General features: G+C 41.8%; 1 protein-coding gene and 1 long non-coding RNA gene across 2 annotated transcripts; both read right to left on the bottom strand.

The window, feature by feature from the left end:
* Nucleotides 1-2,131: 2,131 nt before the first annotated feature.
* EMCN (endomucin) lies at nucleotides 2,132-59,530 on the bottom strand (the record flags this gene model as incomplete). The annotated part of the gene is made up of 13 exons (XM_082483056.1): nucleotides 2,132-3,851; nucleotides 5,131-5,193; nucleotides 8,317-8,430; nucleotides 16,264-16,325; nucleotides 17,354-17,378; nucleotides 19,141-19,236; nucleotides 20,767-20,832; nucleotides 24,547-24,579; nucleotides 32,264-32,386; nucleotides 39,348-39,461; nucleotides 39,875-39,997; nucleotides 42,541-42,600; nucleotides 59,470-59,530. 12 exons carry the CDS (start codon nucleotides 59,528-59,530, stop codon nucleotides 5,135-5,137), a joined length of 936 nt encoding a protein of 311 aa, XP_082339182.1. The 3' UTR covers nucleotides 2,132-3,851; nucleotides 5,131-5,134.
* LOC309671341 lies at nucleotides 10,552-11,198 on the bottom strand. The gene is made up of 3 exons (XR_014269127.1): nucleotides 11,134-11,198; nucleotides 10,948-10,995; nucleotides 10,552-10,739 (listed from the first exon to the last, which is right to left on the bottom strand). It is a non-coding gene; the product is annotated as an uncharacterized lncRNA (long non-coding RNA).
* Nucleotides 59,531-60,948: the final 1,418 nt, after the last annotated feature.

Here is a 60,948-nt window from a genome sequence, read left to right as displayed (position 1 = left end):
CCTTCTCTAGGTCTGCTGTGCACCGGTGTGCGGTTAAATGGTTCCCCCCTCTTCAGTGGGATGAAGTTGTTCTGAAACCACAAAAGCCTTTGGGTGTTTTGGAGGGTGAAGTATCCAGACGGTGCCGCTGCTTCCCTGCACAGCAGCCTCGCCGGTGGGCGGTACGGCTTTCCCACACCAAACAGACGGCCCCCGAGGAATAGTTCTTATTTAAGCACCTTTCTGAGCAGCGCCACAAGCAGCATGTAAATAGTCCCATCCACAGACCCTGGGGTGTCAAGGGCCGGAATGATTCCTGTGACCCAATAAGCAAAATAATGAACAAAAGACTGACCCGTTCACGAGCAGCTCACATGAGGCCCTTGGCCAAACACGCAAACATAAATATTTAATTACTCAGAAGGCCAATAAGCTGCCTGTGGGATTTTTAAAAGCATCTAATGCCAACCTCTTTAGCTGCTACTTTTTAGAAATAATTATTTTCATTTTTCTGTGCTGTTTTCTCATTTCTGAACCTTCTTCCTGTAAATAATGACCAAAGTCTTTTTATTTCTGGTATTTTTTTCTCTCATGTGAGTCAAGTAAGTTGCTTGATACAGCATCTTAGAGTAGAAAGCCAATAGTCAATACACTGTAGCACACCTTTTTTTTTGTTTGTTTGTTTGTTTTTTTTCTTTAGTGACCACCTGTCTTGTTTGGGACTGGATCCAAAATCCCAGTGTGCCGCAGTTGGTCACTCCCAAAATATTGCAAGTCTTTTAAATGAACAGGGTTAGGACTTTGGGAAGGGGTCAGGGAAACTTTTCCATCCTTGAAGACAGTGACTCACCTTCCCAAGATGAGCCTGAGATGAACAGTGCTGAAAAACACCTTTCTCCTGGCAAACCTGAGCCCCGCAGGCTTTACTGACAGTGACTTAACAATACCCCAAAGTCTTTGCCAGCCAGTTATGTTGTTTAGTCTTGGATTGTGACGTGTAGTTCAGAATCATATGCTTGATCTAAAAGCTTTTTTAACTGGTAACTCATGAGCTGCACTAATTTGAAAGCGGATCCAGTTGAATCACATTTGTGTGGGCACGCTCATTCCACACTGAAGTGGATGTCTTTCACTTCTGTAGCAAATTATGACACGGAAACCGAAGAACACTCAATTTAGGTGGGACTGTCCACAGAAGATTTAGTCAAACTTTAGTGGAAAGTATTTTACAAATGTAGATGCACTTCCCTGGGTATCCTCATATAGACAAAGCTCACATGTGGAGGACCAACTTTTGCTTTTGGTTGTTTGGGGTTTATTTTGGCCGTGTTAGTGACTAGAAAAACTCAAGTGGATCTTTCAGACATGTATTACAGTAGAGCTGTTGAGCCAGACAACTGGAATCGATTTTTCATATCTTTTTCATCTACCTGAGCTATTGTGTGTAACTTCTCTTCTTTAATAACTGAGTTCTCTTTGCGGTCACTTTGTCACCTCCCATTAAAGCCAATTACAGCATCTCCAGCTTTGCAGAAGAAAGAGCCCCAAGTATTCTTCCAAATACTTTCTGTGCTCTACAGAGATCTTTCAAGCAAATCTGTCTTCTCTCCTTCATATAAACATCAGTTTCCTCCTGATCCTTCACAAGGATGGAAGAAGTTCATACATTTTCATTTACCATGAGTTCTGGCGCCTCAGGGCTTAAGAGGATCATAGGTTCTTCACTTCTGCGCTCCTCTAACCCCACCTCTTTTGCTTCACACACACAAACCAGTCATTTTGAGGTACGTTTCCAAGACTTCCGATGAGAGCTTGGTTGTCTGCCATGCCCCTTATCATGAAAAGCCCAAACATCTTCCCCTGTTACGGTGTTTTTCACTTTTCCAGTACCAAGAATTACAGTGAGCCCTGCTCTCTCCCCATCAATTCTTGTAATGATGAGGAGTTTTCTGTACTCCACTTGACATCCCAGTATGCCTTCTGCAAGGTCTCACGCTCCCCCTGCCACCACCATGCCCAGAATTTCTAATGTCTGCTCTCTAGGCTTACTGTAAAGAGTTCAGCTACAGGAATGCAGAGTAATGAACAATGGTTGTATCAGGTATGGGTAATGAATTTCATTTCTGCAAAGAGAAAAATCAGAGCCACTTAATAAAGAGAATAACTTTTAATAGGAAGTTAATTTTTTTTTTTCTTGACACACTGTGGTAGTTTCTGAACAAATTTTGCCCAAACATATATATATTTCACAATCTTTCTCTGTTTTTTTCTACTGTCCTTTCAGTACAATGCAACTTGCTACAAAATACTTTTTTTTTTTTTTAATCAACATGAAAATCAACGATTGCTTTTTTCATAGGAAACTTCAGCAATCAGGAATCTCAATAGTTGCAGATGCCAACTAGCATGTTTTAGATGGCCTGACCTTTCCAGAGTAGGCAACCAAGACCCCTCTGCTCCCGAGCAACCCAAGTGATCCAGAAATACCTGAATGAACCACGTAAGTTCAGCTGCAGCATGGAGGACACTTGTTGGTTCCCCACCTGTTACAGAGCTTCATCAAAAATTTCTCTTGGTGCCAATAAGACAGAGGATTATTAGACCCATCAAAGTGGAAATAAGAGAAACAGTCAAACACAGGGAAATGAAAACTTTTCAGCTTTGTGTATATCATGAACTAACAAATCTGCTCAATCTCTTACCATACTGCTAGGTAAGTTTTATTATTTCAGAGAGGAAAAATGGAGAGAGAAGTTCCTCAAAAGCATTATATCAACAGGTATCAAAACTTAGATTATGGTCCTGGCTCTTGGCCCTGCACTTATACCACCAGTTGTCTTCTTTCCATGCACCAATAAAACAATGGAGGTTCTTGGCACGCTACCAGAGTCAGTGGATTGAGACTGAGCAGATGCTGACAGTAACATAATTTTCAACCATTTATAGTTCTAGAAAAGTAGGATACATGCAGGTAGAAGCACTACTTGATATTTTTGAATTGCCAGCTCTGTACAAATTAAGAGAGTCTGTAATTAGCACTTGAAACACACTTTAAACTTCCAGAGTTATTCAATAGCCCACAGGAATCCCATGCGTTTCTCAGAACAGAGGGAAGAAGGTTCATCTGTAAAATTGCTTATCTTGCTGATTCCCTCTGTGCGCCCCAGGCTATACAGGAGACATATTTATAGCACACGTAATGTAATTAGCCAAGGAACAGGTGAAAATAACTGTGTTGCCTGCTACATTAGAAGGATCATATTCAGTAATTTACAGAACTTCAAAGAGCCTCAGTGCAAGGTATATTCCCCCCTTCACAGAAAAAAGCATACACTTCAGCATTTCACCCAGGCATCCCCTCCTGTAAACATTTATGACAAGCCAAGTGTGTGCTACAGCGAGGAGTCTCATGGAAATCACTGAATTAATTTTCATAGTGGCAATTTGCCCAGTACTGTTTCAAGGGTCAGGCCCTGTTTGTATTTTGCTACATACAATTTAAAGAACCCTATTTACCGTAAGTTCAACAAAGTATGCTAACATATTCCTTCCTGTATGTGCAGAAAACGTTTTTAGTGACTACTATGCAAACATCACCTGATTTTTACATTCTCTTCAACCTTCTTGAAAAATTTCCTGCTTTTACTATATGTGAAAATAATAAATATATATGATATACCAGTTATTAAGCCATCAAAAAATCATGTGTCATTCCAGAAGGGACAGAAGACACTTGAGATTTAGAAGTCAAGAGCTGGTGATTAACACAAGTGTCCTGCCTGGTAAAAAGCTTCAGCAGTTCCACGTTTCTGTTTAACTGCAACTTTGGTGGGATGTTCCTCCATATTGTGATAAAACAGGTTGCTCCACATCTGAAATGACAACAGTATCTCAAGATTATTATTGCAGGTAAAGTTGTTCAGGAAGATAAGAGTAAGCTGAAATGGACGACATAGAGTAAATCCAATATGGGATAAACAATAAAGAGCAAATCCATTGTCCACGACATCGCCCTGCATCTACACAAACAAAACCACCTCTGGGGTTTCAGTAACGTAGGCAAAATTGCATCCTGCTGCTCTAATTCAAGGGACAAAGAAGGTTATTTTGTCCTCGCTGTTGGCATCAGGGAAGTTTAATTTGTACACCCTTGGGGAAACAAGAATAGGCCAAAACCATCAAAGATGTTTTGCAAAAGGGTGTCTCCGCATTTCTGGTCAACCTCTCTCAGTGCAGGGTGATGGGATTCACTCTAGAGGGGCATCATCCTACAGTGATGGTGGAAGGCTGGAGTTCGTCTGGGCCCAACATAGCTGCCTCTCTCCAGTCCATCCCACCTAGTTCCTCAGGCCATCCTTCTCCTCTACCTCCCTGCACTACCCTGGTCACAGAGAGCCCTTCCCACAGCCCACCCCTTTCCTGCAGCTGCTTCCTTCTGCCACCCTCAGCAAAGGACCCCATTTCCCCACAAATGAGAGAAGCAACTCCATGGGAAGTGGAGATTGTGGTGCCTGAGAAAGCTTCGTAATGAAGGAAAATGCAACGCCCACATCGCAAACAGTGGGTTTCAGAGGTGCTCTGACGGTCTCTGCCCTCACACTTGTAAAAATACTATCCAACACCTGCCGGTTTTGCATGTTAGCTACCGAGGATTTCAAGCCATAATAAACCACCTCAATGACAGCGCTTGCTTTTGCACAATGTAGAACACAGATTTTTCATGAAACCAATGTAGCTGAACACTCCTGGGTACAAAGTTTTGTTTTGTTTTGTTTTGTTTTTTTAATAGGTAACTGCCTTCAAAAATCTCTTTCTTCTCACACAAACAAAAAGAAAACACACCTAGGGAATTACAACCAGGAAATGCCGAAGAGTTAAAGCCAAACGCTATGCCTATAAAGGTCTGCCTCTGCGAGGCGGCAGCTTCTTCAGTCCCTCGGTTTGCCTGGGGCTCTGTGACAGTGTGCGAAAGCTGAGCTGTGTTTAAACCACTGCTCCTTGAGGCTGCTGCCAACTGAAGTCATTGCTCTTTCTGGTTTGCGTTTTTAACCCTTTTGTTTAGTTACATGGCACAATACTGAGACTAACAAGTATAACCAAGGCTAACAAACACTGATGTTACAGGATGTATGATAAAAGCAATAAACTTACATATTTATTGCTGAGGTGTGAAGAGTTGCCGACTTTTATTCTTCCCCTGAGATGAGTGCTCTCCTAAGAAACAGAAAATATATCTGCATCAGTTAAACATGCAAAGAAAAAAGGACAAATGAGTCTAGCGGGAACACATCACCGACCACCATACAAACTAGCCAGTCTCCTTGTCAGACTTAACCAGCAAAAACTGTCCACACAATGGATTTTTACTACTCTTTCTGCGTGTTATAGCTTATTTCCCCTACGATTTGCTCTCAAATGGTGGGTTACTACTACAAAGTATTTCCAAAGCAGTTCTCCAGGGGTTAGAAAAGGCATAAGACTTTAATTAATTTTTAACTATGATTAGAACATTAAATTATAAAAAGAAGATACAACTATAAAATTAATTTTTACTGATATCGCTGACAGCAGCTCAGTTCCTCCAGAGCAGGAAAATGAACATTTAACAACTTCAGTCAGGGATTACAGACAGTTCTCACTCCTCCTTCCCTGGAGAAGTGGAGCCGCTGCCAGCAATTACAGGCAGACAAATAAGCCTCCAGATGAGGATAAGTTTACAGTTGTCCTATTTCCAAACGCGTGTCCCAGGAATGGCAGTGGGGTTTCTTTGTGTCAGACATACATGCAGATGAACAGGGAATGGCATCTCCAGACTGGGTAGAGCCCCATGGAAACAGGCACAAGGGCGGGAAAACCCAAATGCCTCCAGGGAACTGCCTTCTGCCTCTCTGCTCACCTGCAGGAGACAATTTAATGCCTGACACATACATGAGAGGCAAGAAAGTGATGTGCTACATTCCAGCAAAAGTGAATATCTATTAAAAAGCTTGCATATGATCTATAGCCTGGGGTTGAAAATGGTAATACAAATTAGGATTATAACAAATTCACTGATTAGGCATTTAAATAATTAGCAGTCAAATTAAATAGTTGCACTCCTGAAGAAAATAGAAAAGATTTGTCAGTGGTTTTCAGACAGCTTTTCTTGGCAGCAAAAAGGGTTTTTCCGGACATAAGTAGGAAACTTATCTCCGTATCCAATGGGGTATCCAATGGGGTTCAATCAGAAACACTGAAAATTGTTCAACAATAGTGTGCTGGAATGGCGTTTGCTTCCCAAGTATTCCATTTTGGATAAAATTATTTTAAAAACATTATAAGGTGCTGCTAAGGTAGAGCTTCAGAAATTCTGATGATATTAAATTTCAGCTAAAAAGCCTTCAGCAACTACTTCAATAATTCATAATATAATTTTTAGAGACAAGGAAAGCACAAGTTTCTGGTAGAAAAAAAAAGAAATATTTCAACAAGATTTATACTTTTTTGGTAGATGAACATTTTTTGTTAAGTAAAAATCTTGTTTTGAGAAGCTAAAATAAAGTGAACCAGTTCAAATATAGTTTTGTACTAACAAAGGAATGGGATTTTCAAGAACTCCCATTTCTTTTTAAATTTCTTTTTATTTATTTCTTCCTTTATTATTTCTTCCTTCTGCATGTTTTTACTTTCCTTGTTCAACATACAGAAATAGAAGATTTAATAGGGCACGAAAGGGAGAAATTGGCAGAGACTGTTTAAAAAAGAAGGTGTTGGAGAAATTCATCGAGAAATATATTACCATGGAGAAGATAATATTCAATAGTTGTAATAAACATCAATACTTTGTTATTGGTTCCCCTCTCAGCTGGCTGCTCTGCCTACGCTAGAAATTAGGCAGACTTACAAGGAAGACTGGTACTTTGCACGACAGGAAAACAACATGTCTAAGGAGAGGCTCCAGAGCCAGCGTCGCTCCCTGGATAATGTCCCATTGGTGACAACAGGTTTTGGATCAGAGCATGAAAGGGGTGAGGCAGCGCTGGCTGCAGGACACCTGCACGGTGGTGGTCAGGACAGGAGTGGTGAATCTGCCTTATTGCAGACCCTGAGACCACAGCACATAGACATTCACATGGCCTATATAGATTTTCTGGTGCCATACACACAATCCCTGGAAATTGCGAACTGTCACAAACTATTGCTGGGGTCAGCATCCCCCAGTAATATCAGGGATTGCCTGATGAGTGGTCGATGCAGGCAGGGAAGTGGCTCTGCGTTGCTTTGCCACTGCACTCCTAAGAGGACAGGAAGAATTCTGAAACAAAACCAAGTTATCACTCGTCCACGGTTGCAAATGTGTCTGAAGATATTTGCACTACAAGTTCTATAATCATTAGAGCCAACTAGCAATTCAGAGAATGATTATAAACTGGAGAAGAAATGGTCACACAGATGCTCTCTGGTAAGACAAACAAGGGTAACCCACAGTTTTAGATACAGGGCTGCAGTACACCTTAAGACTGCGCAGAGAGGTGTCTAGAACAATTTTGGACTCTAATGGCCCAGCAGTTTGATGTTGCGCTAAATATCCAGCTGCAACACAAAGAACAAATTAAGAAGAACATTCAGGTTAGTTGCAAGTGGGAAGACAGTTTTATTGATTTTAAAATAGCCTTAACTGACAGAAATAAATTCTGAGACTGCAAAAAAACCAAACTTGCCCCCAGACAATGACCCACTAAAAACAATTCCTTGCTTCCTATAAGGGAAATGAAAACCAAACACTTGTGTTGAGTACTTTGTTAGAACAGATGATATTTTAATTGACTGAAGGAATTATTTCGCACCAAACTGTTTGCCAGTAGAGAAAACAGGCAATGCGGTGGTAGTGCTCAACCAGTCTAGATGGATTACCTGCATGGTTTGAAGGCTGTTGTCGAGAAAGAAAGGGCATAGTTAATACAAACAAGAGCAAAATTGCTGGACAACATCATCAGTGAAAAATTGACCTTTGTTGATTCTGGCTTATCCATTTAGGGGAGGGTCACACACTTAAACTCCAGAGTTGCACACTAGGAGATGGAAGGTATCAAGAGAGACTTGAACCATCAGTTTCTCACAATATAGTTATATAGAATCTTACATTAAGGTAACCTAGTATTGGTTGATCCCATTTGATAGGTACTATGGCAATAATTTTCTGATAATGGGTTGAAAGTTCATTGCACATTTGTCTGCTTTGATAAGTAAATGAGTGAACTGCAGAAAGTGGAGATGAAGGGAACTGGAAGAAAGTATTTGGTACAGTTAACAAAGTTGCCAACTGCACCGCTGCAAGAGCAATGTGACCCCCTTTACCTGCGGTCCTGCCTTGTGACACCTCTCCTGCTGGAGGAGGAGCTGTGGGCTCATATAGATTGGCAGAGGGCAGCGAGAAGCCAACCTCATATATATCACGCACTTCTACAAAAACTGAAAGAAATGATGCACAGTTTGAGAAAGACACCTTAGGCAGAATATTTGGAAAATGAAATCAGGTTGAAGCTGACGTGGAAGTTTTAGCTGACAAGCAAACCCTTCCATTAAACCTTTTGTTTTCCCTCTCATCCTCTGAAGTTGCACCTGTTTGTTGATTTTTGTCTAAAATTGGATTGTAAACACAAAGACATAGGCACCATGAAGTCTCTAAACATTACTGTCATATAATACAGACAGGTCTGTAGTTAAACTGTCTAACTTATTGCTGCAGGAGGCTGTGGATGCCACAGGGGATAAGACAAATTAACGGAAGTAAAAGCCACTAAGAACTATGAAGCACCAAAGGTACCACCTCTGATTCAGGACATCTCCAAGCCACAGACTGCTGGAAGGCTATAGCAGACGACATATTACTGAACTCCTCCCCTGTTTGTTATCCTTCCCTTCACATCTCCTGCTAATGACAGTGACAGGATTTGGGGCTGCATAGATCCAGAATCTGAGCAGGTACAGATGGCTCAGCTCACAGCTTCTTAGCTTCAACATTAAAAGAGAAGGTACTCTAGCAACTACTGTAATACAGCACTGATCTTTCATACACACAACCTCCCACATGGCACCCCTCAAACACTTCTGGAATCCCAATGGTCGATTCACCCAAATAAATTGGCAGTGGGGGCACTGGGCCTGGTGCCATACACACCCCACACATCCTTCTCTAAAACCCAGTCGTACTTAAAAAGGATGAGGATAAGGAAGATGTAATAGGAAAAAATTTGTATTCATAACTCCTGATGCTTCAACCTATTTGTTTTAAGTCTGTGGGAAGTAGACTGAGTACACAGGTATTGAGGACTGCAAAGTTAAATGTTTAACCAGGAAAGTAATAGTACTTCAATGAAAACGCAAGGTTTTCTTCCTAATTAAAATTTCACTTGTGCAGTATTTGATTTTTCACTCTCACAAATATACTAATTTCTGACTATTAATGTTGCGTCCTGATGCCAGTATATGTGAATAAGTAATGTACACATAATCAGCTGAAATTACAGACTGTATAAAATCAAATTTGAAACTCTGAAGTAAACATTTCTTTGTCTCACCTTTGTGGAATGCTATTGCATTCGTATCACTGAATCTGAATATATCATTCATAATACACAGAACATGATGATATAAAAGAGAGTTAACAGGTCATATCTCTATGAGTACAGAAAGTTTTTGACCTGGGAAAAGCCCTCTGACATTGCTGGGAAAGTTAGAAGAAAAAAGATATAAAAAATATTCTTCGACATAAGAAATTGGTTGTACTGCACCTCAGATTACATTGCCTGTAGAAAAAATGAGTTGCGCTGTTATTTCACTGTAATATCTGCTGCTGAGAAATTGCTTGTAAGTGGCAAACCAGTCTGGAGCAAAAAATTAAAGCAAGTTTTTCACAAAATATGATTGCAGAAACCTATTTTTTTCATAAAAGTATAAAACTACCTCTGCAGACGCAGGGATATAAATGCCTATCTTTACCATGCTGAACTAAAAGCAAGAGGGGTGCGTGACAGATGCTGGAGAACAGCACTGAGCAGGACCCAGCGCCTGGAAGCACTGGCTGGGTTTGGTGTGGGCCGGTGGGTCCAGCACCTGTGACATGCTGCAGCGCTCCCCTACCAGGCACTTCACCCATACCACTGCAAACTGCTCCTTGCCACCATCAGCAAGCCAGAAGGATCTGTACAATTCACCACGGCAGCGAGAGAGCCTATGGAAACATTCAGGTGAAGGATAGGAAGGCCATTGCTGCTGAACAGCCAGCAAAGGGTGAGGAGGTGGGTCCCCAAACAGAGGAACATCTCAGAAATCTTCAGGCTGGAAAGTTACCAAATGCTCCACAGATGAAAACATCACCGGATTCTCAGTGGTCTCTGATTATAAAAGACTGTTTTAAAGACTCTTGCAAATATGCAACAGCTCACAAGCTGAATTAGAATCATAGAAAGAAGCTTATGTTGTTTAATGCTTTTGACTCCAGTCTTGCCCAAAAGTCTCAGCTGGAAGTGTGTGCAGTCAGATCCTTACGGTGCGAGCAAACACAAACAGAATCCAGCCCTGAGCCGCAAAAACCTGAGAAAGTTTATTCTTCAGTTTCTATGAAGAAAGAAAACACAACTTCAGGCCATTATACAATACAAAGTTAAAAAAATAGAGTATCAGAAAATTAGAAAGAGAAGGAAAGGGAAGCAGGTACTTGATCTGTCTCTTTGTTGTGAGGGGACCCTTTTTTACGAAGCAGCTTCTAGGTTTTCTACCTGCAAGGAAAAAAATAAGATGCTGAAAGTACATTTCATAATAGGAAAAAGAAGTAATCAACATCGTATCCTCACATTAGTAGGAACACCTGCTCTTACTGCTTCTAAGCATTCAGCATGCCAGCAGACTGCTCTCTGCTGACCTGCATTGCTTATCTTGCAAGCGAGAGAAGGAGGGAAGGGAATTTTCAGTGACAGAGTGCCTCACCTAGAGACATGGCTTCTTCACTTGCTCCTAGAGGCATCCACCTGGATCCTAGACAAAAGGAGAGAGAGATGAAACTATCAACACATGTTGAGAAACCCCATGGCCTGCTAAGGAACCATGGCCCCTGGCAGGCATAAGTTTCCCTGGGTTGGACCCCTAATGAGGTGAAAATTGAAGATTTCTTACCTCCTCAAATGCCACAGTCCATGCTCAGATGTGCTCAGCATAATAGAACCAAGGAGAAATAATCCTCTACCCCAGCTCCAGATTTGTCCCATTCTGCCACAGCCACAGGCAGAATAATTAAACAGTCTCAGCATTTGGAGATTCACAGAAAGTGATGATGAAGATATTGTCATTCAACCACATCATTTCAGAAGACCACAGGATTTTCCAGGTCCAAATCCTAGCACCACAGTGGTCTGTCTCGTCAGGTGCTGAACTTCATATGTATTCCAATGTCCAAGGCAAGTTTTTGTGCTGAAGGAGAACAAGGGTTTTTTTCTTTTTTTCCGTGATGATTTTGGTGCTCGGTCATTATGTAGAGTACAGTCATCAGCCTCTGACATCGAAGGCTATGAATCCTCAAAGCCTTTACAGAGAAGGCTTTTGAAATTTAGGAAGTCCAGAGGAATGCTGCAGGCACAAACTAGGATCATCTCAAAAGTGATTGAAGTTATAGGGTCCAATTAATCTATGCCATGAAGTCCCACATATCTTCAAGGTAGGTAGCTCATCTTGTGCAAGGGACACACCAAGAAATGTTATGAAAATCTACAGGCAGGAGGTACATCCAGTTGAAGAAGCAGATCACAACTCTAAGGTTGTTATTACTGTTAACCAACAGCAGCTTTTGGAAGAGATGGGGAGGGTATGGGGAATGCTGGCTGTTCGACATCTTCGGTTCATACTATTTTGTACTGTGCTGCCATCTGAGAGCACCTCTATAGATTGACAGACCCCTTTCTCCAATGTGATTACAATAAGTTAAGGGTGTTTCACATCTGATGGTCAGGTGTGTCCTCAAATATCCATGTTTGCCTGGTACATTTTCCCAGATTTTTTTAGTAGCAAGACTTGAATTTCATTTGTGTCTACAGTGGGCATCTTGGGAAGACCTAATGCAGACATGTACCATGGACCATTCTCCAGCCACCTTCCATTCTAGGTGCCTCACCAAAATCTGGGCCGCATCAGCTTTGACACATTTAATATCCTTCCAGCAAATTCAACGCATAATAAAAACGATAATACCCCTAGAAGCCAAGTCAGTCATTTCCTAGCCTATCATCTCAAAAGAGCACACACTGGTTCGAAAACATGCCCTAATGAATCAGCTTATACTTAGGTGCCAGGATTATACCTAAACAACTCTGAAATATTGTCACCTGCCACATTCCTATGACTTTATATTGAATATTGAACTGGTGTGCTGCCACTATAAAGGCCTTTCATATATTTTACCTGCTTTAGAATGGGTACTCCAGGCAAGGGCCATAAAAGAAAATTGTCAGTCTTTATTCAGCTATCAATATTTCTATGATGGGTCATTCATTTGTATAGAGTAACCTTACCCCAATTTCTATTCCTCAACCTTTCTGTTACTGAGGAATTTCCACCCCTCAACATTTTTCATGAGTCCTTAAAGGTGATCAATACCCTTGCTGGTTTTCAGTGAAATACACGTGAACCCTTACAGCAAGAGTTAGATATGTTTTCTAGATAGGCAATACTTTGTCATTAACATCATGGATGATGGTATTGAACTCTTAGTAATCAAGTAAACCCCTTCATCTTATATTCTTGGGAAGCATATCCACCACTGACAAGCCAAACATGCAGTTCTGTGGGCTATATTAAACCCCAAATAAGAAACATTTTTGCAGGTAGATTTTCTAGAGCTCTGTATTGCAGAAGACGGTTTATTATCCCTAGGAAGAACCACCCTAAATTTGCCTGTATAGTCAACATGGAATGGCTGTAGCAAATCTTGTATTTGCACATTAGTGTAAAACTTTTGAGACTATTCAGTATTTTAAGCATTTTTATCCAAGTCGAGTTTTCACATAAGAAGCACATACAGGTGCTTATCTTGCATCAGGTATTCCAGTTCACTGGCAAATGTGCATGAAAAATTCAAAGTGTTTGTTTTTTTACTTAGCATCAATTCTCAACCTTAGAGCTCATTAGCCATCAGCAACTCCATCTTTCTAAGAAGAGTGTTAAAAAATGAGAATATTAAAGCTCAGTTCTATGTAGTCTTGCAGATGATATTGCTCAATTAAAAACCATCACTTTAGGCCAGGCTTAATTGAAGACTGTTCTTTTCCGGTATTCTTTCACATTAATTGTAGGCGTTTGAAATACTCTCCTTGACTAAATCTAATTCAGCTATGCTTCTGAAAAAGGAGTTTTTCTTTTTTCTTTTAATTTATAGTCAGAACTTAATTTTGGAAGTCCTAAAATAGGATCCTTCAGTACTCAATAGTCCACCATAGGTCAGTTCATTCCATTTCAAGATACACGTCTAAGACAGATGGGATAAATAGTTCACTGGACACGTATATTTCTTTCAACTGACTATGTGCAGCCCGCTTATTTTTTAAATAGATAAAATAAGGCAAGTTTGAACTCACCATAACATTTGATCAAGATATACCATGCACAACGCTGACACAGGGTTTTTCTAGGCTGCTTGCTTGAACAGTGTGTAGGTCGTTTCCTTATTTGGTTTGTATATATGTTTTTTACACATTTTTGAAAAAATTATACAATCTCAAAATCTTCTGTTTGGAATAATGAAAGCAAAGAATAAAAAACCCCATAAAATATACTTATAATTAAGCTTAAATTGAATACACGTCAAAGCAGAACTTTGTTGTATGTATGTGTGACCTTAGGCAGCTGAGCACGCTATTGATATTGAGATGATGATGTTGGTCTATCTGTAAAGTTAAGGCTGCTCTTAAGAACTTCCTAGTTTAAGTCAAACCCTCTTGTAGTTTTGTTGGTGTATACAATCAGAGGCAGCTGTAACACACTTTCTAAATGGTTGGACAATGAATTCACCTTTTAATTGAGCTGGATTTTATGTGTCTATAAAGGAAAAAGAAGAGCACATGTAAAGAAGTTTTACACAGGGCAATTGGTTTTGGTAGTTGTAAGAGGGACCATGAGACAGACATTTCTCAAGTTTCTATCTGTACCGTAAGAAACACTTGCGTTTCTGCCCAAGCTTTTAAAGAAGCAAGTAAATCATATTCAAATGGGCATCCTAACATATTCAAAAATACCTGTATGAGTGACAAATATTTCTGTAAGAAAACAGGCTCTTCTTTCAGAGTGCTTTTAATTTAAGTGTCTCGAAAAACTGGGGGAAAAACAGGACTTTCATTTCTGTGAAAGCATGTTTAATTTTGAAACATATAAAGATGTAAGAATTCAAGAGAAAATGGTAGCTAGTTTAAATATGAATTGTATTAATGAGAAGAGGGCAAGAATCTTGTCTTCTAAGTGGTTATGACTCATACCTTCCAATTATAGCATGCATACATCATACTTCAGTAAAAAAGAATATCAAGCATCCTCTGGATGGAAGAAATGTAGATACTTGGTGAACCAGTAGCTGATTAACAGGCACCAGACCTCATCTTGTGAAAAAAACAGTAAGCCTGAGTCTTTCTCATTTAGCCTGCTGTAAACCACAAATAATTCTGCTGCTGCCAATGAAGTTACTTTATTGTTGAAACTGGTATGAGGGCAGAATCAATCAAAAAATATCTATGAAGTCTAGTTTCTGACTTCATTCAGTTTTTAAAAAAAAATACTATGGTTTTAAATGTAAACGTACACACAACTCCATACCCCTTAAAATAAAGCTAAAAGTCGATTCCCAAAGGCATATACTAAAAAAAAAAAAACCCAAAAATTTCCCCAATCACGAAGCTCTGAAGTTCAGTCGCTTAAATGCCAAAGTGTAGTTTGCATTTGCTCAGCAGCAGTGGGGCAGAATGATGCAGCCCACAATGGAGCATGTTTCTCCTCCTCCTCCAGCCTGTTAGCGTGCTGCTCTGTGCCTGCAAGGCTGCAGGGACCTTGCATGTCTGCCGTTTGTTGCAAGGGCTGCCAGAGCTGCCCTGTGGGTTTTTTGGATTGCACAAAAGCTTCTGGGAATTGCAGAGAAGGCTGGGAAGTACAAACTGTGCCTCCCCAGCAAGTAGAGGACAGTTCAGAAGAAGTGCTGTGTTTCAGAGGACTTCTTGAGAATTTAGAGGAAAGGGGAGAGCAGCTATCACGCAACATCTGAAATGTCACAGATGGCCAGAAACCTTAAAAAAATGGGTTTATACCCCCCAAAAAGCATAAAGTAAGAGTCTGGTTTTCCTGGAGAACTTCTGCAGATGAGGCAGGAACAAAGATAGGACCTACACGGCTGAGGAAGTGAACTGTAATCAGTGAAGGGGGGAAGTTTCACCATGAGTAATTCTACCATGACTGGTTTCTTTTTTTGTTGTCGTCGTTTTTTGTTGAGTAGCTAGGAATCAGATTACGCAGAATTTTGTTCTGCCTTGGTCTTACTTTGTGCTACTTTGTTTTTTGCAGAACCTATAACTGCATCCATCTCTTAGTTATATTGATGACATTTTGCTTCCTTTTATGCATGTTATCATGGAATCATAGAATGGTTTAGGTTGGAAAGGACCTTGAAGATCGTCGAGTTCCAAACCCCCTGCCATAGACAGGGACACCTCCCACTAGACCAGGTTGCCCAAGACCACATCCAGCTAGGTCTCATTACACACATATTTTGCAAGAAACTGGATCAGTGGAGCACAGGACAGAGGAATTTGCAGTGAGAGTAGGATTTTGAATGCAAAGGGTGTCCGGGTACAGGGTTGACTGAACACTGCCAACACCAACTACAGCATGAGCCCTGTTTACATACAACACTGACTCCCAAACCTTTTGGTCCCTGGGGTATTACTAGTCCTCAAACTTCCTTGTATAGCCAGATCTAGCTGATAAATATCATGATAATGGTTATTCCTGAACATGCCTAGCTGTAGATCACCTACCATCGATATGATTTTCCCTAAAACAGTCATACTTCTCACTTCCAAATACCAATACCACACACAGTGCAGCTGCACTGCGGCTCTACAGGCTCCCAATGTGGGGATTTGCATTGTAGAGGAATTGTTTGCAGTGACTTTGGCCTGACATTTGCTGAAGATGGTTTTACTAATGGAAATGACATCCAAAACTGTTCTTGTCTGGGCTCAGAGAGACAGACATACACACAGAGGAAATACTCACCAGTCTCAGGAGAAGTGGTCTTCACAGAAAGAAGTTTGACTCCTTCTTTATCTGACTGAGCCCTGTTGAAGTCAGAAAACATTTAAACAGTCAGCATGCAGCTCAGCATACATGTTGGTCAGCCGAACAAAACTTTACGATTATGATCCAGAGGAAGCAGCACCTATGCTAGTCTACATTGGAGGGTTTGAAATAGGCTTTGCGTGGGATCACACGTAAGTCTCGGTGGTGGAAAACACCATATACCAATATCTCTGAAAACACTTTTCTCTTAAAATATGTAATAAATCAAGTTGCATGACTCCAAGATCAATCTAGTGCTCCGCAGAAGAACTACATCTGGGGGAAAAGGAGGAGTCATCTTTTTTCTCTGTCAATACAAGGCTTTCAGCCACACTGAGTTGCAAGAAGGACCACTTTGCATGTCCAGGGAGTCAGGGCTAGCAAGTAAATCAGCAGCCCAAATGTTGCTTTTGGTCATGCGAATCATAGAGGCCACAGCCAGACCCGATGGCCTCTAGTATACATCTTCTGATGGATCATTCTCGGTTTCATGCTCCTGAAACACCTTATGCCAATACTATTTTAACTGAGCATCTGCAAATGGAGTAGTGGAGAGAAGATGGGACAGAGGAAAATGAAACAATGGGGGACAGGGAAAAAGAAAGAGAAAAATAATCCAGAATAATGAACATTAAAAAGAGAAAATATGAACAAAAGAAGGGTAATGCGAAAGGATAGGGGGGGAAATAACCCACAATCAATGGGGCAAAAATTGAGAAAAAGAGAAAAAAGACTGGGCCAATTGGCCCTGTGGCACAGCCTAAGCCAATTTATCCATTTCAAAATGGTCCCCTGCAAAACATTTGAGAGCTATCACATTTCTATCCATGCTGGGACAGCTGCTTATCATGCATACAGGTGTACAATAACTGCAAGTGCATCACTTTCAACAGGATATTTCTCTTTGGGGTGGCAACCACTTATTATGTTTAAACAGAGACAGATCAAAGAAAATCTCATGCAGAATCTGCCGCATTCGCGCCCCACGATAGACCTCAAAGCAATGAAAAGACAGGATTCAACATACTGTTCAGTGCCATTCTCTTGTATCTCTGGAAGAAGGAACAAAGTTAATATTACTTTGACTGCTGGAACTCAGATAAGTAAACATTTAGAAGTAGCTATGGCAGTCGCTAGCAGAAGGCTTAGTTGTGATTTTGCAGTATTGCATTAAGTATATTAACACAATCAACCACTTTGAATGGTAATTGGCATTTTCCTAGTCCATCTTCCCAAAAGATAACCACGTCATCTAAGAAAGCGAACTGATACTGCTTGAATCGATACTTCTGGAAACCAGGGAGAACGATGTCACTTGCCCAAGAGCACAACAGAAGCACATTTTTCCCTGCAGCTCCCAAATCCCCAGGTAGCTGGCACAGAGGAGGCGAGCATGCAATGGTTCCTGAGTACATAACAACTGAGCTAAAAGATACAGGGTGAGGGGCGTGAGGGAATAAGCTGCCAGGCTGTACGCTTTGGGGGGTTTAACCTAGCATGACATCTGAGAATAGTCTGTCATCCCTGCTGATGAGGAACGGGTTTCTCCCCCAAATGAATCATATACCGAACATATTTTATTCTTGTGTGCATGTGTGGGCAGATGGATGGGGCCGAGGGGTTACATCAGACACATGGAGCCAATTCTAGCCCCATGGCTCTGCGCACAGCGCTCTCTATCCATGGGGGAAGCACACTGGGTAGACCTGAACAAATCCTGCAGGAAGCACCACAGATATTGATCTACTCTAGCTTCCAAGTGAATTTGCTAGTACTGTGCCTGCTGGCATTTTTGCATGGGGGAGGCTGGTGAGGAAATGTTCTTCACTTCATCTCTTTACCTCTGGACTCCAAATATTCAGTAATTTTCTGAGCAAGGATCACACCTCCTCTCTTTATCTGGGTCTGGTTTTCCATGTCATTGGCTAAATTGGTTACGACACACTGTTTGCCTTGGTCTACAGCTTCAACCCCCTGTTGTGATCTTGCATTTCCAAAGCCTGGTGATTTCACAGTTGAAGCTCTGCACAGGTCTTCTAACTCACGCCAGCTCGCAGGGAGAGAAAAACCACAGTCTGGATTCAGATCTGGGCTTTCACTCAGTGGAGAATTACACTTGCCCGCGGCCCACTCAGACAACTCTTTGAAACATTTGGCGAATGGAACTCAATAGAATTATACCCTGTTATCTTAAGTATTTCATGGACAGCAGGAAAACAGACACTGGCTTTCCCTGACCTGTCAAAATGACTGTTTGCGAAAATACTGTTTGCTCAGGGATTTTGTTCCCACGTATGTTATACAGTAGCTGGAAAATTTTACTTATGTATAATGCATATATGTGTGTGCGTGTGTGTATGTATGTATATATCAGGTATTTCCTAAAAGAAAGCATTGATATTTCTTTGCCTGTATTTGGAACAGAGATAAAATAAATATAGTGATTTTGTTAAACGATATTTCCAAACTTAGTTTTCACTGCATTTTTCTACCTGATTGATTGTGTTAGCACAGCTGTTTGTTAGCTCTTTGTAGCTGCAAAAGCATGAACAAAAAGCTTTACAGCATTATGTATTCTCCAAAAATCACAGATATTTTTGCTCCCTCTGTTCTTCCTACTGATTTTGAAAATGAAGTGTTACTTTCCTACTTTAGGCAAAATACTTTGAAATACAAGAAGCTTTCCTATCAGACTCCTGCAACATCTATGGTTAAGGTAATCTAAAAAGGCCCCAGAGATCTTTTAATAATAAATAGCACATTGATCTTCCCCACCCCTCCCTCTGCCCCCGACAGAGAAAGCAAACCAGATACCTGGAGTTTTCTTCTGGCACATTCTGTACAAAGCCACCAGTGAGAAGACAGAAAGGGTAATGACTATCAAGGTGATGACAATTGGCAAGATAACACCTGCAAAAGAAGGAGAACATAATTTTCCCTGCTGCCCCTGGCTTGCATTGCCTCTGTCTACAGGCACTCTCATGCACAAAAGCAAGAGGCACCTCCAGCTCCATTTCACTAAACATTACCAGTTTCTCTGGAGCAGGGTAACCTGCTGCTCTTATTATTCCTCTGGCACCTACCCCCCCTCAGGCTCGGAGCCTGTGTGGAGGTAGGATTTAGGCACCTTTCTTCCCCAACCTAAGTCCTTCCCTGGCACCTGCGCTGCCCTCTGGAGCCGGTTTCACCCACTTTTCTGTAGAAGAGGGCCCCACCGAGACCACCATAATCTTGGTCAAAATCCTCACAATTCACCCCCAGTGTCGATGGCCCCCAAAGGTTTTGCAAAACAGTCGTGTGTCAGGAATAAATTTTTGATACGTGTAATTTTTTTTTCCTCTTTTTTGAAAACAAGACTCATCTGAAATTCAGCAACAGAGGCGATTATTTCCCTTTTAACATTGTATGCCCAGAAAGACACCAAGGAGTTACATAATTCAGTAATGTTCCCCACAGCACTTACAACCAGAGATAGAAAATGCAAGATCTCCTTTTTAAATGAGGACATTTCTTTCCATCTATTATTTCCCACCATCTGCCATTTCCTGACAGGTGTTTCCCAGCCAAGAAGCAAAAAGGAAAGAATTATGTAATGAAGAGAAGCTTTCCCGGGAAAATATATAAGCCCAGTTTCTCCCCATTTATCTTTTTTCTGGCAGTGATCGGCCGCATTCAATTCGAGGGAAGCTGCGGCTGCAGTCCCACAGCCTTCCTCAGCATCAACCATCATGCCCGCCCAATATTTAGAACTAGCATCTTTGACGGCTCTTGATGCAATTAATATTTAATATTCATATAGGAGGGTGTGTGTGTGTATCTATGGAACTAGAGGGAGAACCCGGAGACAAGTTTACAGTGGAAAAACATCAAACATGTTTTGCTAAGCCAGTACTTTGGGTAGGAAACAGCAGATCTGCAGCAACACTCTTGCCCTAGAGATGCATAATATTAAAAGAAAAGATTAAGTAACATGCACCATGCAAATATCAAGTGCTTGAAGAGTTTGCAGAAGACTCCTTCCTAGTCCTTCTCTCCCATGACAATATGAACAATATATTCATATAATACATTCATAACAATATAGTCATAGAATATGTACTCATAACAATATATAAACAACATTTTCATATGTTTTCTTGTGTCTTCTCCCGCGGGGGAGGACTCTGTTCACAATTTTTTCCAGTTTTATCACTTTGACTTCAGTCCATGGGCTTAATTGTGCTGCTCTCCAGTGGGAGTGGTGTCAACTTGTTAAGATCTGTTTCTCTTTGAGAGGAGTTTTATAACAGGCAGCTAAATTGGGTTTATAATAGGGTCTACTTCTGGTAAGGCTAGAAACAAAACTGCCACTTTGATTTCTTTGCTACTCCAATCACTCACTGAAAGTCAAACGGATCAACTGAAAACTCAAAAGCTGGACAACAGAGCAGGAATACTCACTAGAATAGTGGATAGCACTCTCTGGCACTTTCTTGTTTCCAGAACTGCTTCCAGGACTGCCAAAAGCTGGATTTGCAAAAGAAATATTGCCTTTCAAGTTAACATGTAATTGCCAGAACTCCCCAAACAACTCCCCCTGAAAAAATGACCCTCCCAAAACAACTTCTGTGTCCCCAGTTCTGGAGCCATTTGGTGCTCCACAGCTATAGTTCATCTCAACAATACTCGGACAACTCGGCAAGAGGGGTGGAAAAGTTTATCTAGTGTGGCCTAGAAGAAACACACGCTTTGCATGGGTGCACTGCATAGGATCATCTGGTTGTCCATTTACAAGTTATGAGCGACAAACTTGTTCACTTTTAGGAGGTTAATGTACTGATCAACATTAGAAGAGATCTCTTGATGAGCAAATAAACAAGAAAGAGTGAAAATTACACCTGCCTCCAAAAGAAGAAAGACCAACATTTTTCACTGCTAATTATAAAAAAGTGCTAATAGTAGATTAAAAAGTGCAATACTACTACTTAGCAATTTTCTTGAGAGTTCAGAGTTATAAAAGGATGTGCGCGCTCTCTCTGCCACTTTCGGGGACAGCAATGACTGTTGGGAACCTATGGGTGTTTTTTAGGCCAGGGTTTAAAGGAATGCATTTCTACCTTCAGGTGCTAATCTGAATTTGAGACAGCCCAAGATATTTATTACCTTGTTGCATACAGTCTGTGGGAAAACAATCACTGAACTTTGAGAGAGAAAAAAGAAAAAGCTAATGTCAGTGCTTCCCTAGTCACATCATACAGCACACAGGACTGTATTCCATATTGGATGGAGACCTGAGTAGATGTGTGCTTACTGCCACTGAAGAAGCTGATCAGCTGGACAAAGGGATAGCTAGATGCCTAGCATCGAAATTGTAACGCAAGGCCACGCATTTCCATTGCTCATTTAAATATCTGAAATGGCTCTCAAAGGCGCCTGGGGAAAGTGGTGTGTTAAGCAGGGGGGCTAGTAGAGAGTATAGCTCTGTAAATAAGTAGTGAGAACATGGTAGCAGCCACTGAAGCTCTGATCCGTTGCTCAGGGACCCATTCAAACCCCGTACGCCTTTAGGGATGCACAGAAGAGGGCTCAACTTTATGGGTAGAAATTACAAAATTAGCTGTGTCGTTAAAACCAATTTCCCAGGGCCATTTTGAGGGCTAGAATATGATTTTTTGTTCTGCTAAGTCACTGTGTGACAGGTCCATATTTTTTACAGGTGGATTTTCTACTTTTTTATAAAGGCAGGACATGTAATTCTAGTTTGCTGAATTAAGAGTAACAAACAAAGTTTGTTTGTCCCAACCCTGTAGGGGTTCCTTGCTGCACTGATTTTAAAAACTCGGGCCCACTTTTGACAAATGATTTGGTCATTGTTTTTTCTCCACTATTCTACTTTTGCCCATATTCCCATTCTCACAACATACTGGTCTGTTCAGATATGTAAGAGTACACTGTCTGCTGATACAAGCGGAGGAAAGCACAGAACAGCCAGGGGGCAGTTTCTTCACAGGTTTGCTGGATACGCCAGTGTACTGGATTTTCCAGGTAACTAGGAGCCACATGGTTCTACTTAAACATTTATGTGGATTGACTGGTAGTGCAAAGGGAAAGATTTGAGAGAGCTGTGTTTTCATTTTTGTTCTGCTGTTGTGTAGCTGTGTGAATTTTGGGCAGATCGTTTAGCCTCTCTGCTCCCCCCCCCAGTTTGTCTGGCCAGAGGCTGAAACCTCCTGGGGAAAAACGATCATTTACTACGTGCTTGTGTGATGCCTAAACAATACAACCACTGCTAAGGCATTCTGATGCTATAGTGTAGGAAACAATCATTGTCTGAGATGCTTATCTCTGAAAAATCGCTGTTTCTTTAAGGCAGAAGCTCTCTCTCAGTGGTGCCTGTCTGCTGAGCAGTGATAATGTAGGGATGGAAACTGTGAGCCATCATCAAGTGACTGAAATGGTTCTTATGAATTTGTAATTCCATGTGATTGGTTTAGATTTCCCAGGGAAATACTACTGCCCTTTTCCCTACCTTACCTGATACACTGCATGATATACAGGGCAAGCAGGCAATTATCACAGCAATGAGTTTTCCTGGATACTGACTGAAAATGTCAACAGAAACAAATTACACTGAAAAACATGAATGCGTATCCCTGCATTTGTGCAGCATCTCCTCAGGAGAAAAACTGAGGATTCAAATTCACTGATTATTTTCCTTGTTCTCTATTAAATGTGAGTAATGTAGGAAAGACAAATCCATAGGACAGGGCAACCCCTGGCATCAACACAGGTAGGGGGATGAAGGGACTGAGAGCAGCCCTGCTGAGAAGGACTTGGGGGTACTGGTGGATGAAAAGCTGGACATGAGCCAGCAATGTGCGCTTGCAGCCTGGAAGGCTGTATCCTGGGCTGCATGAGAATAAGTGTGGCCAGCAGGTCGAGGGAGGTGATTCTGCCCCTCTGCTCTGGTGAGACCCCACCTGGAGTACTGCATCCAGCTCTGGAGCCCCCAGCACAGAAAAGAAATGGATGTGTCAGAGCGGATCCAGAGGAGGGCCACAAAAACCATCCAAGGTCTGTAACAACTCTCCTGTGAGGACAGGCTGAGAGAGTTCAGGTTGTTCAGCCTGGAGAAGAGAAGGCTCCAGGGAGACCTTATAGAGGCCTTCCAGTATTTGAAGGGGGGGCTACAGGAAAGATGGGGACAAACTTTTTAGCAGGGCCTGTTGCAATAGGACAAGGGATAATGGTTTTAAACTAAGAGAGGGTAGATTCAGGCTAGGTATGAGGAAGATATTTTTTACAATGAAAGTGGTGAAACACTGACACAGGTTGCCCAGCGAGTTAGTAAATGCCCCATCCCTGGAAACATTCAAGGTCAGGTTGGATGGGGCTCTGAGGAACCTGATCTAGTTGAAGATGCCCCTGCTCGTTGCAAGGGGGTTGGACCAGATGACCTTTAAAGGTCCCTTCCAACCCAAACTATTCTACGATTTTAACTACTTGAGACTATAAATGAGAAGTACAATAGCTAAAAAGAAGCACTACTGAACGAATAAAATAGATTAAGCTAGTGAAAACTTTAACTCAGTTATCCACTTCAATTAATGAAGTTTCTCACAAGCCAGCTGATCCAGTCTACTTTCTCTGGATCTGGAAAGTGAATCTGGAAGATATTTTCCAGCTATGGAATGATACGGGATCAGAATAACAATTGGATTAATACATCCATCATGGTAACAGGAGGGACAAAGTTTTGCTGGCAGCAACAGCAAGAACTGCAGGGACCAGTTCAGAAGAGGCTGTTTCCTGATAAGCCCAGAGAAAGGAAAATGGGACAATACAGCTTCACTAGGACAGGAAACTCTTGCCTTACTCTGGGACCTGCTGCTTCTAACCACAGCACGAGGAATGAGAGCCACTCACAAGAACAAGCTCCTTGATAAACACTCTATTTATATCAATTTCCCATTGCATCATGCAATATACCAGGCCTGATTTTTTTTGTGCTCCCACCCTGTTTTCTTTTCAGTATCTGCTAGTCCAGCATGGCATTCAGCAGAAATCACGGCAAAGTTACTCAGTGCTACAACTTGAGCATCACTTCTCTGCTTCTCTGTACTACACTTCAGGTTCATTCTTCCCCCAGAGGCTCCTTGTTCCCTGAATGTTTCCTTCCCCCAGGCTGCCCCCCTCCCACCCCACGCCAGCCCTTTTTGTCAGTGTGCACTGAGTTCTTACTTGTAGATTCTGTCGGGGAGCTCACATGAAAGCCTGCAATAAAAGAGAAGGAACAGGTTTATTAGTAACAGTTTTAAGGTTAGATGTCCAGAATCTTCACATCATACAAAGCGCCAGACTCTAGGAATGTAACCCCACAAGAAATGCTGACCCAGAACTGACACGCTGATCCTGTTTCCAAGCCCAGAAAGTCTGAGCTGTGAAAGTCTGCAGACATCCCTTATAGATGGGAGCAGAATCCAAAGCACAGCCTACGCTGGGTTGTTATTCTGCTTAAGAGAAGAAAATCCTGAATTAATTGATACATTCCTAAAAAATTCCTCCTGCCAAAACCAAATAAGTGCCTGGGAGTGAATAGCTGGCATTTAACTGACAAATAAGTGTTTTAATAAAAGAACCTTAAATGCCTAATTGACACACGTCTTCAAGTGTCACAAAACCCTTTAAAAATGAATCTTCATTAATTATCTTGGTGCTTTTGGCAAGCAGACTGCCGAGCAGCAGGAGTAAGAGGCATTGGTAACAAAGAAGAAATGGACCTTGTAGAGCGCTGTGAACAATGCTTACTGGTCCACTACCGTCAGCTTCCCCCAGTCACTCCACAAGTTTTTGGTGCAGAACGCTATTTTTTTTATTAGCTTTTCATTAGCATGCTGCTGCTTTTGTGTATCTAGACTGCATCATGCTTGGAAATTAAGGTGGCTGTGAATAGTACACATTTGGAGGCTAGCCACAGACAACCATCACTCCCACAGTAATTTTTATTATAGAATCATAGAATCTTTATGGCTGGAAAAGTCCAAGTCATCAAGTCCAACCGTTATCTAACTCTACCAGGCCCATGTCTAAACCATGTCCCTGAGCACCATATCTAGACGGCTTTTAAATACATACAAGGATGGCAATTCAAACACTTCCCTGGGCAGTATTTTCCAGTCTTAACCCTTTCAGTGTAGAATTTTTTCCTAACGTCTAACGTAAACCTCCCCTGGTGCCACTTGATGCCATGTCCTCTTGTCCTATCAGTTGTAACTTGTGAGAAGAGACCAATGCCCACCTCTCTACAACCTCCTTTCGGGTAGCTGTGGAGAGCAATAAGGTCTCCCCTCAGCCTCCTTTTCTTCAGCCTAAACAACCCCTAGTCCCTCAGCCACTCCACATAAGACTTATTCTCAAGACCCTTCACCAGCTTTGTTGCCCTTCTCTGGGCACACTTCAGCACCTCAATGTCCTTCTTATGCTGCGGCACCTAAAACTGAACACAGAGGCCTCACCAGTGCCAAGTACAGGGGGACAAGAACTTCTCTAGCCCTGCTGGCTGAACTGTTCCTAATGCAGGCCAGGAAGCTGTTGAACTTCTTGGCCACCTGGGCACACTGCTGGCACATGTACAGCCAGCTGTCAGTCAACACTCCCGGGTCTTTTTCTGCCAGGCAGCTTTTCAGCCACTCTTCCCCAAGCCTGTAGCATTGCATGGGGTTGTTGTGGCCCAAGTGCAGGACTCGGCATTTGGCCTTGTTGAAGCTCACACTCTTGGTCTCAGCCCATTGATACAGCCTATACAGGTCCCTCTGAAGAGACCTCCTACCCTCAAGCAGTTCAACACTCTCACCTAACCTGATATCTTATGCAAATTTACTGATGCTGCTCTCAGTCTCCCCATCAAGATCATTAATAAATATATTAAACAGGAGTGGCCCCAACACTGAGCCCTGTGGAACACCACCTGTGACCAGCCACCAACTGGATTTAACTCCATTCACCAGCACTCTCTGGGCCCGGCCATCCAGCCAGTGTTTGATCCAGCAGAGTGTATGCCTGTCCAAACCTTGGGTAACCATTTTTTTTTTTCATGAGAGTGCTGTGAGGAACAGTATCGAAGGCTTTACTGACATCCAGGTAAATAACATCCACAGCCTTTCCCTCATCAACCAAGTGGGTCACCTTGTCACAGAAGTACGTTAAATCTCTTCTGCGATCACTCTAAAGTCAAAGGGAACTGGGCACCTAACTCATCTGTATCTTTGAGAATATCCACCTGTGTGAACTGGCAGCAAAAGATTTATCTGTTTGTACAAGACAGACTGTCTCTTGTCAGGAGCTAGTGACTGGCACTGTGCCTGCCTGGTGAGGCCTCTCGCACTGGATTACTGGAGCTACCACGGGAAAAAATCCCTCAGGCAATATATTCTCAGCAGTTGCTCATTATTTCGAGGTATAAAACACAGCATTTGTTCACCTTCCTCTACACTAGAGGGCACCATGAAAGCCCCCTTGTTGGGTCTCTTCAGGGTTCACTGCTGCCACAGCATCTGTGGGGAACGTGGTGCATCTGAACCTGTCCCAAGAGCTCTCTGGGAGGACATGACCCACTAGCATGTCCTCCATGTCCCAGCTGTGCCAGGCTGGGAGACTGCAGAGGGATCGGCATGAAGGCAGCCATAACTCCAGACAGGCATTGAGCTTCTCCCCTGAGCGCGTGGGGTTGCAGCGCTTCTCTTCCGACCAGGGTCCCTGGGAAGTACAAATGCATTCTTATGCCCTCACAGTGCTTTCTGTGCTGTGGACTGATACTTTGCACAAAGACAGCTCCTACCACTGGAGCTGTAACACGAGTGAAGCACATTATTCTACTGCTGTGAATGTACTTTGAAAACCAGAATGGCTGCTCATGTTTTCCCTCCTCTCTACACCCAATTAAAAACATGGATCACTTGGACCACTGAGGTGCAAATAACCACTTTTGCTAATGATATATGTGACAGAGCTTTAACTGCATTTTAAGCGTAAACATGCATGAAAAGCATGTTCAGGTTGAAAAGCCAAGTACTTAAAAGTCAGCAGTAAGAGCTCTTTTTGAATATACTAAATATTAGTAATGCTAAGTCCTCTGAACGTATACAGTTATCTCACCCTGACTTCCTAGAATCCAGAGGAGACTTTTTTTCCTAAGCTTTTTTATCATCTCATCAATCCATCTGCAAAAAGCAGTGTCACCTTGCTCAGGGAAGATCTCTGTGATGATTCATTAGGCAACGTTTATAGCATGTTTGGGCAACATTAATGATAAGAGCCAAGGAAAAGCTTTCGGGAAGTTAATAACTCACTTGTCAAAGGAGGTTTGGAATGACACATAATACAGAATGCAGCAGGACACATACCTGGCATTAAGGAAACATCCAAATATGATATGATTCCCTGATACCTGAATACCGCCTTCCCTTCAGCCTATAAGGAGTGGGATCCCATGGAAAAAATACCATGTCATCACACAGCAACGGTTAAACAAGCAAACAGTAAAGCCCTGTGCGTGCATATCCTTGAACAAAGGCAGAAGACCCTGTCAAGTCTTACAAAATAGGTCACTTTTCTATGAAACTTCAAGCCTTGTCTCCCAAGCCTGAGGAGAGTTGAGCTTTCCTAAGAAACCCCCCAAGACTATAACATAATTATACACTTTCCCTTAACTCCACTCTTGCAAAAAAAGTGAACCATCTTGGCGCAAATTAGAGCAAATAATAAATAGAAAATGCATGTCAAGCCCAAGACTGATACCCGGGTTCACCCCAAAGACTTAAGGTTCATCAAAGCTGTATGCAGGTGACGTTAGGCTCTGTGAACAGTAAGGGTCAGGCAACCTGCAGTTCAGTACTCACAAACACAACTAAAATCCACGCTGCTGTCCTGGCCAGATCTCATCACTTCGGTAAACCGAGACAGCAGAAATGGTCCCAGGTTGGAAACATGACAGCAGCCCCCTGCCTTTCCTTCAAAGACTGTAGAAGCCTCCTGAGCCTTTGTTATTTTTTTAAAAGACTGCACACATCTACACACAATAAAACTACAAGCATCTTTCCCAAAGATATCTCACCCAGATTCTGCTACAGCATGAAAAGTTAAATAGGAAAAATATTGTGCCCTTCTCTCTCTATCCCCATCGCCAGCATGCAAGCAAGGCGCCAGCTAACCCTCTGTTCAGAGATTGCTCAGCCCCGCCACACAAACAAAGCTGTGCTTATCGGAGCAGTTCAGCAGGTAATTTCAGTTTGATTTTCTAAATAACCACCCAGCGCCCTTTTTGGTGGTGGGGTCACACGCTGCTGTTCTACAGAAAGAGAAGGACAGCAGGAAAGGCAGCATTTCGCTTGCTAACATAGTTACTGTAGTTGTTCTAGCTGCCTGCTCAGAGCTTACCACATCCTTTGGTGCGGCGAGTTAGGGGGCAGATGCTCTGCATAAATAATCTGGGAAGATTTCCAAATTCATCATGAAAAGTGAGGTGTGCAAACTGGCTGTGCTGAGTCCTTGTTGTGCAGTAAGGAGGATGAGGATAAAAAATTTGGCACATGACAGTGGTTTGATTTGAAAATACCTGCCTGAGTCAGTTCAGCGCTGGTTAGAAGCTTGACAGATGGAGAAAGAGACCAATAACTAACCTCTCCTCACTCTGTTCTCCAGATACTTTCCACCACCTAAGCAGCCTGGATACCCTGCAGTTTGCTGCTTCTGTTTTTGGAGGGCAGCCACATGAAACTGTGTTCACTGGCAAAACAAATGAATAAATTTGGCTGATTACTCAGAGGGGATACCACAATATAAACCAAAGCAACATTAAGAACTTTAAAGAACCCTCCTTGCCCTGACCATGCTATAGACCTGTAATTGTGTTAACTGAGGCTTTGCTATATTTTCTGTCTCCCAGGCACTTTGATTTTTTATGTCTCTCTCTTTATGAAGAAACTGACGATATGGTGGATAATTTTTACCTAATATCACTATCCAGAATTCCTACACAGTTTGTGTACAGAAAGAGTCAAACCCTCCTTGTCTTAGTCATAAGAATTTTTCTTAGGGAGATGCCTCCTGCAAATTAAGTGAGTAGGATTTATAATTGGAGGAGTGCAATAAAGATATCAATAGATGCAGCAGGTTGATTCATCTGACAGTTTATTATAATAGATCATTTGATCTTACCACCCTGCTGGGTGAACTTAAGCTCGTACTGCTCTACGGATTTTTTTGTTGTTTAGGTCACAGAATAAAAAGCTAAAATGCTTGCAGTTTCTTAGATGTATTTAGTTTCTGACTGATCCATTAAATCTCAATTTTTTCACTAATTAAACAAAAGCAGAAAATTAAATATTAGCAAGCAATCCTCTGTGGAGGTGGGGAATAAGTAGGAGTTATATTATACCTGACAGCCAAAGTTAAAGAAGCGCATGTGTCAATGGCACACATGCAGGTTGCTCCCTTTGCTAAAAACAGTCCCTTCTCCAGCCTGGGTGAGCACTACACAGCCCTTCCTCCCTGGCTGGTGGTTTCAATCTTCTTTAGTACAGCAATACTGTTCTCTGATGTTTCTCTGCGTTCTTTCCTAGGCTACCCCACTCATTTCAGTCGTTCTCCAGCTCTCTGTGGCACTCCTCCCACACCCCGATCTTTTGATATGGCTGATTGGGAATCTCTCTTCAAGATGTGCTTTTTAACTTTTCTGCAGCAGGAGAGGAAATTTTCACCAAAATGGCATTTTTTTTTAAATGGAAAATGGTCTCAAAACTAAATATATTCTTTTGCATTGAGGTTAGCCACTGAATTTTTTTCGTTGAGCATACCAAAGAGAAACGTTCTGTTTTGGATCAATTTCACTTAATTTCTCTTCCCCTGAGCTCCCACACAGAAGCTGTGGCTTGGGTGCCTTCGGCTTGCAAGCTCTGCTATCCCCTGCGGGGTGCAGCGCCAGCCCCACTGCACATACCAGCCTCTACTCTGGTGAACAAAAGGTATCCAGCCCCTATAGAACCCCCTAAATGTGAAATTTCAAAGAGCTGGGAAGAAATGATCTAATGGCAGTGAGAGAGTCAGCGTTTCTTCTAGTCTCAGCACAGAGTAAAACAACTGGCTTCACACTTGCATTGCTTTAGAAGTTATTAGGGTGCAGCATATGGCTTCCCTTGGCCCTGCGCAATTGCACATAGGAGAAGAAATCTGTTTAGAGGGAACCAAAACATTTTTTCTTAAAGTCTTCAACATATACAGAGAATAAGGGAGCAAGGGTAGTCTAAAGGTGGACCATTGGGGATAAGCAACCTAACTCATCAGGGTGACTAATGGGATTTCTTGCATATTTAAGCTGCAAGAAAGAAGCGAGGAGCTGGAGCTGTGAGTAGACAAGAAAGGTGCAAGTGTGGAAATCCTGCTGCGGGAGGAAGTGATCTCGAAATGGCAGTTTTGTGGGAACTCAGAGTATTGGCTATGTCAAGCACCTAGACTGACTCCCCCTGGATAGATGGGCCCTTTCTTTCTCAGCCAGGAAATTATAGTCCTGGTATCTTGGGTAGTCCCCGAGCTCAAGAAGATTTATTGATTTTACAGCAAAGTGAGCTAAGTAAGATGTTGACTTTCATAAACCGACCCAAGGAAGGTTGTAGAACTTTCTGGGCAAATTTTAAATGTAAAATGTGATTGTACAAACAATGTAATAGGTAACTCAATACATGTGATGCACAGCCAGATATGTATTACAATTTCATTCTAACCTGGAGAATTTACCTGTGTGAGAGAACCTTTAATTAAAAACATTGCAATTTACTGCTTTATTGCAGGTAAGGTTTCCATACCATGCACAAGTCTGCCAAAAGACACAAAACCTAACAGGATAGTCAAGTAACTAGAGCTCACAATATATGCATTATGGGGCATAGGCTTATTGAAATAATTGCAAAGAATCCTCTCTAAATCAGTGGCCTCGAATTAAAAATGAAAAAAATCTCAACTTCCTTAAAATGCTTATTATTAGAATGTCTTTTTGCATACTTCTAAGCATTTCAGTGCATACTGAGCATATCATGTTACTCTAGTTTTATATCCAATCCTATGCTCTATGAGGAAAAATCACAGTACGTGCGCATGCTTAATCTCCCACAAACACAATCCAGAGGTTGTAAAAAGAGTCTCGTACCCCTTGGGGGATGGTAAACTTTAATAATAAATGGCATATGCAAACAAAATCAGTGTCCTTATTGGATTTACACACATGTGGCTGAAAGTAAGTATGGAATGAAGTGAAGGCTCAAGAAACCTTAAGAAAACCTGAATAAGTGGTTCTTCAAAATCTAGGAAAGTTAAGCAGCTAGAAGCATGATAAATGATCACTCATATGACCTGGCATCTACGTTCAGCACAGTGTTGCTTAGTGGATAAATACACCAGAACACACCCAGCAAAACAATAAAACTAGACTGGAGTTGGGAAGGATTAATATCTTTTTGACCCTGCATGTGACCACATTGTACTTTGAACAATGTCATTTAATTGGTAATATGCATTAACTTGCCCTCCAGATTTATTAACAATTGTAAAAATTATAGCTGTTTTCTCCTTTGTCTCCTTTGCTTTGCAGCCAGAAAATTTATCTCAATGATCTCCTCTGGCAGTCAATGCTACACAATGACCACATACAGCATATATAAAGATTGCTATTATCTTTTACAATTCATATCCTCCTGTAACGACACTGAGTATTCCAACTGAATGTTTTGAAGTTCACCCATCACTCATCATAACTTCATAGCTAGATGACATGGACACAGCATACCTTGCATGAATAAGGAGGTGGCCCTCACTGCAGGACAATGCACAGTGAAGAAGAGATTTAAAATTATTTGCATCTTTTTAACTGTTTGTATAGGAAAATAGAGCATATGTTTTCAAGACTTACCTGGGGTTCCAGGAGCAGAAGTGTTTTTTTGTAGAGAGGTCGTAGAAGAGAGAGACCATGCCTTAGTAGATGAAGCATCCAAACTCCCATTTTGTGCCAGTTGTGTTCCACTTTCTTGGGTGGCTGGAAAAGAAATAGCCATTCAGGTAAGGTACACCTGTATAAGCATTGCCTTAGACCCTGCACCACCATTCCCCAGACAAACGTTCCCACCATCACAGGAGAGACTTAAGGTCAGAAAGCACTACAGCTTCTGGTAACGTCTTGTCAAGCAACGAACCATCCCTACAGAGTTGTTACTACTGGCATAATCGAGGCATCTTTAAAGCACATCCTAGCATCAGAAACAGCCTCACATCTGTGCCAAAAGACAGCCTAAAGCTCTGACTTGGGAGCCCAGAATAACTAGACAGTCTTGCACCAAGAGCAACATAAGCAGAAGAGAGAAGCTTGCTTACTGCCCTCTATCTTTAACTTTCATTTAACAGAAAATGAAAAAAAAAAAAGCAATCTTCAGCCACAACTGTCACATAATGTGATGTAAAAAGTTTTAGGGATTGTAATTAAGAGCAGAGTTAATTATTTCATTCCGTGCTGTTAAGGCCTAGGAAATAATATATCTCTGAAAATTAATGTATGAAAAATTAAAGTGTCTTATTTCTGCTCTCACAGGGTCAATAGAGGGTCAAGGCCATCTGTGTCACAAGATTTGCAGCCCAGGGTGAGTCCAAGATGGTGGTGCAGGGCACCCCGGAGGCCATAGAACTGAAGGTCACCAAATGACAACAAGAGAAAATTTAAGCTGTTCCAGCACAGCTGATAATTCTTATATCCAGGCTCAAAATTCAGCATAACAACAGGAAAGACTGTGCCTACTGAATAAAACATAGGGGTGCCCAAGAGTAACCTTATACTTCCTTTCTGATGTAAATCAGAGATTTGACTGAGCTATAAACTGTTTTCAGTGCCTCTTCATATGAATTTCAAACACCAGCACTAAAACAACTTTAAGACAAGTTTTAGTCAAACCAGTACATCGTTATGCCCATGCAACGTGAATACTGAGGAATGCTACATTACGCAATTTATTCAGAAACTCTGATTACCAATTTTGCCTCTCAAAGAACCATTTTCTCAGGAAAAAAAAAAAAAAGACAACACCCAAAGGTCCCTATTCTACAACCACACACCTTTAACTTGGACCTTCCCTTCCTGTTTTGTTTATTAAGTGCAATATCTTGGAGAGGCAACCTTCAAAAATCAATGAGCTAAGAAAGAGTGAGCTGAAGCCCCTGGAGTCCGGGGATTCAGACAACTTTGGGAACTGAGAGGAGGTGGACAGCCAGGGATGGTATCTTTGAGGATCGAGGCCTGGAAGGAAACCATACTGAAAATTATGCTAAACAAGCTTAAATGCCTAAAAGTTTCACTGGAATTCTAGTGAATTAGAAGTATAATTTCACTGTCAGCTCCCTCCAGAAATCTCAGCATTGTAGCCCCTCAATATGCAAGCCTAATCTGCAGTAGAGATGAGTGTAAAAAGCCCCTCTACATAATTTTTTGCTACGGTATAATGCAAGGATCTGAGAACTTTAATCATTCCTGCATTCCCATCATAGAAGCTTTTAAATGAAGCTTTAAAAGCTAACCTTTTCCTCTTTTGGTTCTTACTGCAGTTGCTGCAGACTCAAGTTTTAAATGTTGAATTTTAATCTGAGATCAAGTAAAAAGAAAAAGCAAAAACCCCAAAGAAACTCCTTCTCTCTTTAAGATGCACAGGCTTGTAACAGTAACAGCAACCATCTTGTGCCTCCCTTATCGTAAGTTAGTAAAAGCTTGCATGGAGGAATGAAAAGTAAGGCAGAATAACAGTAAGCCTTCATGTGCAGAGACATTTGAACACAAATACGCCTCGTGAATGCTGCAAAACAATCAGGTGTGTGGGAGAGACAAGGAGGGAGGCAGCCAGTTGCCTTGTAACCCTGCGGAGAGCTCTTTTCCCGTGGGGATCACACGTTCCAGGCGTCCTATCAGTCCTGGCAGCAGCCCAGCCCTGGGTGCTCCTCTTGTGTTTGGGAGCTGTGAGAACAGATTGTTCTCAGGAACACAGGCTGCGCGCTGGATATGCCTCGGCGGGAGATCATAGCGTTTCCATTTCATTTTTTTTTAATTTAGCCCAGATGAGATTCCTCCTGCGACTCAGGGGTAGCACCAGGTATGACTCATGCCTTTACCTAGGGCTTGGTGTGAAGCTCATTGCATTTATTTCAGCAGACTGCAAAACAGGCTCCCTGCTCCCAGTGTCAAGGGGTGAAGTAGACGTGCTATGGTACAAAAGTCTGTGCGCCAGTTTTTACCGCTTCCAAGACGAAAAACACAACCTGGCAGGGAAGGTTCCCTTAATTCCACTGTACTACTGTAAGATTAAATCCTAGCAACCCAAATCTCTGCTGACTTATGGCTTTAAAGCGGCTTTTAAGCAGCATCCAAGCCTTACGCCTAATACACAGCATAGGCTCTACCATCAACACATTTAGCAGACCGAATAGCTTCTGTGCCAAAAGCTTATGGGAACAGAAGCATCCATATCCAGCCACTGCTCACATACACAATGGCAGCACTGACAGCACAGTACGCCTGCTAGAAATCTGCCTTTTTGGTAAATCACATAACTCATATCTATGCAAGGCTTAGTTTGATCTCAACGGGAGGAGACAGCGCAAGTCCTTACTGCGGTGCCCGTGCTCTGCGCGGGAACAGGCGGGGGACTCAGCGCAGGCACACGGTGACTCAGTTCTGCCGTCCCCACTGACACATCACTGCAGTAATTCATCACGCTTCGGCTCAGCCAGCTGCAGCAAAGATTTCTGCCTGCCTGGCAGGGGGAGGCCTGGGCTCGCAGAAAAGCAGCACAGCAGAAGAGGGTGGCTGCTGCTGCTGCAAAAGCACTCACATCATCGGTTAGTGGGTTTATTGTCAACAGCTGATTATGAATAAAAATGGTAAAGCAGTAAAGATTGTAAAATAGCTGTCCGAATGGGGCTGATTGCTGCAGCGGCATAACTCCCTGGTGGTGATGCAGCTCTCCCTGCTGATATTTTGATAAGATAAATGACAGTGTGTTAACATGTATTTGTCAAAGGGATAATCAACAACAGGGAACCTGAAGCTACTCTGCAAAGCTGCTGTCTGAGCCTCAGGTATTTCCTTACTCTTTGTGCTCTGAAAACCCTTCATTTTCTTTAACCAGCTGAAATTCGACACATATCCTCACTTGATCTTAGCATGATTTTCTGCTTAACCTATGTATAATCCACATATATTTCGGCATTTCCCAACAGTACTTTAAATTTTCTTTACAGCAGGCTGTTACCTAACTAGCTTTCACATCATAAGATGCTTGAAGTAGGCGGCAAATACTCTGCATATACTCTATGCAATGCAACGAATATAGACATCTGTATGTGTGTTAAAACCTTACTTGGCCAATAAATGAATCAAGGAAACACCTCTACAGGGTAGGAGGAACTACATGCAAACCACGTTAAAACATCAGCATGAGGGCTTTGTATGATGGAAGACTAAACCTCTGCCCTTGAACTTGTACTGTAGCATGAACACATGTATAGGCCTCACCCCTGTAATCAATAGCCCAAGAAACCATTTGCATTAACAAATGCATTCGTGAAAGCTTTGAAAAATCCCAGTGCAGCAAAACCAATGCAACTTCATGCCCGTTTCAGAGGAATGGAAATTGGCTAGGGAGGTGAGCAAGCAGATCTCAGTTTTAATGTTTATACCCATAGCTGATTGCATCTGCTGTCTGCCAGCTTTACATCTTCCGGTAAGCAATAAACCCCAAGTATTTCAAAATATACGTTTTAAAACATCTCTCTGCCTAATATGACTCAGCAGCCAACTATAATCAGTGTTTACCTATACCACGCAGTAATGACCTGAGGGCAACTGAGCAATCCATGTTACCATAACTCTCTTCCAGTAGTTTTACTAAAGTAAAACTTCCTTCTAAATTACCAGTAGTTTGGTAAAAAGAGAAAGAGTAGCTCCTCCACTCTTTCCTTTTCTCACTTTTTAATATTTAATATTTCATTGCACCATGATGTATCATCATCCAGGAGAGTGGCGCGAGATGAATTAGAAACACAACAGCCAAAAATCCAGTCTTACTTGTAATTTAATACCTTGAGCACTGACCTTGCGTAAGATGCTTGCTCTGTATCCAAGGGAGGAAGAACATAATCTTTTGTTGCATTTAATTTCATATTCTCTTTGATAACTCCAAGTGTCCCAGGATATGAAATCCTGATTGCATATGCAACTTGCTGTAGTGTGGCATCATAGAAATTCTTGGTTTGGGGCCTGGTCTGCACAAGTGAGGTCACTCTTTTGACTAAATGCGAGCTATTGGACTTGACCCCTTATATTAATAAGAAGGTTAAGGAGACAAGTCTAATTGCTGGCTTCCAGTGTAATAAACAGGGTAGGAGTGCAAAGAGGGAGAGATTGTACTTATGGCCTGCAGAGGAAAAGAATTCGGAAGACTTAAAAAAAAAAAAAAAAGACAAAGTTGTTTGTATGATTTCACAGCATGTAGAGCACTGGGGGCTTTTCCTGAATTTATAATGAAAGGTGACAGCAGCCACAGAAATTGCAGTGGAGACAGGAAGTCCTGTCAAATCTCTGCTGTGTGAATGTGATCATTCACTGAAGCTTTTAACAGGGATTGAAGCTGAGAAAGTGATGGCCTCCATTACAAAACAACTGAGGCTTTTTATTAAAAATCAGGTGTAGATTAGGTAAAATCTGAAGCGTCATAAAGGCACTGCCAATTTTTGCCTCTGTCCCATACAGCCAGCCCAAAAAGGGGGAGAAGTGAGTGCTAGTGAAAAAGAAAAAGAAAGACTAGGCAACTTTCATCTCCTGTCCATTTTGAGAGTAGGTCTTGCTACGCCTGCACTTGCTTCAGGGAGCACGACTGCACTGCTGCTGGGGCTGCTGACAGGGGCTGGGAGGGTGCAGTCAAGGAAAAGGCATCTCACCGTGCCAATGCATGGGGTGGAAACAGAAACATGGCTGTAGCCAGCAACCAGACAGCGGTTGAAGGGTTTGTGGACTTTCTGCAAGGGCTGGCCACACATCTGTGCAGCCCCTGCGCCCTGTCCCAAAGCCACTACCTTGTGTCCCGTCTCACTCCTTTGTGCTGAAGCCAAGGCTATGAATTTCTTGAAAGGTAGACCAGAATTCTGTCTTAAAATCATTAAAATTGGTTTTCACATACACAGATTTTTCAAATAGTACTTAGCATTGAAAGAAAATACAAAGTCTTAATATAGGGCAGTTCCCAGTGTCTCCTTTATTTTTCCTGTTTACAAAGGGGAGTGAGAGACAGGGAAGCCCTGGTTTTAGGTTCATTTATCAACTATTTTTATCACAAGTTTGGGGGTATTTTTTAGCTCAAATGAGGATTTTTAAAAACAAATCACAACCCAAGCAACTAGGGACTAAACTCTAGCTGACGAGAAGAGAACACACGAGGAACAGAAAAGAGGCACGGTGGTGAAAACTTCACGTCCAGGCCCATCGTACCTCCAGCACTAGTTTTTTGGAGCATCAGTGCAGAGCAGTGGCCAGAGCTAAGCTGCACTGGCAGGTATGCCTTTCCTTGTTAGATTTCCTTTCCTTGCTGGGAGCTCTACCTGTCACCAATGTTTAGTTCCAGGTGCCTGTGCTGCTCCGGTACCCGCAAGCCAGGAGCTTTTGCCAAATGGAATGGACTAGGAATCTCATCTGTGATGCGATGCACCATGCCGTGGGCTTTTGACAGGTCGACAGGGTCAGAAACGCAAGCTTAAAAAGATTCTTTGTGGCCTTTGGTGTCACTTCAGCAGCTTGTGCACTGGCCAGACTGTATCCTATGACTCACTGATACTGGCATTCAAAAGCCAAGCCAAAGCACAAAAAACTTTGGGCTGACAATCAGACTACTCCCTACACAAAGCACAGTGGGAAAGTTGCATCAGTAGAAGATGTAACCACTAAGTGAAAGGGTAATTGCTCTCCTGGCAGCTTAGCAGGCTCGGGTCCATGAGGGGTAGCTTTAAAGGAGAATTTGCACAGGGAAAGCATGCAGGCCATTTCATAGGAGTCCCTTTTTAGGCAAGAAAACCAAGGGAAGAGAAGTCAACTTCTAATAATTTCTCACAGTTCGATATGCTCTAAATATCAACTCCAAGAACACTGGTGTACCACTGACTGCTAAGTTAAATATCTGGAGTATTTCTTTGTAATTTTTTGAGTCAATTAAGTATAAAAAATGGGGTATTTCAAAGCTCTGGTTCAGCAAAAGACTTGAGCAAACATTTACAGTGGAGTTCATTGATAAAAAAGGGAGACTGAATTTCACCTTAAGTTTACTGAGGTTGTTATTATACTTCTTTAAATTAATCTAACTACTTGCTGGATACGTTGGATTTTTTTATTTTATTTTGTTTTTCTAGAATCCAATCTGATGCGCTGGGCCAACACACATGTTATTCTGAAGATTTATGGGGAACAAAAGTATTTCCTAAGATTGATGCAGGGTAATTAGTACCACCTCTCTGCTTTCAGTACTGTGACTCATAATAATATAGAACATAATTAACTGTAGCATTGTAACATATATAAAATGAAAAACAAAGGGTGCTGTTATGACACCACTCTGATCACAAAGAATTTATTTTTGATGAAATAATCATTAAAAAAAAAAACCCAGACATAGAAGAAAATAAAAATTGAAAACCCTTCCAAATACATGTCTCCCAATTGCAGAGAGATTCAAATCCTATGGAAAGATTTCAGATCACCTCTACTACAAATTAAAGGTATAATATTATTTGTGCAAGATTCTAGGGCAAGATTCATTCAAGATATTTAATATGGTAGGATGAATAGCTCTGCTTCCCCAAACCTCAAAATCCATAACCCAAAGTACTCTTTTTGATCTCCTTTTATTGCTCCACACTGTTTTACAGAAACATAACATACAATAAATCAGAAATCTGTCAATGAAATTATCACTTACTCTTTGTTGCGCTGCCACTTTTATCTGCTGCTGTAGTGGTCACTTTTATTGGTGGTTGTGTTGTTGTACCTTGTGTTATTTGTTGTGTAGTATTAGGTGAAGAAGGCATGGAGTCTAATAAAGGAACAACATTCAAATGATTTCCTCAATTTTGTATACACATATATGCACACACACAAAACACCCCTATGGCCCTGCTTGCAGCCAAATTTTAAATTATCCAATGAATATTTCATTTAAATTGAAGACCAAGAGGGACGGGGCTCCCTTTGCTGAAGAGAAAGCCACTCCCTGTCCCATAGGTGGGTCATCCCACTTATAGCAAGCATGTGATAATGCAGTTACAAGGCTCCTGGCTTGGAGCTGCCTTGATCCTGCCCAGGAGGAAACTGTGCACACCTTCAAGATTTCACCAAAAATTTTGCTATTAGTAAAGCAAATTCCCAAGCCAAGGGGTGCTTCTGCTTAATTTTTTGAATGACCACTGGAACAGCATCAACAATTAGCTCAAAGAAACTTTCACTTACTGCTTGTGATGGATTCATTTGTAGCTCTGATTGCAGTTGTTGTCAGCACTGATGCTTGCAATGTAGTTGCTCGTGAAGTGGATGGGTTCACAGCTTCCATTACTGCAAGAAAGGCATTCCCACCTGTATTGATTTATTTTATCATGCCTAAATAAACATCACATACCTCTAGCTGCCTTCTCTCACAAAGGCAGTGAATTTCTGTTGAAAGTCTGGCCCTTACAGAGCTTTCTTACCCACACATTTTTAAAGAGGACTCAAAGTGCACATGGTTGGTATCAGATTTAGCCTGTGGACAGTCCACAAACTGCCCACTGAAAGTTAGCAGCTGTACCTTCCAGCTATCCCCTAAGGAAGATGCATATGCTCATTGGGAGTTATACAGAGGTGCCTGGCGTGACTGCCAATGGAAGAGGTGAGGGGAAAGGAGTCTGGCGTGGATGAATGGGTTCACTGTGCTGCTGGACTGGACTGCTGACTGGCACTTTGCTGCATACCTGTTTAATAGGAGAAGGGACTCCCTAGAAAGAAGCTTGAGTGACACACAGGAGCACAGCTTATATATTACAGGTAAAGAACTGAAGGGGAAGAGACTCTAGTAGTCTTCATGCAATTTTTTCCCCTTCCTTCTGCTGTCCACCTTGAGCCCCAGTTGACTCATCTTCTCTGCACCCATATTTCTGCGGAAAAAAAAGAGCACCTGGCAGGCCTTCCTCTGAGGTGTTCAGCAAAGCTTAGGACATCTTGGATGAGATGAATAACTGATATTCCCCAGGGTGAACTTGGTGCCCTTTGTAAGGTGGCTCCTGGTAGTTCTTTTCTCCAGAGGGGTGAGATTTGGAGGCTGAGGGAAGGGGAAGGGGCTCCCTTGGGCAGCAGGGATCACTTCCAGCTGCTGGTGGTATGGAAAGAGGGTAGCAGAGTTGCCCAAACCTCACTAAGGTAATAGCAATGTTTAAAACAGCATGTCTTGCTGTGCATGGATGGCATACTGCAGGTCCTATGTGCCCCTGGCACACGCTCAAGGGAACAGACTGCTGCTGAGGGATCTGGGCTACAAAAAAATGTAACTAATAATTTTAAGAGCCCACTTTTCAATTCTGCAATCTAATACAAACAGAAAGTACTACTGTCAGCTACAGAGGCTCATTTCAGTCCCCGTCAACAACCTAACGTGTCCTACTACCTCTTCTAGCACTTTTCACAGATGGGAAACATGATAGAATAGGAACAAATCATGACGTGACATGTCATTTTCCCTTATATGACTTGAGTACTTCTAAATGCAGTGTTCACACCAGAACTTTTAAAATATAACTTATACTCTCTTCCTCTGCACTCACTTTGGTGGCTGTTCACCTGGAATAGCAGTGCCTCAAAGAATGGACCTCCATGGGAGCTTGCTCCACACCCACAAAGTGCTTTAATCTCATTGTGGGTTTCTGAGGCTTTTCTCATAGGCATAAATAACAATACTGCTTTCCCTTCTGTGACAAAAAGCTGCAAGAGGAATTCAATGAAACATTTGAAGAGCTCATTCACTGTGAGGTGCTGAGCCTTTAATAAATGTCTTTGAAGCAAACATGAACATCAGGGTTTTCGAAACATAAAAGAACTACAGCACAATTTGAAAGGGACTAATTCTTCTGCTGTAATAAACATAACATACGCATACTTCACCTAGCTGCATCTTATTTACCTCCATTACTAGTACTTCAAGTGTATACAACATTATCATCTCAGTGCTTTCAGCTCCAAAATAGACTCATTAGCATCTCTAGTTATCAAAAAATATAATCCTGTGTCCAGGATGTCCTGTCATCACTTATTAAATAGAGCAGTCTTCAATATTCAAACTAACAGAGGAGTTCATATTTAGAAATATGGTCAATATTGATTTTGCATAACTACAAAGCTACGAAATAAAGAGAACTGAATGTGTCAGGTGAAGATCTAAACCAGAATCACAGACTTTTACTATATGAAGCAGATACTTTCTGTGTTAATTCTTCATAGTTTTAGGATTTTAAGCTTGATCTAGTAAAACCAATCACAAACAAGAGAGAGAGAGAGTACGCAGCTTTTGAAACTGAGGGCACTGGTGCCACCACCTTACCCCCAAAAGTGAATCTTGACAAGTTACCAATAGCATTTTTGCAAATGACAGCTTTATGCACATGTATTCTTTCCTATTAACTGAGGCCCAACATTGGAATATTTTGTGTAATTATTTACTGTTAAAGTCTGTGTCCTCTTCCATCACTCTACACCTATCAAATAAGCTACTCCCTGCTGCCTGATCCTTTAACTGATGCTGTTTCTGAAATTATTCTCAATCTGTCAACCTCTTGAACTATGTCTTAGGTAATTTTTTAATGCCTGATCCCACTTGAACCACTCCTTGAGAACATAGGAACTCACAGGATTTCAGCCTTTTTCACCCGAAATAAAAAATGCAACCCACTCAAGTTAATGTTCTCCTTACTAAGATCCCCCGATCCTTTCTTCTCAACAGACTTTTACAAGAGGCCTGGGGAAATACACTTCTCTACAATCACCTTGCACGAAATAATTAACCTAATTTCTCCCAGAATTTGGAAAAGCTGAAAGCTACAAAGGCAATAGGAGCTTCAGAATACCAGATAAGAGTGAATTTGAACTCTTACCAGATTTTGATGTCGATGTAGAAACGGTTGCACTGACAGTACTGGTTGAAATGCCATCTTCTGAAATAAACACAGAAAGAATCATATTACTTCAGCCACCTTCCAGATCTATTTAGCACTACACAGGCATATGAGGCAGAGAGCAGCAAAGACCTTCCTGGAAAATCAAGTTCAGAAGCCTATTAGCAGAAGCAACCAAATGATACAACTCTGCCAGCAACCTTTTCAAGCTGTATCCTAAATCTTTTAGCCTTGCCCTCACTGCTGTAATAGGGACCGTCTGCTACAGCCACCCTACCCCCTCCCTCTCAGACTGCAGGTTGTTTTCCAACAGGTATTAGTGTCTTTAAGACTAGTTTGGGAAAAAAAAAAAATGGAGCAATTAAAGGTTTTTTTGCTAGCTCCTCCTCTCCTTGAGTAAAACCACAGTTGCTCTGGGTCTTCAGGGTGGAGGATTAATTAAAATAACTGGCTGCAGGAGTAAGCACCCATTCTCCTGCCTTGGAGGAACAAAATTGTCCTAGCTCCCTGGCTAGTACAAGCACTTCAGGAGGAGTTTTCAGCACCACCCTGGTCACTATATATGTGGGGAAGAGAATTCACAGACCATGGCTCAGGAAGCACCAAGTTGAGTAATGACTGACTTTCCCCACTGCCCTCAAGGCGGTGCTTCAGCTTTTGGGAGTTTACTGCAGTAAATGATGCCAGTCTTAAAAAGTCCTAGGTCAAGTTAGTAGGTGAAAGTCTCCAATATTACAAAACAAACAAACTGGCCAAAAAAAACAACCCCACAAAACCAAAAGCAAAATAATTTCTGTACCTTCTGGCTGTGCTGAAAAGTAGTAACAGCAAAACTCAACTAGAGTTTTGGCTTCAAACAAGATTTTCAGTCTTATTTCTCGGGTGTTCCTATTTTCCTACTAAAAGAAGTTAAGGGGGTGATGAAGAGGGTGAAAAAAACTACATTGAGTCAGAAACAGTGGCATTTCACAACCATTTTACACCACTGTGAAACAAGGATGGGTACATCTGGGGAGGAAGACATCAGCTCTGCGACTCAATGGGAGAGCAAAATCGCACAGAATAATCCCCCAGTGCTTTCAGGTTTGGAGCATGACAACCTGTCACGCTGCATTAGCATGCTGTAATATAGACATTGCAAAACTGAGTCAGGACAGCATGTCACTATTCTTGTGTGACTCCATTCATGGTAATATCTGCTGGCATTCTCTCTCTTTTTTTGGCTACAGGGCAGAACAGTCAGCTTTGTTCCCTTTGCTCAGCATGCTGCGCTCCGATTAACATTTCACGAGCACCACCCGAGGCCTGCTGGAGTCACAGATCTAACCTGGGGAAAAAAAATAATAATTCTAATACAATTGCAGGAGCTCTGCAGGCGCATATTAAGGCCTAGTCACATGAGCCCTTACAACTCCTCTTCAAGCAGTGTGAGGTGTTATCGGCCCTCTTGGCACCTGCACATTTCTAATGGGCCTCAGCTGGGTTGTTGCCCCTTCCCAGTGGGCCCCATTCTCTTGGGCATCTCTTCTAGGTACGCTGCTGCCTTCGCAATGCCTCGTCACAGCACGTGCTGGCCCAGTTTGATATGGGCACATCCCATATCAAATTAAATCAGTTCCCTATGGGCCTGCTGCTGCCCCAGCCCTAGTCCCCAGGACACATGAATATAGCCAGGCTGTGCACAGCCCTTTGCCCAGTGAATTTAGAATACTGTTTTTCCTGCCGTTCAGCTACCCAGTGAGAACAATGCTTCATAATCCACACTTGAAATACTGTGAAAACAAATTTCATCCAAATAGGCTGAAAATCAATCTTGTTTCCCTAACCAACGAGCGTTTTTCGATCTTTTCATTCTCATTATGAGCTGCTGACAAAGCTCCTGTAAATCCTCACGCCACAAGGCCACAGCACTAAAACAGAATGTTTTTTCAACGGTGCCTACATTTCATATGGTTTGTTATAACATCTCTCAGTAATGACCATGTTTGTAACACCGGCTAAATGCACTAGCTGGCCAGTTAGCTCATTCCCTAACTCTTCCTTTAACTTAATGTTGTGGAAAGCCCACTGTAATACTTAGATCATTCATCCTTTAAAGGTGTTCCATTTAATAACCATGTTGATAGGCTAAGGTTTCCTCTAAACTAACAAAATTGAGAATTTAAGTCACAGTTTTGTTATGATTCACAATTTACTGATTTTATCACAGGCTAGAGATGAACTAAGGTAAATTTGATTAGCAGAGTAGAATAAAGTGGAGTTTTATGAATTAATTGTTTTCTTAAAATGGTGGATAATTATGTATACTTTAAAAACAAGTTGAAAGCAACATGCAAAAATGCTTAAAACTAGCCAGGATTTCGGGGGAATTGGTTGATTAAAAGAAGCGATAGAACTGGTGGCTTATTATGCTCTTATTTGCAATGTTAAGTTGTGACTAAGGAGAATCCTATGGGGGATAAAAGCAAGAGATCAAAAATGAGAAAAGAACTTTGGCACATTAGAGACTGTTGCTAGACAAAGAGAGAGACAGAAAGATTAATTTTTCTGCTCATGTCTGGTTGGTTGCAGCCTCAGATGACGGACAACTAATTAAGTTACAATTGCATGTTTTTCGGCAAATTTAAATGCAGCGACCCCTTTGATATGAGAGCACCTTGATGTACTCTGATGTGGGAGTAGCCAAAAGCTACTTGGCAACTGCTCCCACACAGAAACCTCTCCCACTTGCTGTGCTCCCTAGCAATAAACTCAGCCAAAAGAGCATAGGTGACCTGTGATGTGGCACCCTCCTGTCTGGAGAACACACACAAAGCTAAAAGGTGCTCAGATGTGACACTGGGCTGAATAAAGGGATGATGGTGGTGATGGTAAAAAGAAAAAAAACACGTCTAAAAGTAGACAACAAGGTGAGAAGAAATCACAACTGGGAGAAAGGTAACAGGACAGGAAGAAGATGACAAGGGAAGGGCAGGAAGGCCCAGAGATGGCAAGACAATAAGGGTGGCAGGGAAAAATAAGAAGGAATTAAGAGCTTGAAAAACATTTGACAACAACCACAAGGTCAAAATGAAAAAGGAAAAACTGTTTGGTTTGGTTTTCTTTTCCTTTCAGGTTCACAGAATTTCCCTTTATTGTCCTTTCTGGCTTGGACTTAAATTGTACATTTGTTCTAAAATTAAACCAACAGTGAAATCACTTGTATCTGGTCTTCAGACATGATTTTGAAATGAACAAACTGAAACACTGAACTTACTTTCTTTTTTAAAATTCAGAAGGAGTCCCTGAATTCAGCCAGGGATGACCAATGGCCACAGCTGTCCTCAGACTGCAGCTTTTGATGTAGGCTTCAGTCTCCAAGGTCTTAGCTTGAAGCTCTTGTTATTTCTTCCCTCTCTCTCACTCATTATTTTTACCATTATACTGGGAAGACTAAGATAAGCGGGTTTTGACCTTGTGTTAATTAGGTGCCTGTCATTGCTATAATCACGACAGAAAAAAAAGCAGAAATGACTGCATGATATTACATCAGTAGTTCTGTTTACACACTACAGGATACTACAGAGCAGAAACCACTAAGTTTAAAACACTACATGAAACAGCTCATACAAAAGTGAATGCCAAGAAGTCAAAACAAAAACATATTTAAAGATAATTAGATCGTTCAAAATATATATTGATTATATTTATTACATGAATTACTGAATTTAAATGGAGTCTGTTTTGGCATCAATATCTGATTTTGAAAAGAAATTATTTTTCTGGAAAAGTCACTATGACTACAGAAATAGCTAGTGAAATGGCCTGTGTGACATTTTTTCACTTGACCTTGCACTAAGTAGACAGAAGCATATGTTCATATTAAAATCCCTCCATTCAGATCAGCACTGGTGAGGCCACAGCTGAAGTACTTGGCCCAACTTCTGAAGGGTGTTTAGAAGGCTGTAGACGCCTGGAACAGAGCTTAATGGAGAACCATAAAAATCATCAGGTGTCTAGAAAAAAATGACCTCTCAAGAAGGATTGCAAAAATGGCATTTGTTTAGCCCAGAGAAGGAAAGATTAATAGAAGGCATGATAGCAGCACTCAAGTAGGTGATGAGCTGCAACAAAGACAAAGGAATAAACTTCTCATTACATCCACCAAGGAAGAAACTAGAGGTAACGGACAACAGAAATTTGAATTAGAAACTTTGCAGATTTTTCAGTGCCTGTGTCAAGCTGATGGCGTAACAGCCAGAAGCTAGTGTTTTAATCATTTTCTTGATGAAGATGTAAAATATTCCCACTTAAAAATCAGACCAATACCCAAAAGGCTGTAGCTGGGAGCAATTACCAAAGAGGTGTCCTGAGGAAACCTGTACACGTTAATTCGTTGATTAAGCAGAATGTACAGGTGGTGGTATTATATTATGTTTGTTTATGTGACCCTGGGCCTTTGCACTTATACACAAGTCTCAGAGAAGTCAAAGTTGCTTTCTAGCTTTCTGTCTTTCCACACCATCAGGAATAAACAGTGATCTTTTTCCAGGAAGCAAATGATAATTCTGCCAGCCCCATGACCATGATAGAGCCTGCCGTAACAGCTGCACCAACAGTATCCATGGGAAGACTGTACACTTCATCTGACATTTTGTCCTTTTGGGAGAAAGTTATAGCTGTCCTTGTGAGAAAAGCTGGTACTGATACTTTTAGAGTTCCCAATAAATAGCTGCTGCCAGAAAATGTACACAACCTGTTTACTCTTACCTTGGAGCTCTGTTGTCTATTATGTTTTCTCTTTCATTTTCATTTATTGCTGCTTCATCTCTTCATTCTCTTATCTGATCTTTCCCCAGGCCTAGTGTAGTTCTTGCACTTCTCTTATTTCTGTTTATATTCCTCACACATCTTTCTTTTCTGGTTCATGACGTTCTAACCTAAACCTTGAGATAAATTTCTTTCTTCTTTGGTAATGCATTTTTGTGTAAAGGGTCCCTCACCCTCCAAAGAAAAAAAAATATGGTTTGCATAGATGAGCAGTTCATCTCCCATCAACCTGTCATTGCACAAACACCGCTCCCATGTGCGGAGAGCAAAAACAAGTTTTGGACTCTGTCCAAACACTCCAAACAGAACTCAAGTGTACCTGAATGCACTAATTCAGGGATCAAACTTAAGGTTTAGTTCCTGATGTAGCAATAGACCTTCTTACATGGGTCTTCTACCTGGTGAGGTTTAGCATTTAAGTACTTTTGGGCTTTCCTCCTTAGTAATGCTCTGCGGAAGCCCAGGTTGCACTTCCAGCTGAGGGGCAGAAGGCAGAGTGCTACAGGCAGTGTTTGGGAAACCCAGGCCCAATTTCCTGCACAGCTTCAGGATAATATTCTGCCAAGACACATATAAAGCAACTTTAAAGTAGCTGCCACCAATGCTTATGGTTGGTTTGGACCAATATGGTCCTGGGCCAGTTCTCCAATGATCTACCCAACTTCCTGCATGTCCGTGTCTGTGGCATCCACGCTGCAGTGCTGTGGTACCGTAAACAGTGTGTGAGCTTGCCGGTTTACATCTCTCTTGGATATATCATCACAAATGAGAGAAATGGATACGACTGCAGAGCAGAGATTACTCCATCCTCCCTGGCATGTCTATGTAGAACAATACAGTTTAATTAGTTGAGATAAAGCTTCTGGAACTTGATCTGCCTCATTCAGATCGGCTTGGGTATTTCTGTGTATGTTTTGCCATGTAGACACTCCCTGTGTCCCATTTTCCAATCGATGAAAGAGGAATAACAGTATGTTCTTATTTTCTAGAGGACTATATACTGCAACGCAGAAAGGCACCACACTCTAGCATTAATGGAGTTACACAAGAAAAAGAGAAATGGGCATGTCAAGATCTCAACTGCACCTGCAGTTTTTATTATTTGGATCTTCCAGAATAATAATACGGATACAAGCTGCAATGTTTGCATTTGCAACCGATTTCAGCTTTCTCAATATTTTGCTTTGTCTGGAGCATGTGTTCAGTCCAGAATCAACCCTCTGAAAATACTGCAATGTCAGACAGAGCAAGGAATTTTAACAGTATTGTTCAAAACCATGAATTCCTTTCTTCATTCAACATTCAAGAATTAAAAAAAAATAAATTAAAAACCTGCAGATATTGTGTTCTAAAAGAATTAATTTGGTTAAAGTAATAGTCTTTCTAGTACATTTAATCCTTAAGGACTCAAACTTTAAATCTTTCCTCTATAGTCATATCAGCTAGATTTTAAGTGGGAATCAAGGTTCTGATGTAATCCAGCGAATGGCTGGAGCTGATAACACTGTGTAGTAAAGGATGTTAAACTGAACAAAGGCATTTGCAAACTTCATGAATTTGAAGCAAACTAAAAGAAAAATACACAACCTTCATGTCTTCATATTTCTTCAGTATGCTAAAGCAATACACAAGGCAGGTCGTGCCTCATGCATACACTCAGATGTGTTTGTAATAGTATCTGCACACAACTGTTCACACTGTGATAGCGTAAGGAAAGCTGCGTCCCTAATAACAGTCCCGTGCTGGATCACAGCCACTGCAATACCATCACGCGTCAGAATGGCGAAGTGTTTTTCCAGCCTGGGCTTACAATGCTTTTGCACTCCCACAAACTCTCTTAACGCAGCCTTCTGCAATATAATCCATTTTCCTCCTCAGGATTTTCTCTGTTGTGAATATCTTACAACAGTGACTGGAAGGACTACGTGGACCCTGAACAAAGTTAGAGCGGTCATGTTTAAGGTGAACCCCTGTGAGATGTAGCCAGATACTACAGGCAATGCTAAAAAACATAAGGCAGGGAGAGAGACCCCATTCTTTGCTGCCTGATGCCAACCAGCTGGAAGCCTGTGATTCCTGCTGCCTAGGGAGGTGGGAAACCACCTCCCGTTTGCCAAGCTGTTACCTTCCTTTCAGTCACGCCTCTCTTCAGCAGCAAACTGAAAACATACTATACAAATCCTACATGTTGAGTTCTTACATTTAAGTTCAACTTTCTACTTCTCCACTGTAGCTCCTGGTCCTGGTTTGCAGGCCGGTGTCACAAGACAGAGACGACCTGCTACAAAAGAGTGGGAAGAAACATGGGCAGGAGCATGGGGCAAGACACCAAGGCAGGAAGGAGAAGTTCCTGGGCCAGAACGGCATAGCAACCTCCCCGCAGAAAGCAAAAGCACCTGAAAACAGGAGAGAAGAGGAAGACGTTAGGGAAGGGATAGCATGAATGCAAAGCCCTGTAGCTGGAAAAGGACACAGTGACAGGGCTGCTCCTGCATCACCTGGGAAAGAACAGTAGCAACTGGGGAAATGTGGGACTTGGGCTCTGCCGCAGGAATGCAAACCGGGTGGGCTGGAGGCAGCCGGCAGCAAGAGCTGAGGAGAGGAAGGAAAGGGAGGGAGCTGCCACAATTTCTCCAGCAGGGAACAGCAAGAAGGCAGGAAACGCAGCTTTGGTGCCAGCACTGCCCCAGTGGTCCTCCTGCTTGCCCAGGCGTGTGGCTAGCATGACCCAACACCAAGCACTGGCAGACAGCTGCTGGGAATTACTAATTCCCCAAGCAAAAGCCACTGGTTCCACAAAGCTGGCTCAAAGCACCCAGCAAACAGCTTCTGCACAAGGAGCCACCACATAGAGAAATACTGAAAAAGCAGCTGCCAAGGACCGGCCTCAGCTAACATGGCTGTAGGTTGTTGAGGGCTCCCCCTCAACGAAAAAAGCATTGAGAAGGGTTGGACGAGTGCCGCCGTGTTTTATTGAGTATCAGAAATAACCCAAGCACAACATGCTTTGCCTCCCTGCAGATGTGGGCATAGAAATCTGGGCACTTACCAGCCAGTTTCGTGGTTTCTTTTATTGACTCAGAAGAAATGCAAACTCCCTATCAAGGGCTTTTAATCACAAGCTTTCTCTGTGCACTTTCTGCTCCTATGTGCAGCTTGGTGGATATCTTTATTACTGTGTACTACAGAGGGATGAGCACATTGTTTGCACTCCATAAAATAATAAATGTGCTCAGCATGCTCATCAGCACTCCAGCCTGCCTTCGACAAAGGTTCCAAGCTCTGTGCTTCTCTTTATTTAAACCTGTTAAACCTACTTAATAGGTTTTAATTAAACCCTTTAAAGCTATTTAAACCACCAGATTATCACCCTTTGATGGTGATATATTTGTCTGTCCACGTGTAAGATAAAAGGTAGGAGTTACTAAGGGTTATTTTATAGTATGAAAACCAAACCGCCATCCCCCTCTGTTAGTCATGCTAAATCAATTTGAAAATGTCTTTAATGGGTGCAGTTTCATATAGAAAGAGCTTTTTACATATTGTACATTGCTGAGTAGAACAAGAAAAAGAAATAAAGGACAGCCCCTTCCCCTGCAACAGGAAAGAACAGGAGCGTTGGTCTAAGTCACCCCAAACCAGAAAGCGGAGAGGAAACTACATCCTTCTCCGGGTAATGCTTACAATGCTTTTTCCTTACCATGCTATTTGCAAGCCTATTTTTGCTTCCCAGGAAAGACTGTGTTTGGGTAGGGCAGATATGAAACAGCCAGGGGGGAAGCTGAGCCCAGGTCAATTGGTAGCTCTTCTTTGCAACGTGCTGGAGCAGTTAGTAAAATCATAGTTCTCCTGCTCTGTGTGTGTGATCCAAATGCATCTGCAGCGACACGACTAATTGTATAACTCAGGAAAGGGTCACTGCAGTGTCTGCTATGATGTATTTATTTTTAGCACATCCTGGATCAGCCTAGACACCGGTTTCAGCCACACCCACCCATGCCGCTCTGTTCCTGACAAAGCTCTGAAAGCCTCTGGAGCATCAAAAACCTGTTCCCATCAGAAAACTTCTGTGGAAACACTGTAAACTGCTTCTGTAATTAATGAAATTCCATGCTCAGTTGAGTCCTTCTTCATCTTTCCCACATTGCTTAGAACAAAGGTTAAATGGTACAGAATATCACAAAGCCCCTTTTGGGCTCTCCCTTTGGAAGCCCAAAGTGAAGTACAGTCTCATTGGAATTATGTTATATGCAAGGATGATGGATATACTTCAAAAATATCTGATTCCTTTAACTAGCACATATAGCTGATGAAGACCTCCTTGTCTGTGAGTATCTTGCAAAGCTGACTGAATACTCATGTTATTTTGAATTTCCACCAATCTGATACAACTGCTAAGCTCAGATGTGAAGCTGAAATGATTTTCTCACATGCTTTATGTTCCAAAGTAGGAATTAAAAAATACAGGGTTGTTACTAGGAGAGCACTTGAAGCAGAGGGTCAGCACTGAGAACCTATACTATCAAAGAGTACCCACGCTGATAACCAACTTCCTAGTGGAGTAGATAGTGGACCATACTCAGGATGCTCAGGCTTGCCCAAACTCTGGGTCCCAGTCAGTGCACTGGGAAGTCATGGTGATCTGGAAGCTGATCATCTCATGTTGGTGAACAGCTATAGACAACGCTTGTATTTTTATTGGCAATTAGCATAATTTTATTCCCCATGACAATTACAAGTATTGTGAATGAGTTGTTCCATTCCTACACAAACCCTTCTGCTCTTCTCCCTTGGCCATTTCTTCTATAAATGGCCAATCTTCATTTTCCAGTTTTTGCCAGTTCTTGGAAATTCAAGGTGAGTGCAATTAGGGAGGAAGCAGACAGTGCATTACAAGAAAGTGTCACTAAGCCAGTAAGATAAATTGTGCACTAGTTCACCTAAATGCAACAGTATTGAGACACACTAGCCACGTGACACCATTAGCACAGGGAATGGCTTGCAAAAGGAAATAATGGATTCATCTGAAGCCATTTGAACTAGACAGGATAAAATGTGCAGAGAACCAAAAAACAGTCCTGCACCGGGAGATATTTTGCCTCTAATACCTGTGCTGCATCCTTCCCTTGCTCTCATCGGCACGTCTCAGGGATTGGGTTATTTGGCATAGATCTTTTATAAATTCTCTCTCTTGTTACGCGTTAGAAACTACTCATTGAGCTGTTGCAAGTGAAGCCCAACAGTTTGGTAAATACATTTGCTGCTTTCTGAACCACAGCAAATATATTAATACACTACACTTGTAAGGAAAAAGCCTTCCTAAATATAACATAAATCTGCTCTACTGCAATAGCCTTTCTGGGCAGCCAGCTTTTGGTGCTGGCTATAATTTCCAAGACCTGTATGTTTTGTGGCAAAGCAGAGTTAAATTCCATAGGATGTCCAGAAAGCTCCATAATTCAAAGAATTCAGTAGTTTTCAGAAAGAGATTTTAACAGTCCTGTGCAGAAATGAGTAACTACAATTGAATTGTATGCTGGCCCCAAACATTTCTTTTGACATGCCACAGACTTTGGCCTTTACGATCATCTGTAGGAGTCAAGGGGAAACGAGGTTTGGGCAACTTGGTAGGAGTTTCAGAGAGTCTGTAATTCCTGGGAAGAAAAAAAAAAAGCCCAAATTTTCACTATTGGCGACTTTGAATGGCACTGGAAGCATTAACCATGTATCATGTCCAAAGTCACCCCTCTATACTGGACGTGATATGGGGAATTTGGAGGTGAAAGCATTTGAATTTCTCATTTCTTGCCAGAGCAATCCTCAACTCTTTCACCATTTCACCTGACAATGTTTGGTGATATTTTTGCTTCCATAGCCTTTGAATGAGTTCACAAACACTGATATTTACATCATCTATATTGCTGTGATATATAACCCGTGCTGAGACAAGGAGGGATAATTCATCTGTCAAAGAAAGATGATTTCAGACTGTCCTCACACTGGGATAGATAGCACCACACGCATTAACATTTAGAAGGTTATCAACACCCTATTTCAAATAAAAGCCTAGACTCAATGTTGAGCGTGCAAAGTGGGAAAACTAGTAAAAACTGAAGGAATATATAGGGCCCTAATCACTTCAAATAATTATCATACAATGAAAACATGCCTCAACAAATAAGTAAGGTATTTTATAGAGGAAAATAATATGAATCCTTGTCCAGGAAGGTGGGTAAATCTTCTGGCACTGTTTTCCTCAGGCTAACTAAAATCTAAAGCTTTTGCCATTCTGAACAGTTGTTGCCCAAATAGCCAAAACTGTCAGGCCCAAATATGATATTAATCTCCTGCTAAAGATTATGAAAGAAGAAATCTGCAGGAAGCATAAACATCTCATTAATATAATCAGAGATTTAATTGATTTAACCCTAAAGTTTTGATTACACTGACACTCCTCAAACCAAGTACCACACTGAGAAACCATGACACTAAGACAAACCGAATGTGCTTTTCAGAACAATTACATATCTTGTGTAGAAATCTTCAGACAGCAAGGCTGGTGTAGTGTTCCCATCCCAGCAAAATGTATAATTTCAGTAGAATGATAAGACAAGGCAGAAAGGTTACTGCAGATAAATATGAGGCAAAACTGTGTGCCACTTGCTCTGAGGTTTCAGCAACCCAGGATGCGTTGCTATCTACAACATGCAGCTAACACCCAAGAGCACGTTAGTACCATTGGAAAAAAGGGATTAAAAACTGTTGTAAAAACACGCTATTCATAAATCAGCTAGGATTTTCACCTGTACCAAAGTCAAGCAAGGATCCGCTTTTCACATACAAGCAGTGAGAAAATCCTTGCCCTGATAATACTTTGAAACATAACTTTTGGAGCATCAGCTAGTTAGTCTGGCCTGAAAGGGGCCATTGTCTAGCCTGGCTGCTGAGAAAAAAATCCCACAACCATAGAATGACAAAATGGTTAGAATTGGAAGGGACCTTAAAGATCATCTAGTTCCAACCCCCCTGCCAGGGACACCGGGTTGCTCAAAGCCCCATCCAACCTGGCGTTGAACACTTCCAGGGATGGGGCATCCACAACTTCCCTGGGCAACCTGTTCCAGTGCCTCACCACCCTCAGAGTAAAATGATGTGGAATTAGTTTGGGCCCCTCCAGACCAGCCTGTAGTACCTGTGCGGGTAGCATCAGAGGGCTTCCTACTCCTTTTCTATCTCTCCTGCAAGAGGACAATAGCCGAGCAGATCACACCTGCTGAATTTTGTCCCCTTAGAGCCATTATATCAACAAATGATCATCGGGGCACAGCTTTCTCACATGGGGAGGTAGGTTCAGTAAGCACAGCGTAGAGATAGCATCATATTAAATTGTGTCAAACCACTTTTCTGGCTGATACAGAGTGCCGCTGTTAGGGCATCCAAGGACCCATTTTCACAAGATGAGTGTCAAGGTATCACTACCTGATAGCTCAGGTGCTGGGACAATAACAGTGGCTTGCATGGCAGGACATGATACGACAACTCAGGGTTTCAATTCTTCTGTTTAAGTCTGGGACACCTATTTTTAGAGTGCTAGCTGAAACCAAAAGTAAATGTTTGTCTTCTAGGCGAGCCAGGTCTTTAATTATTGACTTGTATTTGGAAATAACAGCTGCTACACACACAAATCCAACATTGCCTGTTTACAGAATTGCAAAAGAAAACCATGAAAGGGTCTTCCTTGAGTTGTCTCAGCAAACAATACAAACAAAAAACACCCTACCCCCCCTTCATGAAAAACACAAGTAATAAGGATGTCTTTCCCATGGGATTTTACTGTGGGGCCTTACTTATCTTTAGACTGTGACATTAGCCTGGCTACCGAATGGTACAGGTTAAAAACGCTCCCTTCCCTAGGTTAAGAGTTTCTTAAAGATTATTTTTAATTCTTATTTTTGCAAGTTTTTCACATAGGACTCAGATGTATAAACAATTGTAGACCAAATTCAAGGTCCTTTCCTATTTAGAAAAAAAAAACAAAACACAAAACCAAACCAAAACATAAGCCTTAGCAGATGTTTTTTCCTAATTTATAAAGGAGTAAAGATTAATAAGAACTCTGTGTTTTAATCCAGATAAAAGAGACAGCTAAATAAAAGAGAAAACATTCTGGTAAATTTTCAGAAGAGACAACCATTTGTTGGGCATGTTATATGGCATTATGTATTCTCAGGTTTGGAGCCGAATGCTGCAGACAACTTGCCCTTCAAATTCAGTTTCTATTTATTTTGGCTGCAAATCATAATCTCCTTATCAAGCAGGTATCAAGCCATCTGCTTCTATCCCCAGTAAATGCAGCAAACTTGCATTTGGGTTTCAGACTTGAACAATCAATCTTTTTCTGTCCAGTAATAAATACACCTTTAAAATCCACTAGGCAAACCTGGCCCAATATGAGAAAGCTCTAATGAATGAAAGGAATGTGAGGGGGGGGGGGAGAATGAATGAAAAAATCTGTACAGAAACAAAAATATAAAGGCTGCAGTAAGCTTCAGCACTGCAATTTGATTTTTGAGAAAGCTAGTCTTGCAAACTGCTAGGAATGGTGGAAACACCCAAAACACATTTTTTCTCCCAACAGGCAAACTCTCAAGACATTCAAAGTTTGGGTTCAAGCAAGCTAAAGGTGTGAAAAAGCAGCTGGTTGTCTAAAGCCTATTCACATTTCTCAAATTTTCAGAGATGAGACAACAATCTGACTGTGACAATCTGTGCCTTGCTGGTCTCTCCCAGAGCACAGCCATGAATAACCCCGAACGTGGGGAGACCATCATCAAAAGCTTTAACTGCTCAAAACGGTTTAGTTAGTAATTAATTTCAAAACCGAATTTTTTAAAAGACTTGAAGGCTTGTGAGCTGAGAGCAGAGAAGATGGAAAGGGAAAAGGCTATCCATCTCCTTTAGTTAACAGTGACAAGACCAGAGTTCAGGCGGCTGCAAATGTATGTAATCACTACAGGAGCCCGGTCTTAGTGGAACTTTTCTCAAGCTATCAGCCTGGGAGCTGGGATTAATCTACTGTATGGGGTAGGGTTGGGATGATGTCCCAGGCTCCAAAGCATCCCCTTAACGGGGAAGGGGGTTGGGAAGCACATAACTTAGGGCTCATCAACAGTGTGATGGAACAGCTCCAAACCGCTCCAGTGGACTTTGGGCCAGGCTCTCCATGCCAAGATTTGCTTCTACCTTCCCAAAATGAAAAGCACCCTTGGTTTTTTGTAGCGCTATCAATTTTGACAAGAGCACTCTTGTAGAAAGGTACTGCTAGCTGTCAACAGGGGTCACTAATCAGACATTAATAAACCCACCCACTGTACCACTACAACAGGAGACAGTAAGTTCCAGCTCCTACATTTGAGTGCATAACCTGACAGCATCCAGACTGATGCTAAGAGGAGCACAATCCCACTCTTTTCTGCTATCATTTCTGTAACAAAGAAACCTGGGTGCCTGAGTGAGAAGGAAGCTGTGGTGTGCTACAGGCGCTTTGTGGAGGACATCTGCTATGCCATGTAGCCGTAGCCATGTTGTATTACAAGGCCAAGGCACAGGAAGATGTAACCTTTAAGCACTTACATTATAAGCGCATGCCAATTCCTCTCCCCTCATATTTTAGAAGAACAAACTTCACCTTTACACATTTTAAAAGTAATTACACCATAATGCAGACTCAAGAGCATTTATATTTGATTACTATCTTTTGGCAATGTATATTCTTTGACCCATTCCAGTGCTGTCTGTTGTTTAGAGCTGGAAATACTATGCACCAACCCAGAAAGCATTTCTAATTGAGATACCTTTTGGAGCAGGTAAGAATAAAGGGCAATATGACAGGAGGACCAAACACCTTGAGACGAGCATGAAGGAACTCCTGCTTTAAACATGTTATTTAGCTCTCAAAGGTTTGAGAAACGCCTCAAGAGGAGGGACAAGTTGTCAGGAGGCTATTGGCCTCCACATCTGTACATAACTGAGCCTCTAGTAATTTGCTGACTGAGGGTAGATCCCACCAAAACATTAGGGACTTCTGAAGTTGCAAGATCCTGAGATGAATTAGAAAATTACCAAGAAAGCATGGCCAGCATACAGGCAGAAGGCAAGGCATGAAATTTGGAAGCCCCGCAGGAGACTTGGTACCTTCTTTACTAACCACAAGGGAAACATCCTTGTCCACTTCTGCATGATTTACAAAAGATACAAAGACAAGCAGCTTGTGTGTATTATGTGAAGAGGCTGCAAGCCCACACATTACTTGCCTCGGTAAGCTTTGAAGACAAACTACCCCAAAACCTGGGGGAGGGAGTATTAAAATGCTGGGGTGTGATTTGACCTTCTCTAAATTTTACTGAGCATAATTTTAAAATACTAAAAGTGTTTCTAAGCAACTGGAGAAATGTCTTGCTGCTGTCTCCAATGCTCAAAAAAGGGAGACTGAGCATGAGGGAGACTGGTGTCAGCCTCCTTACCAGCCATTCCTCTCTTCAGATTATAAGATCCTCCTGTTACAGCCTAGATGTCCAGGACACTTTAGCCATCATAAACAGTGGTTCTTAATTTTCTAATGTGAATTTACCAACAGAATTTCACTACCTTGTCTGCCTTGAAATAAAGCATTTAAAAAAAAATACTTCTACAGAACCAAAATTGTTCGGAGTAAATGCATCCTATATGAAATTTGCTTATTCACTGTCATCAGTTCTGCCCCGTTCATATCATGCAGAGGAGGCAAAATCCTTTTTAAAGAAAGGACTGTATAAAATTGACAGAATTCCTCCCACCTTTGCATGTTGCTTTCTGATAAGCTTTATGGACTGTTGTGTTAAATATGCTCCTTTTGATCCAACTCCACTTTGCTTTTCAGAAGTTGTGAAATTAAAGGTTTAACAATGACAGGAAGGCTATTTTTACTAGGAGTAGCAGACAGAGAATAAATAGTACCTCAACGCAAATTTTGGGGGCTTGTACTTACTTAACATAGTTTTAAAAGCAGCCCTTTCTGTGGCACAGTCTTATTTTTAATCTCCTTTATTGATTTTTTTTTTCCTAACAGCAGTGAGCCCAACAATAGTATAAGATACACCACAAAAGATATTTCTAGATTTGAACACATAATCTGAGCAAAAGTTGATTAACTTTTTTTAGATCTGTTAATCTAGTATTATCAATTTTTTAACTTCTGATTCATAAAATCCCTTACAGGCAATCTATAGGCATTTGTGGAAGCTTTGGTTATGAGTATTCACACCAGAGGGCCAGCAAATGAAAGTACAGATAAAAATCAGATTTGACTTCAAATGTATCTTTTGACAAAGGTGATGATAGACTCTGGCCCTTGTTACAGTTTCCCTCACCCTTTCAGGTTTTACTAATTAATTCCACTGTAAAAGCATGATCTTTTAAGCTAAAGAATAACAAAAACAGCAGTTCAGTGACCATATGAACATCACAAAGTTTGATTAAATCTGTGCATTTCAGAATCACTTTTAAAAGATATTGCACTCAGTAACTAATATTGCCCCTAGGCTTGCATCCCTCATTATTTGACACCCGATAAATTCTGTAAGCGCCTATACGTTTTGGGGGCAAGACTAAGATAATTTCTGAGATAAGCTTGGCCAAACTTATTGCTGGCACAGTGCCAAGGAAATCCATCAGGATAGATTTGATTTGCAAGAACAGTATTTGCAAAATCTGACAGACATTTCAATTCCCCCTTAAAGCCATCTCTACAAAAGATGCTTTATTTCGAAGAAGAAAAACAGAACAGAAAACCTTTGTAAATATACCTCTTGCTTTTAACTCCTCTCAGATTGAGGAGCTTCATGACACCTAGAAAGAGAGCTGTCACAAAAATACAATGGCAGGAAAGTTTTTCACAGAACACATATAACTCAACTACCAGTTAGTACCTTCTTCTCCTCCAACACACAGTCTTTCAATCACAGCACTAAAAAAAAGCACCCAGCTACTGACAGCTAAGCTTTTGCTCACAAAACACCCCACAAATGTGACAAGTCTATCCAAAAAAGCCAAAGAACTTACCTCCCACAGTGCAAACACAGAGTACAGCTAGGAAAAAGAACACAATCCCCAGGAGCTTCATGCTTGGTGGTGGTGGTGCTGTCAGCTCTCCCTTGCACAGCTGGGCAGGGAGTACTCTCTCACTCTGAGGCAGGCCTTAATTACTCCATGGAAAAAGGTGTGTAGAGACTGTGCCTAGTCACTGCCCATTCCTGCTTATTTTGGGGACTTTGATAAAGAACAGGAGGAAATACAACATACTCCCTCTGGGAGTTCAGTACGGAGGAGATTTATTGTTTCAGTCCTTACAGGAACTCCTTTTCTTTGGCAGTGAACTGTGTTTTTGTTAATACGTTATTTTGTTCTTCTTCGGCCACAAGGTCAGGAAGGTTTTTGAACAGAGGCAAATCTTTCTTTAGAATATGCTATACATCACCAACTTCCATACTGTAGCTGGGGATACTTTTAAAGGGAACATTTATGAGCAGCAAGGGAGCCCAGGTAGTGGGGGATAACGCAGCCAGAAACAGAGGAACAAAACAAGCAACAGGAGCCCTCACCTGGCTCTTCTTTGTGTTGTGTACAGTGGCTTTGGTAAAAATCACAGCTGCTTCACATTAAAGGCAGAGAGAGTGCCTCCCTGAGAGAGCTGCCATTCTGCAACCCAGAGGATGTGAGGGGCCACCAGCACAGGGCGAGGAAGTGGCTCCAGCAAGGTGCCCCAGCAGGGAGCAGCTCTGGGCTTCACAGAGTTAGACCTGGAGAGTGTGGTGGTGTTTTTTTTTTGTTTTGTTTTGTTTTTTTTCTTTAAATGAAAACTGGGCTTTTTTTCCTTAATTTGAAAAGTTGCAACTAGCCTTGACTGTGCCTGCTCAATTAGTAACGGAAAGGGGTTTTTATTCTTCTGTATAGGTACTTGCTGTGCCATAGGATGGGAATATAGTCCCCAGAGCAAGCCTCTTACCTGGGCAGTCTAATAAGCCACCACAGAATCGCTTTCTTCTCCTCAGGACCTGCTGGGCTGGGAAACTTTGGTATCCCTCCTTCCCACAGCCATTTCTGACTTCTATGGAAGAAACCTGAGCAGAGCTCTAGAGTTAAAGGCTATCAAAACACGATTTCGTCATACTCTTGTGCTCTGTGCTTTAACAATTCAAGGCAGCTGATGGCAATTGATCACAAAACTTCAACCACTACGAGAATGCAGTGCAGTATGTTTGCTCATCTCCCTCTCTGTCAACTCTCAGGAAAATTTGGTAGAAAAATTGACCTCACAAACAGCCTGACTCATTAAATAGTCGAGCCTACTTATTGCAGTAGTTAAGATATTTTTTTCCCTCATGACTGTTTCTCTCCATAAGGGCAAGTTTTGGAACAGCTTCGCATGCAGGAACTCCCAGGAGCTAAGCCACAGTGCTTCCAACAACAGTATTGTTTTATTCATGGGATGAGGAAAACGGTAGTAGCTCAGCACCGTGTGTGGAATAACTTTTGTGTAGT

This window comes from Vanellus vanellus (genome assembly GCF_965231255.1).
Source record: "Vanellus vanellus genome assembly, chromosome: 4".
NCBI classification, from domain to species: domain Eukaryota; kingdom Metazoa; phylum Chordata; class Aves; order Charadriiformes; family Charadriidae; genus Vanellus; species Vanellus vanellus.
This window is presented reverse-complemented; position numbering and strand designations above follow the sequence as displayed.